General features: G+C 30.4%; 6 protein-coding genes and 1 non-coding gene across 9 annotated transcripts; 5 read left to right on the top strand and 2 right to left on the bottom strand.

Annotated features, from left to right (window-relative positions):
• The first annotated feature begins 13,559 nt into the window (after nt 1-13,559).
• On the top strand, nt 13,560-15,572 carry LOC108472184 (pollen receptor-like kinase 3). Its single transcript, XM_053019957.1, has one exon. It carries the CDS (start codon nt 13,560-13,562, stop codon nt 15,570-15,572), a length of 2,013 nt encoding a protein of 670 aa, XP_052875917.1.
• Nucleotides 15,573-30,025: 14,453 nt separating this feature from the next.
• LOC108473460 (exocyst complex component EXO70A1-like) lies at nt 30,026-34,365 on the top strand. 3 transcript variants are annotated; one of them, XM_017775026.2, is made up of 4 exons: nt 30,026-32,307; nt 32,370-32,494; nt 32,636-32,728; nt 33,530-34,365. In XM_017775026.2, exon 1 carries the CDS (start codon nt 30,409-30,411, stop codon nt 32,290-32,292), a length of 1,884 nt encoding a protein of 627 aa, XP_017630515.1. In that variant the 5' UTR covers nt 30,026-30,408; the 3' UTR covers nt 32,293-32,307; nt 32,370-32,494; nt 32,636-32,728; nt 33,530-34,365. The 3 variants fall into 3 exon arrangements, with proteins under 3 accessions (XP_017630515.1, XP_052875816.1, XP_052875815.1); XM_053019856.1 differs by lacking the exon at nt 32,636-32,728; XM_053019855.1 differs by having other exon boundaries at nt 32,370-32,728.
• LOC108473461 (uncharacterized) lies at nt 33,320-36,205 on the bottom strand. The gene is made up of 5 exons (XM_017775027.2): nt 35,869-36,205; nt 34,624-35,542; nt 34,379-34,474; nt 33,974-34,110; nt 33,320-33,805 (listed from the first exon to the last, which is right to left on the bottom strand). Exons 1-5 carry the CDS (start codon nt 36,075-36,077, stop codon nt 33,631-33,633), a joined length of 1,536 nt encoding a protein of 511 aa, XP_017630516.1. The 5' UTR covers nt 36,078-36,205; the 3' UTR covers nt 33,320-33,630.
• Nucleotides 36,206-39,606: 3,401 nt separating this feature from the next.
• LOC108473011 (protein DEEPER ROOTING 1-like) lies at nt 39,607-41,030 on the bottom strand. The gene is made up of 5 exons (XM_017774583.2): nt 40,775-41,030; nt 40,622-40,694; nt 39,996-40,549; nt 39,740-39,917; nt 39,607-39,626 (listed from the first exon to the last, which is right to left on the bottom strand). The coding sequence occupies exons 1-5, from the start codon at nt 40,778-40,780 to the stop codon at nt 39,607-39,609; spliced, it is 831 nt and encodes a 276-aa protein (XP_017630072.1). The 5' UTR covers nt 40,781-41,030.
• A 13,907-nt stretch (nt 41,031-54,937) lies between these two features.
• LOC108472777 (uncharacterized) lies at nt 54,938-56,451 on the top strand. The gene is made up of 2 exons (XM_017774333.2): nt 54,938-55,374; nt 55,679-56,451. Exon 2 carries the CDS (start codon nt 55,691-55,693, stop codon nt 56,213-56,215), a length of 525 nt encoding a protein of 174 aa, XP_017629822.1. The 5' UTR covers nt 54,938-55,374; nt 55,679-55,690; the 3' UTR covers nt 56,216-56,451.
• Nucleotides 56,452-65,412: 8,961 nt separating this feature from the next.
• On the top strand, nt 65,413-68,470 carry LOC108470776 (subtilisin-like protease SBT1.4). Its single transcript, XM_017772226.2, has one exon. The coding sequence runs from the start codon at nt 65,987-65,989 to the stop codon at nt 68,300-68,302; it is 2,316 nt and encodes a 771-aa protein (XP_017627715.1). The 5' UTR covers nt 65,413-65,986; the 3' UTR covers nt 68,303-68,470.
• Nucleotides 68,471-68,759: 289 nt separating this feature from the next.
• Nucleotides 68,760-68,841, top strand: TRNAS-GCU (transfer RNA serine (anticodon GCU)). Its single transcript has one exon. It is a non-coding gene; the product is annotated as a tRNA-Ser (tRNA).
• The last annotated feature ends 3,248 nt before the right edge of the window (nt 68,842-72,089 follow it).

Genomic DNA, 72,089 nt, shown 5'->3' with positions numbered 1-72,089 from the left:
AAAATGTTTTCCTTATGGGAAACCTTTGGGACTCAAACATGGGAGCTAACAGGTTACAGACAGATACTTAACTAGTGAACTAACAAGTTCATTCTTGTCACAATTTCAAACTGAATTGAACTTAACCGGGTAACGCGTGATTATGGGTTGATTTCAAAAATCACAAAACTTTTAACGATGCAACTCGAACTTCAAGGCTTAAACATTAAAGCAGAGCACAGAACCAGGGATACAAAACTCTAATTATGCAAAATTTCATAATTAATTTCTTAAAATTTTGGGGCGTTACATTTTCACTCTCACAATTTCAACCCCTGCAAAGTTGCCACTCACTCGTCAAATATCCCAAGAATCCCGGGATAATATTTTCTTTACATTTTCGGTCGACCTCCACCTATCGTAAATTATAGGTGACCAAAACTTGATTCAATTCTAAAAAAATTAAAAAAATATGAACTTTGAGTTAATCAAATCGATAATTTGAGTTTCGATTTCGAACCAAGTTAAATTTTACAATTCGAATTATTTGAATAATGATTGGTTTAAATACCCTTTAGTACATGTCAATTTTGAAAATTACCATATTGGTTTCAAAATAATGACAAAAACTTAGAATAATTTCAAAATGTTAAAAATAATATTATTTTTAAAACTCAAAATATTTATAATAATTCTAAAATTTATATTCTCCACCAAATATAAACATTATAAAAATTGTAAAGAATTTATAAAAATTTTAAAGTTAAAAATTTCCTAAAATAAAATTTTGAGGACCTAGATCCTAAAACTTATACCTTAAATTACAAAAAAAACCCTCATAAACCCTAAACAAAAATCCTCAAAAAAAATCTTAAATCAAAACTTTAAAACCCTAAAAAATTTTAAAAATCCTAAATCATGGGGAGAGCAAGAAAATGTTTCTAATTAGACGCGCTTTCCTAACTAAGTAGGAAAGTGCATCTATCTGAAAATATTTTCCTATCAACTCCACTGAAAACTCTTTCATTTAAAAGCATTTTCATTCCCTGACTAAAATCGACCTAACTCAATAATTTTTTTAAAAAATCAGCATTTTTAGATAATTTATCTCTCCAATTACTTAAAAAAATCTTTAATTAATTAAAAAATCAAATGAAATATAAAAAAGGGTAGGGGTGGTAATTAAATGCAAGCAAGGTTCTGATCGGTAACAGTGAGAAGACAAAGACAAAGTTAGGCGCATTTTTAAGGGTGGTGGTTGGATGGATTTATACACACACAAGTGCCGACAGTGGGTGCACAGTGGGTCCCTCAAAATTCTTTTTAAATATATATATGATTCGCTACATTACATTGACTAGTTTCCTGCTTATTAAATATTTAATAATACAGCACGTGGTAAACAATTCTTGTCTCGGTGGACTTCAAATGGGCTCAAAATATTATCCCATATTTTATATTATATATGGATGTAATTTTTCTACACAAAATAAATAATTATATATGATCTATAATAAAGAAATATAAAATAAGTTAAATGTTTAAAATATTAATCTTACAAAAATTTTAATTTACGTAAAATCAATTTAGTTTTATATTATGTAACTAATACTAAGCAAGAAAATCGAGAAATAGAAAACTAATTTAAATCAAAATTTTTAGATAGTTTATGAAATGCAAATTTAAAATTATGGTTATTAAAATTAAATTAAACTTTATTTTTATTTAATTTATAAATAGTTTTAAATTTTATGTTGTAAAAATAAGGGTTAAATATAATATTAATACCTAAACTTATCCACTTTTCCCATATTAATACTTATAATTTTATTTTTCCTAGATTGGTACTCAATTTTTTTCTATCAACTAATTTGGTACCTAAGTCAAACACCGTTAAGTTTAAGATACGTGATGAATAAGATTGTGACTAGAGGTGATCATGGGCGGGTCGGTCGGGCCCAGATAAAATTTTAGGCCCGTCTACTAGGCTCTGGTCTGCCCGACCAAATATGGGCCTAAAATTTTGCCCAAGCTCGCCCGAAATAAAATTACTAAGCCCGCCCGCCCGCCCATATTAATTTTTTTCTTATTTCATTAAATAAAAAATTTAAAAATATAATAAATAAAATATATTTAAAAACATAAAATAAATATTAAAACAAATAAAAATAATACTAAAACAATTCTTAAAACAATACACAAATTAACAATATAATAAAAATAGTTATATTAAAATTTAAAATAATTAAAATAAAATAAAATATATATTAATATATAATTAAAGAGGCCCGGCCAAAAAACTCTTATCGAGGTCTGCCCGCTTTTTTAAACAGGCCTCGCTTTTTTGCCCAAGCCCATTTTTCAGCCTATATTTTACCCAAACCCTCCTATTTTTCCCAGGCGAGCCTTGGCCAGGCACCATCCCGACCCATGATCACTCTAATTGTGACACGTGACATAAATAACATCATAGTGATGTCATAATCTAAAATTTTTTTCTTTTGACTTTTTTTCTCCCCCCAATTCAGTTGTTCCTCTATTTTTCTTCTTCTTCTTTCTGTCCCCAAATCTCTTTCATTTCTCTTTTTATTAGATTTTCAAATAAAAAACTTTCAATTTTTTTAATCAAAAGCTTCTTCTCTTTTTCTTCTTTCTTTGAGAGTCTAAAATTTCTCTTTTGTTCAGCTGAGAGAGAAAGAAAGAACGGAACTTTGTCGTTGGTACATGGTATCATTCATGTATAGGCATGTTACAACCACAAGGAATTTAGGCGACATTTCTTGAATTTGTTTGAAGAGTGTTGTTCATCTGTCTTTTATTCTCCTCTCTAAGGTTTATTTTTGAAAAACAAAGAACAAAATCAGGGTTTGGATTTGCGGGAAGAATGTGCGGACTTCATATCTTCATTGTATGGATCGTGTTATGTTAGAATTAAGTGACCCAAATTCTTATTTAAATAAAATACGATGGAAAATAAAATAAAAGTAAAATCCATATAGAACTAGACTTCTTTTATTTTATTTTAGAATAAGGTTTTTAAACCTTATTAAACTCCATCTATTTTATATTGATTAGGATAAGGTGTTTCAATCCTACTAGAATATGGCTTTGCAAGCCTATAAATAGACATAGTCTATTCCTCTTGTATTTGAGTGAGTAAAAATTTTTCGACATAGTGAATTTTCTTCTCCTCTGCTGTGGTTTTTTTTCCGAAAGGGTTTCACGTAAAATTTATGTGTTCTTTATTTTTATTTATTTTATTCTATTTTATTTTTCACAAATTGGTATCGAGCTTAGGGTTATTCATCTCGATCACGGTAATGGCGTCTTTGAAGTATGAAATTCATTGTTGGATCGCAACACCGATTTGCGTTGTGGCAAATTAAGATGCAAGCGTTCTTGCACAGATGGATCTAGAGGATGCCCCGCTAGGATAGATAAGATGCCTTCGACATTAACAGATGAAGAGAAGAAGCGTAAGGATCGAAAGGCATTAACACAATTACATCTCGCATTTGTCCAACGAAATTTTGCAGGATGTGATGAAAGAGAAAACGCATTGCATTATGGAAGAGGCTAGAACAAATATGTATGTCGAAAACTCTAACAAGCAAGTTGCATATGAAGCGGCGTCTTTATGCTCATCGTTTGGAGGAAGGTGCGTCAGACACGAACACTTAATGTTGTTTAAAGAAATTCTCTCAAACTTGGAGGCCATGGAGGTTCAAGATGATAAGGAAGATCTAGGGTTGATTCTACTTTGTTCGTTGCCCCGTCTTATTCAACCTTTAGAGACACGATTTTATATAGCCGCGAGTCTCTCACAGTTGATGAGGTTTATGATTCTTTAACCTCGTATGATAAGATGAAGCATCTTGTGGTTAAACCCAACTCTCGGGAGAGGGTCTCATTGTTCGTGGGAGACAAGACCTAATGTTGATGATGATCGTGGTAGAACACGAGAACGGAATCCTCGTGGTAAATCTAAGGGTAGATCGAAATCTTCAAACAGAGGTAAAACTTGCAACTTCGCAAGAAGAAAGGGCACATTAAATCTGAGTGCTATAAGCTACAAAATAAGATTAAAAGGAGGCTGCGAATCAAAAGGAAAAACAAACCGAAAATTCGGTGAAGGCGATGTTGTAGAAGACTACGCGATGGTGAACTTCTAGTTGCTTCATCAATGATTCTAAAGTAAGCGAGGAGTGGATACTTGATTCAGCTGCACCTTCCACATGAGTCCCAATCGGATTGGTTTACAACTTATGAAACAAAGATTCTGAAGGTGTTGTTTTGATGGGAAATAATGCTTCATGTAAAATCGCAGTGTTGGAACAATTAAAGTTAAGATGTTTGATGGAGTTGTCGAACACTTAGTGACGTGCGGCATGTTCCGAATTGAAAAGAAATTTAATTTCGTTGAGTACTCTTGATTCAAAGGTGCAGATACACATTGAAAGTGGGGTTTTAAAGATTTCAAAGGGTCCTTGTTGTGATGAAAGGGCAAAGAAAGATTGCCAAGTTATATGTTTTCTGTGGTTCTATCATATTGGTGATGCAAATTGCCGCTTCCTCTTCCTTGTCGATGATGATATTACTAAACTTTGGCATATCGCCTAGGGCATATGAGTGAGAATGGCATGGCGAATTAAGCAAAGAGGACTTCTTAATGGGCAAGGAATTTGCAAACCGAATTTCGTGAGCACTGTGTTTTTGGGAAGCAAAGAGAGTTCGATTCACTAGAGGAATCCATAACACGAAGGAAACATTGGAGTATATCCATTCGATCCGTGGGGCCGCCCGAGTGCCTTCGAGAGGTGGAGCTAATTATATGCTAACCTTTATTGATGATTTTTCCGAAAAGTTTGGGCGTTCTTCCAAGCGAAAAGCGATGTGTTTTCCACATTTAAGTCTTGGAAAATTATGATTGAAAAGCAGACGGAAAAGCAGATAAAATACCTCCGCATGCATAATGGCTTAGAGTTCGCTCGATGAGTTTAATAGATTGTGCAAGTCGGAAGGATCATGAGACACTTGACAGTTCATCATACTCCCAACAAAAGCGGCGTTGCAGAGCGAATGAACGAACGATCATGGAGAAGGTTCGATGTATGTTGTCAAATGCCAACTTACGAAGTCATTTTGGGGTAAGCGATTTCTCGTGCATGTTTTTGATCAACCGATCTCCATCCGCTGCCATTGAAAAAAGACTCCACAAGAGGTATGGTCCGTAATCCCGCTAATTATTCGATTTAAAGATTTTGAGTGTCCCGCATATGCTCATGTTGATAATGGAAAATTGGAACCGAGATCCATTAAATGCGTTTTCTTGGTTATAAAGTGGTGTAAAAGGCTATAAGTTATGGTGTCCTGAAAATAGAAAAGTTGTGATTAGCGAGAGATGTTGTTTTTGATGAAACGCTATGCTACCTAACTTATCTCTTAAAGACTCTTCCAATAAAGAAAACCAAAAGCGGTGGAGCATCGATTAATACTGAGAATCAACTCCTCAAGCCAGATACAAAATTGAGAATAGAGTTGCTTCTTCACCGCAATACTCTATCGCCAAAAACAGGACAAGAAGAGAAATTAAACCTCCAAAGAAGTATGCCGATGTTGATCTAGTTGCTTATGCTTTAAATGTGGTGAAGATATAGATGCGAATCAAGAGCCATTTAATTATTCGAGGCGATTAGTGTGAAGACTCGTAAAAGTGGATGTTTGCTATGCAAGAGGAGATGGAATCACTCCACAAAAACAGAACATGGGATCTTGTAAAACTTCCTAAAGGTAAAAAAGGCGTTCGTTGTAAATGAGTGTTTAAAAGAAAGAAGGGACTCGGGAGTTGAAGAACCGGATATAAAGCAAGGCTTGTTGCAAAGGGTTCTGATCAAATTTCGAGTGGACTTCACAGATGTGTTCTCTCCAGGTTGTTAAGCATAGTTCGATTCGAGCTTTGCTTGGTATTGTTGCCATGCATGATTTGGAGCTTGAGCAGTTAGATGTAAAACCGCATTTTGCATGGAGAACTTGAGGAAGATATTTACATGCAACAACCGGAGGGTTTTATAGTCTCGTAAAAGAGGACTATGTTTGCTTGTTGAAAAAAGTCCCTTTACGGTTTGAAACAAATCACCAAGACAAGTGGTACAAGAGGTTTGATTCCTTTATGACTTCTCATGATTTCAAAAGAAGTAGTTTTGACAGTTGTGTCTACTTTAAGAAAAACGTTGATGGTTCTTTTGTGTATCTACTTCTTTATGTTGATGACATGTTGATAGCAAAGAAAAGATAAAGAGAGATAAGAAAGGTTAAAGCCCAACTAAGTGAAGAATTTGAGATGAAAAATTTAGGACCAGCAAAGAAGATACTTGGTATGGAGATTCTCGAGATAGAAAAGCAAGTAAATTGTACCTAAGTCGGAAGGGTACATTGAGAAAGTTCTTTGCGGTGTTCAATATGCAGAGTGCTAAGCTCGTTAGTACTCCTTTAGCGACCCATTCGGACTTTCATCGGCCTTATCTCCTCAATCGATAATGAGATTGAGTACATGTCACATGTTCCATACTCTAGTGCAAGAGGATCTCTCATGTATGCTATGGTTTGTTCACGCCCGATTTATCATATGCGATCGGGCAGATTAGCGATACATGGCGAATCTGGTAAAGAACACCGGAAAGCGATTCGATGGATTTTAAGATACTTACGAGGCACTACTAATGTTTGCTTACAGTTTGGAAGAACTAAAGATGGAGTTATAGGGTATGTTGATGCTGATTTTTCTGGAGACCTTGATAGAAGAAGATCTCTCACAGGTTACGTCTTTACAATCGGAGGTTGTGCAATTAGTTGGAAAGCCACTTTGCAAACTACAGTCGCTTTGTCTACCACTGAAGCTGAGTACATGGCGATTATTGAGGCTTGTAAAGAAGCTATTTGGTTGAAGGGACTATTTAGTGAACTCAATGAAGACCTTCAAATCAGCACAGTATTTTGTGACAGTCAGAGTGCCATCTTTCTTACAAAAGATCAAATGTTTCATGAGAGAACAAAACACATTGATATTCGGTATCATTTTGTTCGTGATATTATTGCTCGTGGTGATATTGTTGTGAGCAAAATTAGCACTCATGAAAATCCTGCAGATATGATAACTAAGTCACTTCCTATAACCAAGTTTGAGCATTGCTTAGACTTGGTTGGTGTTCATTGTTGAAGTTAAACCCTTAAGGGGTTTTTTGGAAGAGGTGAAGAACTTGTTTATTGAAAGTTCGCGATGAAGAACTTGTTCATTGAGAATTTGTGTCAAGGTGGAGATTGTTAGAATTAAGTGACCCAAATTCTTATTTAAATAAAATACGATGGAAAATAAAATAAAAGTAAAATCCATATAGAACTAGACTTCTTTTATTTTATTTTAGAATAAGGTTTTTAAACCTTATTAAACTCCATCTATTTTATATTGATTAGGATAAGGTGTTTCAATCCTACTAGAATATGGCTTTGCAAGCCTATAAATAGACATAGTCTATTCCTCTTGTATTTGAGTAAAAAAAATTTTTCGACATAGTGAATTTTCTTCTCCTCTGCCCGTGGTTTTTTTTCCCGAAAGGGTTTCCACGTAAAATTTATGTGTTCTTTATTTTTATTTATTTTATTCTATTTTATTTTTCACATGTTATTAAGGTTTTCAATATTGGATTTAGATGAGATTGGGTGCGATAATTGTTTTAAAATTAGGATAAGTGATTGGGTTTTAAATCTAGCTGGGGGCTTTGTTTCAATGTGAAAATCAAGGTTTGGATACAAAGAAAAGGGAGCTGAAGAGATATTTTACAATTACAATGGTAATTCGAAGAGATTGAAATTGAACGGTTATTATTCATACAATGAGTTCGATGATTTCAATAGCGGTTTAGGTTATTGGAGTAGCGAGGAGTCATACTGGGCTAGTGAATTCGAGTCGAATTCGATGAATCTGAATAAAACGAAACAAAATAAGAAGAGTTCCAATAGGAACTTTAAGCCTACGTTGTTGAAATTATCTAGAGAAATAACTCAAACGCTTCTTTCTAGATTTAACGACGTCGTTCTTGATTCATGGAAAAATAAAAAACTAAGAGAGAGATTTAATGAAAAAGAAAAGAAAGAAAATAAAAAGAATAAGAAAGATGTATGAAAATTGATAAAATTTTGGGGGGTTTTTCTACAGAAGAAATAAAGAAGAAAGATGAAGTATATGAGCATACCCAGAAAAAAAAGAGAGAAAAATAAGTAAAGAAAGTAAAATGGCGAGAGGAGGAGGAAAAAAAAAAAGAGGTACAAAAAGACACCACGTGGTGGCATGCGATTGGTCAGCGTTGCCACATCAGCAAAAAGTTAATGTCGTTCATTTCAAGTACCAATAAAGTGGACAAAGAAAAAATTCGAATACTAATCTCGGACAAAAAAAAAACCATAAGTCCAATCAGAGAGAAGTGAACAAATTTGGGTACTAATTTTATATGGGTACTAATTTTATATTTAACTTTTAAAATAAATATTTTATATTTAAAATAGTAAAAATAATTTTATTTTAATAAAAATTACATAATGATTCTTGATTATTTTTATTTGCTTGAGAAATGAATTTAGTTTTATATTGTGTAACTAATACTTGAGCAAGAAAATCGAGAAGTAGAAAACTAATTTAAATCAAAGTTTTTAGATGATTTATGAAATACAAATTTAAAATTGTGGTTATTAAAACTAAATCAATTTTATTTTTATTTAGTTTATAAATAATTTTAAATTTTTATGTTGTAAAAATAAGTGTTAAATATAAATTAGTACTTAAACTTATCCACTTCTCCTAAATTAGTATTTATGATTTTTTTCCAAATTAGTACTCGATTTTTTTTGTCACCTAAATCAGTACTTGAGACTAATGTCATTAAGTTAAGTTTAGGACACGTGGTGGAATAAGATTATAACACGTGACATAAATGATGTCACGGTGACGTTATAATATAAAAAAAAAAAACCTTTTTTTCTCCCTCCAATTTAGTCATTCCTTTCTTTTTCTTCTTCTTTCTCTCCCCAAATCTCTTTCATTTCTTTTTTTTTTTCTCATATTTTCAAATCTAGAAAACTTTCAATTTTTTAATCAAAAGCTTATCCTTTGTTTCTTCTTTCTTTTAAAGTTTAAAATTTCTCTTTTGTTCAGCTGAGAGAGAAAGAAAGAACAAAACTTTGTCATTGGTACATGGTATCATTCATGTATGGGCATCTTACAACCACAAGAAATTTAGGTGACACTTTTTGAGTTTGTTTGAAGAGTATTTTGTTCACCTGGCTTTTTTTCTCCTTTCTAAGGTTTATTTTCGAAAAACAAATAACAAAATCAGGGACTGGGTTCACGGGAAGAATGTGCAAATTTTATATCTTCATTGTATGGATTGTATTTTTAGTTTTTTCAATATTGGATTTAGGTATGATTGGGTATGATAATAATTATTTTGAAATTAGGATAAGTGATTGGGTTTTAAATCTAGTTGGGGGCTTTGTTTCGATGTGAAAATCAGGGTTTGGATACAGAGAAAGGGGAGAAGAAAAGACCTTTTACAATTACAATGGTAATCCAAAGAGATTAAAATCGAACGGTTATTATCCATACAGCGAGTTTGATGATTTCAATAACGGTTTAGGTTATTGGATTAGCGAGGATTCGTATTGGGCTGGTGAATTCGAGTCGAATTTGATGAGTTTGAATAAAGCGAAACAAAATAAGAAGAGTTCCAAGAGGAACTTTAAGCCTCCATTGTTGAAATTATCTAGAGGAATAACTTAAACGCTTCCTTTTAGATTTAACGATGCCACTCTTGATTCATGAAAAAGTAGAAAACTGAGAGAGGGATTTAATGAAAATAAAAAGAAAAGAAAAAGAAACATGTATGAGCATTGGGGAAAATTTTAGGGGTTTTTGACAGAAGAAAGAAAAAAAGAAAGATGAAGTATAAGAGTAGACCCAGAAAACAAAAGGAAAAATAAGTAAAGAAAAGAAAAAAGGGAGAAGATGAGGGAAAATAAAAAAGAAAATAAAAAGAAAAAGGGGTTACAAGAGGATGCCATGTAGTGGCATCAGATTGGTTACTGCTGCCACGTCAGCAAAAAGTTAACGTCGTTCGTCTAAGGTACTAATATAGTGGACGGAAAAAAATTTGGATACCAATCTGAGACAAAAAAACCATAATTACCAATCTGAGAGAAGTAGACAAATTCAGGTACCTATTTTATATTTAACCCTAAAAATAAATATTTTATATTTAAAATAGTAGAAATAATTTTATTTTTATTAAAAATTACATAACAATTTTTGATTATTTTATTTTCTTGAGAAATGAATTTTAGAAATAGCTATGATTTTTAAAAAACTTATCAAATATCAACTTATTTTGTCAAATTAATTTTAAAAAATTCAACATTTAAAATTAATACTGAAAATTTGAAGAACCAAATCGAATTATCATACACGATTTGAAAAATTCAAAAAACAGACTGAACTAAATTCTACCCTAGGTGTAAATGAATACCTCTTCAAAAGAGGAGGGATCCACTTACACAATTTTAAAATTAAAATTAATTTAACTTTGTATTTTTTAAATAATTTAATAATCCAACCATTCAATTTATTAATATAATTGTGTTTATTATTATTTAAATTATTAAATTAATTCAATATTCTATCCGTTAATCTAAAATATTATTTATATTAATATATATTTAATAATTAATATTTTATATAAAATAACAAACTTTATCTACAAAAATTTATAAAATATTAAAACCAATTTAATTTTACAACGCCATAAAAGTGAATTATTCCTCTCTCACAAATATTAGGCACGAAAATATAAATAAAAAATAAAATTATAAATTATAGTATTATTATAAATATTATGAATAATTTAAAAAGAAAAAGAAAAGATCTAAAATGATAGTATTAATTAACGAGACTTTTATTTTGCTTGAACGAGTCTTAAAATGTATATTGACCAAAAGTAAACCCAAAACTAAGGTCTCCCTATTCTCACATTAACTAAATATAAAAGTCATGGAGGTGACTTGTCTAAGTATTCTCATCCCTACTTAGTAGCCGCTCCTTGACCATAGTTATTAATTTTATATACAAGTTTCAACTTTGGGGGTTGAAGTTCTCAAACTACGAATAACTGTAAGTGATTAAACATGTTTCGCACTTCTAACATAAAAAATATTTCTAAATAATTACTTTTTAGGAGAAAAATTGTTTCTCTCAAATCAAAAATTGATTCAAAAATAGGGGATATCAATTAGTTCATTCGATTTTAATCGAAATTTGAATACATTTACCGAAAAGCACTTTTTCTAAAGTTAAAAATTTTAATTTCTCCTGAAATTTTTTTTTCCAGAAGCATTTTTTAGAATTATTCTTAAACTAGGTTTAAGTGTTGATTAGAGTTTAGATGGAGGTTTTAGAAATTTTGATTTATTTATTATATTTTTATTTTTAATATAATTTAAATAATGAATTTAATTTTTACCGATTAGAGTAAATTGATTTAATTCTAGATTGCATAATTTAATAGGCTTAACATGGGTCTATAATTAAAAACTTATTTCTATTTAACTCTAGATATAAAAAAATTATAAATAATAAATATATTTTTAAAAGTGTAATATTAATTGAATAGTGAATTTAGGCCGGGGATGTGGACTAACTTAGATAAAAAAACAAGTACAAAGAAAGAAAATAAAGAAAATATCAAACCCCAGTGCCCCATCCAGTGATCCGATAGGACTATGGGCAGGTACCATGTGGAATAAAAACAAAAAATTTAGCAGGAACTGTTTTCATCATGTTCTAAATGTTTTCTCTCTTTTTTTCTTCTTCTTATTGTAGAGTCTTTTTCCTTGTCTTCCTTAGATCATGATGTTTGACTATTTATATGATATGGATATTATATATTGACGTGATGTACTAGATAGATTCTATGCACATCAACACGTATCCTATCCTAGACTTAATACGTGTGTGAGAATTAAATGTCGATAATGACAATAAATCACAAAGAAAGAGAGAAAAAATAGAACACAGAATTTTACATGAAAATTCTTTTGAGAAAAAAAGAAGAAGAAAATTCACAATATCAAATTCGAATGACACAAGAGGAGAAATGATTATGTCTATTTATAGGTTTAAAAATCTTATTATAATCAAAGTCAGATAGATATAATGTAGTAAGATTAAAACATCTTATTCTAATCAAACATCAAATAGAGGAAGTAAAAGTTTGTACTGATTTTACTTGTGCAACCTGTATCGTACCGCAGGGACCTTCGGCCTTCGCACCCCCGATTGCGACCCTAATCCAATTCGAATAATTTATGAGCATCAATTTCTCATTTACGCTTCTAGCGTTAGGTTGCATTTATATTTTGAAGGGTTTATTTCTTTTATTTTTGCATACTTTGAAGTTATTAGTATACTTATGAATATGGGCGATTTGCATCTGGATTGACATATTTTTGTCCGGTACTGTAGGATCTGTTTATGATCAAAACATTGTCCATCCGAGAAGCTCTCTCTTGGATTAAGTCGAAAGGGTGGGATAATGTCTAGGTTGTGTCAAACACTAAGGATGCTATTATTTCATTGAATAGTCAATCTTTAGGAATATGTTAAAATTGTTTAATTTTGCGTGATTGTTTACAATTGGAAACACAATTTCAATATTTTCTTTCCATTTGACACGTCAAACTGTTAATAAGGCGGTTCACAGTTTGGCTAGGACGGTCTTATCCTATACAAATCATACATATTTTATTTCTTCTCTTGTTTTTTTTAAATTGTAAGTTTTGAGTAATGTGTGAATAGCTTTACGGTTGGAAGGGATGTTTAAGCCTAGGCGTATAGAGTAAGCCTGTTGACTTGGGGTTAGTGTAGTTCCCTTTCAATTTGGTGTTAGACTGATTCTTTACTTCTTTTCTTCATAGTTTTAATGATAAGCGACTTAGGCTAAAAAAAAGTATTATCACAAGTCTTGACTTGTATGGAGCAATGGTTAAAGTTATTATTAGTCACTTATTTAACATAGATTGGAACACTATTACCCACATCCCCTACCCCAATTTATATAGAAAAATAATATGTAAAATATAATTGAATTGATAATTAAATTAATTTATTTTTAATTTGCTTGGATTCTGCCTTTTGTGAAGAAATCCACACTATTTTGGTGCAGAAATGAAGGCTGAAACCCAAGTTTTGAGAGGTGGTAATGATAATCATTTCAAATCCGTACATGTTAAACGGTAATAACGGATTTTTCTTAAACCTTTGACTTGTTCAAAAACTTGTTTCCTCTCCCTCTTTCCCTTTACCTGTCCCTCACAAAGAGAAAAAGAAAAACGACAATATCGAGTCATCATGAGAAAAAGACAACAACAATCCAAGAAAATACGAAAAATCAGCACATCATTAGCTCCTTACTATCAAAACCTACTAAATATACATTGCCAAAAACCGCCTTGAGGCTTCCTTCCACTTTGGTTAAAAATAAATGGCCGAGGGATGGCTTTTCAAGTTGTTTATTCTCATGTTGTTGCCACCATTAACGTTTTCTGTATCAGATTCTAAGGCCTTGTTAGAACTCAAGAAATTTTTTACAAATTCTAGTGCTCTTAATTCTTGGGTGCCAAACTCAGTCCCTTGCACTAAACAAACACCTTGGGGTGGATTGCTTTGTCATAATGGTGTGGTTCAAGGCTTGCGTCTTGAAGGAATGGGGTTATCAGGAAGTATTGATATGGATGCTTTGGTTGAGATTAAGGGTTTGCGCTCTCTCAGTGTTATTAACAATTCTTTTCAAGGAATTATTCCCCAACTCAATCGATTGGGGGCTTTAAAGGCTTTATTCTTATCAGGGAATCAATTTTCGGGTGAAATCCCACCCCATTTTTTTACTAACATGAAATCATTGAAGAAAGTTTGGTTATCACATAACAAATTCATAGGGGGCATTCCATTTTCATTGGGTCAGTTGCCTCATCTAATCGAATTACACTTGGAGAACAATCAATTCAGTGGATATATTCCGGCTTTTGATCACCCAAATTTGAAGTCCATAAATTTATCAAACAATAGACTTGGGGGGGAGATCCCTATTAGTTTATCAAATTTCAGTGCAAACTCATTTGCAGGAAATCCAGGTCTTTGCGGGAAAATCTTGGGTGTTAACTGTACCAAGCCAGTTCAAAATACTGCGAAACTAGTGACAAATCAAAAACATGTGGTTGGTAAATCTGATAAAAAATTGCCCTCGAAAATCATTGTGGCACTCATAATATTAGGAGTGATGTTGGTTTTTGTAATTATCTTAGCAGCAATTAGATGGGTGAAGAAGAAGAAGAAGAAGAAGGGTCCCAATGGTCCAACCACTAGCTCTGAAAGGGCCATCGAAGTGCAGGTTTCGGTACCAACTGCGAAAGAAGAGGAAGTAAATAGAAAAAGAAGTGGAAGCTCTTCTCGTAAAGGGTCGGGTCATGTAAAGGGAAGTGGTGGTGTAGCGGAGCTAGTCATGGTAAATGATGAAAAAGGCAATTTTGGGTTGACAGAGTTGATGAAGGCAGCCGCAGAAGTGCTGGGAAATGGGGAGCTAGGGTTTTGTTATAAAGTTACGATGGCTAATGAAGTTCTGGTTGTTGTAAAAAGGATGAGAGATATGAATGCATTAGGAAAAGATGAGTTTGATAAACAAGTTAAACAATTTGGAAATCTACGACACCCCAATATTTTAACACCTTTAGCTTACCATTACCGAAGAGAAGAAAAGCTTCTTGTCTATCAATACCTTCCTAATGGTTGTTTACTTTACCAATTGCATGGTATGAAATTTTATCTTCCTCCTTTGCCTGTGTATCTCAAATTTGTTATTGTATTCAAATTCATTCAACATTTTATGCCGTTATATGGAACAGGTGAGCATGACACATCCTATGTTGGACTTGATTGGCCTGCCAGACTAAAGATTGTGCAAGGAATTGCCAAGGGACTGGATTATCTTCACATGGAACTTGCTTCTCTTGATGTGCCTCATGGCAATCTCAAATCAAGCAATGTATTACTTGGCCCTGATAATCATCCATTTCTGTCGGATTATGGATTTTGCTCATTAGTAAACACCGACAGGGTCGAAGCTTTGTTTGCTTATAAGACCCCAGATGTTATAAAACATGGAAATGTATCTCCTAAAAGTGATGTATATTGTTTAGGAGTTGTGATTCTTGAAATCCTTACAGGGCGATTCCCATCTCAATATCTTAATGATGGGAATCGTGGAACTGATGTAGTCCAATGGGCGGAATCAACATTTGCTGAAAGTCGACAGGTAGAAATGCTTGATCCAGAAATAACCAGCTCCCAAAATTCATCACTCGCCAACATGGAGAAGCTCCTCCATATAGGCTTACTTTGCACTCAAACAAGTGTTGAGAATCGTTTAGAAATAAAAGAAGCCCTTAGAATGATAGAGGAGGTACAAGTAGAGGAAGGCCCCCTCTCGATATTAGTATAGAATAATCCAAGTCCCTTACCACCTATTCGAGATGGATTTGCATAATAGATCAGAACATTTGAGGTGGAGATAGTTTCGTCTTTGCTATCTTGTTTAGCCATCTACAAAGTAAACTATGTGCACAACTATGTAAATAGAAGTTTGAGTTTTGTGTCGTTTAAAAAATTCTCACCGTAGAATGAGTACCAATGGCTTTTTACAATGATCTGTAGGTCCCTACCGTAGAAAATTTAGGTTGATGCTCAAAACAAGTATTGTAAACAACATTTTTAAATGTAAATTTAGAACTTTCTTTAACTTGTACATTGGTTGTCATGTTTTAGCTTTCTAAAAACATGTTTCTTAAACAAGTGTATACTGCTTCAACATTTAAGTAAGGAAATATTTTGTTGTGTCACGGGATTAGAATTTAAGTTTGATAACTTATGAATCTTAGTTCTTTTATAAATATTGAAATTATTTAAAAGAGATTAGAAACTTATCACATGTATATATGTATCGAAATCACATATTTAAACATAGATATGTGTTTTAAAATAATATACAATAAATACTAAAATGTATAATTTCAAACTAATTAATAATAACAATGTACGATATTAAAATAAAAAATTAGAATATTAAATTATGAGTAAAACAAAATTTAAACACAAAAAAAATCAAATTAAGAATATTAAATGAAACGTAGAGTAAATAGTATAGATACACAAATATATAAAAAAATTAGAACACATATATACTTGTTAAAATTTCAAAAAACTAAAAATTATTTTAATTCAAATTGTAAATGAAAAAAAATTATGCAATAAGTACTTAGTTTAAATCATGGATAATTTAACATTAAAAAAGTGTACTACCCTAACACGTCTTCTGTCTGCTCTCTCTAGTAGTTTTAGGGTTTTTTTGTTTTTGTTTTTCTATTGGTCTTTTGTTTGCTTGACGGTGGAAAGTTCTTTAAAGTTCTTTCACTTTTTTTTGATCAATTACATCATACAATTTAGTTCTAAACATTATTATGGAAGCGAAATTTGCTGGACTTACGATTAACGAGGAGGAAGATGCAGTTCTACAAATACAAAGTGAGCTAAATTCGGATAGAGAAGTGGGGGTTTTTCGACTAGTAGGTTGTTTCCTAACAACAAGTATCATCCATTTTCCAGCAATGAAGAATACCATGGCAAATCTATGGCATCTAGTTCGGGGGGTTCAGATTCGAGATGTAGGGGAGAAAATGTATTTGTTTCAATTCTTTCATGTTATGGATATGGAGAGGGTCTTAAAGGGTTCACCATGGACGTTTAATAATCACTTATTGGTGCTACTTAAGTTACAATGGGGGGAGGATCCATCAGAAGTCCCATTAATTTATACACCTTTTTGGGTACAGATTTATGATATCCCGGTTGGTTTATTCTCTGAAAATTTGGCGATGCAATTGGGTAATTTTATAGGTACTTTTATGGAATATGATGGTTCAAATCTCGGGAAAGAAAACAGAAATTTTATGAGGCTAAGAGCCCAAATTGATATACGGCGCCCCTTGAAAAGGAAGAAACAGATTATGTTTTATGGGAAATGCTCATATGTCAGATTTAAATATGAAAGATTATTTTGTTTTTATTGTGGTCGTTTGGGCCATAGTGACTTCTTTTGTGAAGCTAAAATTGTTTTAGGAGTGGAAATTGCTGAAATGGGATGGGATTTACCATTAATAGCACAATCTCGTAGAGCTTTAGCAATAATTAGTGTTTGGCTTTGGGAAGAAGGAGAGGGAGAATGGGGTGGTAATCAAGAGGGAAGTCAAATATTAGAAAATTTCTTAGTGGGTTAGGAAAAAAAAATGGAAAAAAGAATATTGTAGGTCTAATACTGGGTATTAATTTAGAAGGAGGTGGAAATTCATGTGTGGGTCAGTTTCATATTTCAATGGAACATGATCTAGAAGATGGTGTGTTAATTGGAGAGGAGGGTAAGAAGAGAAGTAGGGGAGAGATTGAGGACTTACAAGTGAAGAAAAAGATGAATATTTTTTGGAGGTAAGGAATAGGAGAATGGTGGAAACTAATCATTTATCACCGGCGGTTGCCAAGAGGCAAGCCAACCGAGCGCAATGAAAATCTTAAGTTGGAACTTCCGTGGTTTGGGGAATCCACGGACACTTCGTAGACTTCGGCATTTGTTGAAGTCATATAATCCCCAAATAGTCTTCTTTATGGAGAAAAAAATTAGTAGGAGTCAAATGGAACGCGTTCGAAGAAGTTGTGGTTTTTTCAATGGCATCGATGTTGATTCAAAATGGATCTAGAGGTGGTTTATGTTTGGCTTGGCATGGAGATAATAATGTAGTGCTTCAAAGTTTTTCAAAAAGACACATTGATGTGATAATAAAAGATATGGATGAAATAAACAAATGGAGGTTTACTGGTTTTATAGGTCTCCTTATTCTCAAAATAGAAATGAAGCGTGGAATCTTTTAAGGCAATTAGGGAGTGCTGGGGAGCTTCTATGGATGGTTTGTGGGGACTTTAATGAAATCTTGTATGGCTTCGAAAAAAATGGAGGTCTACTAAAAGAGGAGGGGCGAATGGAAACTTTTCGTAAAGTGTTGGAGGAATGCAATCTATTGGATTTGGGATTTACTGGAAATTGGTTTACTTGGGAAAGGGGAAATCTGCCTGAAACAAATATTCAAGAGCGCCTTGATAGAGGAGTCGCATCTGTTGATTGGTTCTTTCTATTTCCTGATATCAACTTCAACATCTTCCTCATTCATTTTTAGATCATTGCCCATTATTCATTACTACAAAAAAAGAGGTGCAAGAGCAAATTCATAGAAGTTTTAAATTTGAAACATTGTGGGTTTTGGAAGAATTATTTATTAAGGAGGTTAAAAATATCTGAGAAAATTCTGAAGGGGATAAGTGTTAAGAGAGGCTTAAAGAGTTGGGCTGCTCAGAAAGGAGAAGAAAGCGGTGTTATCTTCAAAACTGGTTAAATTGCTGGAAGCTGAGAGGAATGATGAAACTTTGAGGATATCATTGATACAAAAATTCAACTCAATTTTGAGATTGAAAAGGATGAGCGTTACTAGGAACAACGAGCATAAGTTAATTGGCTAAAATTCAGAGACAAAAATACTGTCTTTTTTCACAAACAAACAATACAAAAATGGCAGAGGAATTTTATTCGTAATATACAATCTGATGATATGAGGGAAACGGATAAAATCATGAAAATGAAAGAGATAGCTAGATCATCCTTTCAACATTTGTTCTCCATTGAAAGAAGAGGGAATTATGATCACATTTTATCAGGAATTAGTCACTACATATTTGATGAGGAGAATTCAAAAGCGAAGGCGAGATACACAAAAAAGGAGTTCAAAATGGCATTAGCAGAATTGGGCCCTACCAAAGCACCAGGAGAGGATGGCTTTCCAGCATTATTCTACCAAAAGTGTTGGTCAATTATTGGGGAGGATGTTACCACATTTTGTCTTCATCAACTGAATGGAGGTATGGATATTAGTTCAATCAATAAGACTAATATTGTGTTAATTCCAAAAATTTCAAATCCTTCAAGTATAACTTAATTTAGGCCGATTAGCTTATGCAATGTGCTTTATAAATTGATGGCTAAAGTTATTGCGAATCGACTTTAGAGTCTGATAGTAAGTGCATTGATTTAGCACAAAGTACTTTTGTACCCGGAAGACTGATTTTTTATAATGTTTTGCTAGCCTATGAACTCCTACACACTCTAAAACATAAGAGGCTGGGGAAAAAAGGATTTATGGCGGTAAAATTGGATATAAGTAAAGTGTACGATAGGGTTGAATGGAATTTTGTGGAGGAAGTTATGAAGAAATTGGGATTTAATTTTGAATGGGTTGTTTCACTAATGAAATACGTTAAGACAGTGTCATACTCGGTGGTCTTGAATGGTTATATTGGAGATACTTTTTGCCCTTCTAGAGGATTAAGACAGGGAGATCCTTTGAGCCCATTTTTATTCTTGTTTTGTAGAGAAGGTCTATCTAGTCTTATGAGGGCAGCAATGCAAGGAAAAACTATCAGATGAGTCAAAGCGAGTAGAAGTGGTCCACAGGTTTCACACATTCTTTTTGCAGATGATAGTATTTTGTTTGGGGAAACTTGTGAAAGAGGCGCAAATTCATTAAAGCGGATTCAGCATAAATATGAAATTTGTTCTGGTCAAAGTATTAACTATTCAAAGTCTACTATTTTCTTTAGCACTAATACGCAGGAAGAGGTAAAGAGAATAACAATTAGAGTGCTCGGAGTACGTAGCTCAAATGATCTGGAGCGGTATCTAGGTTTACCTAACTTGGTGGGTAGAAAAAAAAAACGTCTTTTCAAAATTTGAAGGATAGACTACAGCAAAGAATTGATAATTGGAGTATCAAGTATCTTTCACAAGGGGGTAAGGAGGTATTCATTAAAGTTGTTCTTCAATCTATTCCAACTTATTCAATGGCTTGCTTTTTGCTTCCTAAGTCTTTATGTGTCGATTTGGAGGGTGTAATTGCGAGATTTTACTTTGCAAACAAAATGATTTTTTGATAATTTTTTTAATTAAATTAGGACTCAATTAATTAATAACATTAATTCAAGAAAAGGCTTAGTAAATAGTAGAAATTTCATTAAGCTTGAAGATGATGGAAGATGTGAAGGAATATAAATAGTGGAAGAAATAGTATTCAAGAGAGGAATAAGAATAGAGGTAATGATTTTGATAATTTAAATATTATTTTTAATAAAAATTATATTATGTAAATATAAGTTGGTATATTTATATATAGGGTTAGTATTTGGCACATTGGTAGTAGATTTTCTTTTAAAATTTTACAAGTAACTTTTAAAAGATATCGTGTCTCTTTTTTAAAAATATTTTTTAATTTTTACTATACTCCTATAATACACTTATTAACCCATTAGTCTTGTATGTAGAGTCTAAAAACTTCACCGACAAAGATATCAAATATTTTGCATTATATATAGTAGTTGAGTATAAACGTTTTATATGTTTATGAAAATAATTAAATTGTTATATTGGGTCGACAACCTCTTAACCCAATGGCAAGAACATTATGTCATAGATATGAGAGTTTGGGTTTGACCCTAAGTAACCTATTCCCCTCGTCTAATTATAATTTTTTATATATATATTGGATGTGTGATGAAAGAATTATGAAGAAGTAATTGTGTTTGATTTATGAAAATAATAAGTATGAACAATGAAATATGAATGATTTCATGAAATTTATTATCTATAATATATATAAAAGCACAAGTTTAGAGAAACTTTTCAATTGAGAAGAATACTATTTATTATTAATTATATTATTAAATTGACATTATAATAATAATTTATTAGTACTATTATATGATAATAATAAAAGTAATATTAGTTAAACATTAATTAATATGATAGCATATAAATGTGAAATAAATTAATTTGGTCTTTCCTTTTTGAGAATAGTCATATCTTTTAAAATTTCTACTTAAAACTTACATAATATATTATTAATTAATAAAATTATAAATCTATAAAATTAATAAATATAATTAATTAAATAAATAATAATAAAAATCCAAAAATTTAATTAAATAAATATATTTTTATATATAATTAAGATTTTATTTTAAATATAATAATTAATAATGTTAAAATATATATTTTTATAATTAATAAAAATTAAATGTGTGAGATTAACATTATATATATATATATAAAAAGATAATATTAATATATTGGTAATCTAATTTACAATGTATAAATTTATTTATTTATTAATAATATTTTAATTATCAATGTAATAATTATTAATTATAACTTAATTGGACTATTAAATTAAACTTATTATTTTAGATTAATTCTCACTTAATTAGTATTACAATAATATATCGATTAAAATTAATGTTTACCCCTATAAATATATGCATTGGCATTCAAAACAACATCTAAAGAATTATTGGAAAAATAGATTTCAACATTATTTAATAGACTTTATTTCTAACATAAAAATTGATTTTCATTATTATTTGAGATGTTTAGTTATTATTGTTTGATATTCAATAATTTTACTATTATTTGATTTTAATATTATTTACATAATTGTTAATGTTGTTTATTGTTGCGTTGAGAAATATTTTATGTCAAAGAGAATGAAATATTAAAGTAATGATTTTTGTAGGTGTAATTTTATTTATAATCAAATCACTAGTTATTTTATCTAATTATTTAATATTTTATTATTAGTTGTTTTTTTTCATTACTTTTAAAAAGTTATTTTATTCTCTGTTTTTTTTCAAAATTAATGGATTTTTCTTGTAAATTACACCAATTATAATTTAATTAGAATATATATTCTTTTAAAAATTATAATGTAACGAGTATTACATTTAGTCACTAAATCACTTGAATGATCTTTTCACATTTGTGACTTCATTTTAATGTTTTTAGGCTCATTCTACATTTTTCGTTTCATTCTCGGACATTTCATATAATTCGGTTGCATTTAGAGGTCATTTTAAATCATTAAATATCTCTAAATATCACATATAGATCGTAAAACCAAAACTTGGATCAAAAAAGTAAACTAAAATTTCATAGTTCTCTACTTTTCTGAGTACCTTTCAATACTTTTTCTATACATATAAAGACTATAATCACCCTATGTACATGTCATTTCCATGTCTAAAATCATATACCAAAAGAGCCTTGAAGATTTGAAAGTTATGTGATTCTCGTGAAAAAAATTTTCTCGTATCTTTTATCTACTTCTCTTCACCTACGTGTTTAAATAAACGCGTTAAACTCATTAAACTTAACAAGTACCAAATTAAATTGTTAAATCAACATTATTACTTTCATAAGCAATAAAAGAATTTCATTGACACATACAATTAATCATGTTTACTAATTCAATTATCTAAATACCATTTCGTATGCACTTTTACGTTCCCCTACTAAATTCTTTTGTCTATCCATAAACATAACATGATGATTTAACACTTATTTTACAAATAACAAATATCATGGTATGATATCTTTTAATTATACGGGAACTTCAATAAACACATTACATATTTCAATACTTCTCTTTTAATCCCTTTCGAACCCCTATATCACCAACCCAGCTCATCTCCTCTCAACTCCAAGATAATTTCATATAAAAAATTACATATATCATTTTTGAACACTTTACAATTTAATCATTTTCATAAAACTACTGTCCACTTTCATAAAACACTTCTCAATTCACAATAACACAAACATATAATCATATACATAATATATATATTTCACCTAATTTTCATTACTTCACAAGACACATTACCATATTTTTCAATCATTCTCAACAATTAACACTTTACCTTATATTTTTATACTTCACTTCCTCACTCTTAAACTTTATCTATCATATATTCATTAATTACACATTTTACTAAACTATTTAACTTAAAACATAAGTAACATAAATATTATACATTAAATTATAAGGTAAGAAATAGGAATTCAATAAAGTAGTTATCTTTTCCTTTAAATTTTCCAACACTTTCCAAGCTTCTGTTTCACTTTCTTCTCCAAATCAATATTTTTCTTAAATGGAGAAGATGACAAACATCATGTTTGCAAGTTTCTCTCTCAAATTAGGATGAATATGAAGAGAAAATAAGGTTTTTGAATTGATTTTTGCTAGAAAACACCAAGATTTTTCTTTTCTTTCTTTTATTGCTGCTGCCGTTCAGCCTTCCCTAGTGTGTGAAAAATTCTACACTTTTTTAACTTTTTACTCAATTTCATCATTATCTTATCAACCAATAACATTTCAACACGTTTCAACCTTAATTACCAAGCATTTTACTAGCTTTACACCTCATATGCTGCGGGATTTTAATCTCCAAATATCAATTCAAAATGGAAAAATTACATTTGAATCCCTCCTTCACAAAATAAAAAGTTGCACTTTAGTTCTTCTACTTTTTCCACTTTATTCAATTTAGTTTATATATCAAATTTTCAACTCCACATATCAATACATATTCATATCACATTCGTCAAAAAATATTTCTTAAATTTAATTTCCACCCTTTTCCTAAAATGGTAAATTTCCACTTTTAATCCTCCAAGTTTTAAAAATTCACAATTTCATTATTCATACTTTCTCCCCAAATACTTATTTCACATTCAATATACTAATTCTTTCTCAAAATAACACTTTTTTCTGTTTCAGAAATTTTAAGGTGCTATAGACATGTTTTAAATTATATTAAAATTAGATAATTTGAAGTATATGTATTGATATAGCAAATTATTATTATGAACCAAAAGTTGGATAATTTTATTTTGATTAAAGGAAAGAAATAAAATGAGTAAACGAATAATAAGATAATTGTGTGATAATTGAATGAATGGTATATAAGTTAGTACAATAAGATCAAGATTTGGTAAAAGGGGTTAACATGGGAAAAGATAGAATTAGTAAATAATAAAGTATTATAGAAAACTGATTAGTAGTAGAGAAATAGACTAAAGATAAAGAAGTAATTGGAACCGAAAAATATTTTAGAAATGAAAGTATAATTAACATTGGTTAGGGCTATGTAAAGTATAAGAAATTTGAGTGGAAGAAAAATATTTTGTGATATTAAATCTTAAAACTAAAAGTTAATTATCGAAAATGTTTCCAATATCGAATCTAACATCTTTTATTTAAAATCATAACAGTCCGAATAAGAAATGTTATATGGACTAAGAATAATGTTTGAGGATTTGAAAAGGAGGCTGATCTCGAAAGGCAAAAGGTAAGCTAGTCGTAATTGAAGTTATTAATTAATAAACTATTCAAAAGTTTTTATTCAAGTCATTGGGCTATTAAGTTTTTTTATATTAAAAAAAAATTAGGTTATCGATTTCTAAGTGACGATTCGACGACTAGTATGGTGGATCATTACCCATTGGCGAGTAGAAGAACATGCATTAATCTAAGTCGATTTAATGGCTAGTGTTGGAAATCAGAGAAAAAATTGTTTTTTGATTTTGGTTCACAGATTCGTGATGCTCAAAGTTGTTTCATAAAAAAAATTGAACTGTAGAAGAGAAAGGAAAAGAGAATTTTCGATTAGTGCTAGTGGTGTGAATAGAAAATGTTATTCAATAGCCATTTTAACAACTTAGTGATTTAAATGAAAACTTTTGAATAATTCAATAAATATTTTATAATTTTTTAAAATTAAATGATAAAGACATAAACTTAATAATAGTTTAATGACCTTGAGGTTGAGGTGTAATTTACTAGTTATCTAAATGTGCTAAGGAAAAATAGATGATGATTTCAGATTTTATAGCTACTTAGATGTTGGGCCTTGGCCTTTTCCTTTTCTATGGGTTTACCAAATGTTCATAGAATTGGATATGTTAAGCAAAGAAAGATTTCGTTTTCGAGGATATTACTGTTTTGTCCACAATCTCATTTTCATTGACAAATCTAATTCACATCTAAATGAGACTAAATACATTAAATCTAATTCTTAACTTAGAAATAAGATTTGAAATTCAAATTTTATTTAAAAAATATTAAATATTTGATCTTGTAAGAAAAATTCACATCTAAATGAGACTAAAGACACGAGGTGAACCGAAAGAGTTTGGCCTAAAAAACACTCAATCTTCCGACAGAAAACTTTAGAACCCTAGAAGATTTACAAGTTTCCAACTCATTGACAGATTAGAAAGATTATTTTAGTCAACTCATCTCTACCTCGTATACCTCAATACAGCTGGACCATTTCACCAAAATATATGGATATTTTAAACTCACCCTATCTGGCATACTAGCTACCAATACATACACAAAACCCTAACTTTGTTATATAAAAAAAACACCACATTACTACCAATAATAATTGACATCTGATTTAACCTAAGTTTGATTTAATATTTTAAACAGCAGAAGATCATGAGCAGTAGGGAAAAAAATCAACTTGTCGGTTCTACCCACTCGTGCAACTCATAATTTAAACATTAAACAAAAAAAAAAAAACAAGGGGAAAAAAACCCATTCATCTGTATCCTGGATTGTTAGGGTAATTAAGTATCTGCGATGAAGATTCGTATATCGAGAAATGTACGTGCAAAGCATGCATTTGCACGTGAATGTCGGCCTAATTTGGCAGTCCATTAGTTGACTTCATTCATTAGTTTATGTTGTTTTATATGTGGCCAAAAGTAGCAAGGATCAACCGCAAAATATGTTCATTTATTATAGTTTATTAGTTTCAGAAAGTTTTAAATCTACAAATTATATCCAATGATAAATAAGCATCTCATAAATACATTAAATGTAAACGAAAATTTAATTTTGACTTAATTATGTTTTTTCTAATATTAAGTAAATACAATTATTTATGTTTGAATGTTGCTATACCACCTATATAGTACTTTCATGCATCACCCTTGAGCACCACTAGACACACTTTCGCCATAGGATGCCTTCATCGGAAACGTCTAGGATCCTCAATCATGATGGAAAGGTCATTGACTGTAAAGCCATCTTATATTGTCACATTATTGCCTTTATAAGGAAATAGTACGTTACCTTACCATCAACAAGATGCTTATGTCATGAGGTTAGAACTTAAACCTCGCAAATTGTGTGACATTAGGTAGAAACTTAGTGTTAAATCCACTTAAATCAACCTAACTCACGAAAGATAAAAATTTAAAATGGAAATTCTTTAAGGCAATGAAATAAAGTGGAGCAAACTCTTAAGCAAAGAAGCAAAAAGCAAACAGAAAAACCACAAGAAAATTAAGCATACAAAGTGTTTTAGTAAATGCTCACAAAGTATTTCTATTACTTTGAAGAATTGCAATTGGGTGATTACAAATGAGGGAAAGGCTTTTATTTAAAGTTGAGCTCCCTTAAATTCAATAGTACAGTTTAAATTACATTAATGGTCGATATCAAAACCTATCTACAAGATGAGAGTTCTAAGTGATTAAACACTGTACAATCTTATCCCTTAGGATTACAAAAATATTCACCATGATAACTCTAGTTTTACTGGAGTGTTTCATTGGGCCACCACTACTTCAAGTAGTTGAGCTTCTCTATATGTTCCACAAATTTGACCAGCTTAAATGGGTCAAATGAACCCTATTTAATCAGTTGACTCCATGGAATGTTATATATGCATACATCACGGGCTTCGATTCGTGACCCGTGACACTTACACATGGTATATCACATATCTCATATATAAGTCCTCTCACCTCAATGAGTAGAGCATATGGGCAACCTATATTCTCTTTCTAAGTGATTCATCCACCCTTCTCTTCTTTTCCTTCCACTCTCTCTCACTACCTCCACACGACAACTCTCCACCCTTCACCTTCACCAATCCATCCCTTGTTGACCCATAATACCAATAGGTGTTATATTGGTAATTATGTTAGTAGTTTGTGAAAATTAAATTAAATTGATATTTCTTTTATGTAAAATTACACAAAATCAAAGTTTATGTATAAAATTACACATTGAACTAAAGTTTATATATAATTTCATTGTTTATTCCTTTGATTATGTCATTTCTTTTAAAAATAATTTAATTTTTATAAAATAAAATAAACTTAGGCTATTTTAAAACTCAAGTGAATAATTTAAAATTCAAGTTTTCAAATGCAATCTAATAGTTTTTTTATGAGTAAGCTTAAAGGTAAATTCTTTTTTAAATTTCATAGGTGAATTCAGAAATTTGTAATGGGCCAAAATAAAATTTAAAAAATATTGGGGAACAAAGTTAAATTTTTACATTAAAATGGCTTAAACTGAATTATAGACTATTTTGAAACATTCACAAATGTAATTTTATCATTTAAAAAAACTAAAAAGGATTGAATTAAATTAAAATGATTGGAGAGGGATCAATTTTAAAATTGTATCATTTAATTAAGGGGCAAGCCTTCCCGCCCCTTGGCCTACACTACTAAGTAAGAAGTAGAGTTGTCCGTTCATCAACCCAAAATCAATGTTTTAAAAATTAATTAAAAAAATTAAATTGGCGGATCATACTACTAATTTTTTATTTAACTAATTTAATTATTGATCCAATAATAAGTAAATAAATAATTTAAAATTTTATAAAATATAATAAAAATTTAAAATATATATATTAAAAATAAATTAATTCAATTAATTTTTTCTTTCTCGATTTATAAATTTTGACAAACTTAAAATAATTTCCTTAAAAACTGATTTAACCCCTTTATTCAAATCAATATATCAATAAATTTTCGATCTCATCAATCTAACCCGGCTCAACAACATCGCTCAAAAGTGAGATATGACGGCTTGGAGACAGCTATTGTATGATTTCATGGTCAACAATACGTAAGTTCTAAGTTATGTTTAAAAAAGTGGGGCAAGAAGCGAACAAGCCTAGCCTACCCGTGCAGGGAATATAGATGGGCCTTGGACTATTAGAATCTTTGAATGAAGGCCCATATAGGTCTTATTTCGTACATTTAATGGGAAAGCGACCACTCCAAAATTTTAAATTATCTTCTTTAATCATTTTACCCAACAAATTTACGCCATTTTCTTTAAATATTGTCCTAATGTTTTCTATTTTAAAATAATTATTAAATAATTAATAATTTTCTAATTTTAGAAAGAAATTGTATTTTATTTACTCAAATAAATCGTTGACATTTTATTTGTACAAAGACAAGTTTGATTCTTTTTCTATATTAAAAACTAATATAGTTCAACGTTGAAAAATTCATTTAAATAATAATTAAAGGACTTCCGAGTACAAATTAGACTTAAGAAAAATAAGAAAAATTATAAAATTAAAGGTTCCTTTTTTAAATAAAATTTTAACCTAAAATGAAGACAACATACAAATGGATGAAAAAGTTGAAGGTCCAAAGGGAAAAATAAAAATTCAAGAAAGGCTGAGAGAGCAAATTTCGCGGGAAGGTGGCCGGAATTAGCCCAGAAATATCCCAATCGGCGGCGAATACTGCAATGAGAATTTAGATTGAAGAGAGAGAAAGAGAAAAAGGGTCAAAATTGAAAGTCCAACAATAATAAATTGTTGAATTAAAAAAAAGCAATAATAAATGGTCAAATTCTATATAAACTCTCAATACTAAGGTTTTTTTAAGCCCACTTTAGTTTTTCTACTTTATTTTGATTAATTTTAATTTTTATACTTTTTGAATTGATTAATTTTAATTCTTTTACTTTTTAAAATTTGACATTTCAGTCATCAATCGGACAATATTAGTTAAATCATTTTGGTTAAATTCAATTATTAGTCCTATGTTATGCGCACAATTATAGATGTGGTTCACATTCTCTAATTAAATCATTCTAAATCTTTATACTTTTTGATTTTTTGATATTTTTAGTCTTTACGCCAATGAAAATCGCTAATCTATTAATTAAATTTTTATTGAGTAATATGTGAAAATAAGAAACCGACATGATATTACACATATGATAATATGTTTAGCTCATCGATTTTAAAACTAGTAAAACTTAATTTAGTGAATTTATTAGTTGCCGTTTGGTAAGGACTAGAATTTTAAAAATTAAAAAGTATAGAAACTAAGAATAACCAAATTAAAATTATAATATTTGTAAAATGATAAAATGTAAATGCTATATCATCATGGGTCTTAAAAAATAAGTAATGCAAAATTATTTGATGGAATTCACAAAAGAAAATGGTTTGGGGATCGAAAATAAAAATTTGCAAACCAAAAATAATAGCAATGATCAAATTATTACAGAAGGACTAAATCCAATATATATATATAATAGAAAGAGCTTCCATAGAAATAGAGGTGATCATGGGCCGGGCCGGGCCCAAATAAAAATTTAGGCCCGTATACTAGGCCCGAGCCCGGCCTGGCCCGACCCGAAATATGGGCCTAAAATTTTGCCCAAGCCCGGCCCGAAATAAAATTACTAAGTCTGAGCCCGGCCCGGCCCGGTCCATATTAATTTTTTTTTCTTATTTCATTAAATAAAAAAATTTAAAAAATATAATAAATCAAATATATTTAAAAACATAAAAATAAATATTAAAACAAATAAAAATAATACTAAAACAATTCTTAAAACAATACACAAATTAACAATATAATAAAAAATAGTTATATTAAAAATTTAAAATAATTAAAAATAAAATAAAAAAATATATTAATATATAATTGGGCGGGTGGCTGGGCCCGGGCCAAAAAACTCTTACCCGAGGCCTGGCCCGTTTTTTAAACGGGCCTCGTTTTTTTGCCCAAGCCCATTTTTCGGGCCTATATTTTTACTCAAACCCTCTCATTTTTCGGGCGGGCCTTCGGGCCGGGCCGGGCCGCCCAGCCCATGATCAGCTCTGCATAGAAATTTACCATAATGAATTCCCCAAAAATTCCTCAAAATAGACCCACTTCTTCTCTCTTTCAAAATTTCAGGTTCAGACAAAATTCCCATTAGCAGCCTTACTAGACCACCACCCACATTACATCTCATTATTCTCTCTCTCTCTCTCTCTTTCTTTCATTTTCTATCCTCCAGAAAAAAGGAACCCTCCCCCCTACCCTCACCTTCACCTCCGCCGTCTCCGGCACTGCCAAATACACTTACTTTTCCCTTATTCTTACAGAAGAAAACAAAAAAAAAAAAAGTTTTAAGTTTTATTATTTTACTTTTTCTAAACCTTTTCCAAGATTTCAAAAAAGGATTTTTTTTTTCTTTCTTTCTTGTAAATTCTGCAGTTTTCTTTTTTATTGCTGAAAGTTAGTTATGGAGCTGCCTGAGAATCTTAATAAGGATAGTAACGGCTATGAATCGGCTGAGAAGATAATCCTACGGTGGGATTCAACCGCATCGGAGGACGCAAGGGAGAGAATGATCTTTGAAACGGACCGTCAAGAAGCCGATCTTTACCTACAAGCCGTCGATGAAATCCAACGTTCCTTATCCAACGTATCAATCTCAACCTCTTCAAACGCCGGCAAGAACGCTAACGCCGTCGATGACCAGTCAAAAGTCAACACCACGATCCAGATCGCCATGGCTCGTCTCGAAGACGAGTTCCGCAACATCCTTATCACTCATTCCTCCGCTTTGGAAACTGATTCCCTTTTCGATCCGTCGTCGTCCTCAATTTCAACGCCTTCTCACCACGAACTCGAAGAAGATGATACCTTAAGCAACGACGATAGCAGTCACCACGATCTCCTTCAGCTTCAGCTTCAACACTGTGAATCCTCGGATAGCTCGACTTACCGATCTACGAGCAGTATCCGTGAAGTGGATCTGATGCCGTCCGAAGCGATTTGCGATTTGCAAGCGATTGCGATGAGGATGATCTCGTCTGGCTACTTACGCGAGTGTATTCAAGTGTACGGGAGCGTAAGGAAATCGGCCATCGACTCGAGTTTTAGGAAACTCGGAATCGAGAAACTTAGCATCGGAGACGTCCAGAGGCTTGAATGGGAAGCTTTGGAGAGTAAAATCCGGCGTTGGATTCGAGCTGCCAAAGTTTGCGTCAGGATATTGTTTGCCAGCGAGAAGAAGCTTTGCGAGCAAATCTTTGAGTGTGTTGGAACGGATATTGACGATGCTTGTTTCATGGAAACGGTTAAAGGGCCTGCAATACAGTTATTTAACTTCGCGGAAGCCATAAGTATAAGTAGGAGATCTCCTGAAAAGCTTTTCAAGATACTTGATTTACATGATGCGTTGATGGACTTGTTGCCCGATATTGAGGCGGTTTTCGATTCGAAGTCATCTGATTCGATTCGAGTTCAGGCTGCCGAGATTTTATCCAGGTTAGCTGAGGCTGCTCGAGGGATATTGTCCGAATTCGAAAGCGCGGTTTTAAGAGAGCCCTCTAGAGTGCCTGTCCCTGGTGGAACCATCCACCCTTTGACTAGGTATGTCATGAACTATATCAGTTTGATATCTGATTATAAGCAGACTTTAATTGAGCTTATAATGTCGAAACCATCTTCGGGTTCGAGGTATTCTGGTGATCAAACAACCCCGGATATGGAGTTTGCTGAGTTGGAAGGGAAAACTCCTTTGGCTTTGCATTTGATTTGGATTATAGTCGTTTTGCAATTCAATTTAGATGGGAAGTCTAAGCATTATAGAGATGCTTCATTGGCACATTTGTTTATTATGAATAATGTTCATTATATTGTTCAAAAGGTTAAAGGGTCACCCGAGTTGAGGGAAATGATTGGAGATGATTATTTGAGGAAGTTAACAGGGAAGTTTAGGCAGGCGGCAACGAGTTATCAGAGAGCTACCTGGGTGAGTGTTTTGTATTGTTTGAGGGATGAAGGGTTGCATGTGAGTGGGAGTTTTTCTTCTGGGGTGTCAAAAAGTGCATTGAGAGAAAGGTTTAAGACTTTCAATGCTATGTTTGAGGAGGTTCATAGGACTCAAGCAACATGGTTGATACCCGATACTCAGCTCAGGGAGGAACTAAGGATTTCTATATCCGAGAAGTTGATCCCAGCTTATAGGTCATTTCTTGGGCGTTTCAGGAGCCATATAGAGAGTGGAAGGCACCCAGAGAATTACATCAAATATTCAGTCGAAGACTTGGAAACGGCTGTCTTGGATTTCTTTGAGGGATACCCTGTATCCCAGCACTTGAGGAAGAGATCTCAGTGAAAGGAGTGATCTGAGGTAAGATGAGATGAGTTTTGCCATGGTAGAAACTAGGACAACATTCTTTCAATTTTTTGCAGGGTATTTGGGCAAAATGGTGCTTTGCCGGACATGGGGCTGCCCTCAGCTCTCCAATTTGATTGAATAAGATCTGATCTTGTTGCTTCCTTGACCGTGGAATTGGAGCCTGAATGCTTTCTGCACTGTAAGCATTATGTTGGTTTGTTACCACATTCTAGATTTTGTTCCATTTGTTCATATGGTTATTGTTGTATTTGTAATTTAGAATTTTGTATGTGTGTTTGCTTTTACTATTATTAATGATATGAAGAAGCTTTTTTTATAGGCACTGCTTTTGAAGTTGGGCATCCTTGGCTGTTCCTTAAGTTAAAATTCCCTGTATAGATGGAATAAAATACAGGGGCCAATTACAGTTTAGGTTAGTATTTGATATACTGCCCATTAAAAATTTTAATTCCACAACCAAGGTTGAAATACTATCAGGTGTCCCATTTTTTTTACTATATTTATATTGGCAGCCTATCAAATAATTTTGCTTAAATTGAAATGCGATGGCCTACCAAGTCGAATTCTATGGTTCCCTTTTCATATTCAACTTGAATATGATACATATAGGTTCCCTTTTCATATTCAACTTGAATATGATACATATAGGCTAGGACATTTAGGGCAAATTGTTACTATGGTTCACACTCCACTTGCTCCAATTGGTTCTTTTATTGAAATTTTTTTCAATCATGTTGATCACGACTTGAAAATTCAAGCAGATGACAACTCTTGTTGGTAAAATCAATGACCTGGTGATGAACTAATGTCGCTTGACTTCATTGGCTTGTATATTGCTATGATTCATGGTCAAAAGTTTGCGTTACACTTCACAGATGATTCCCTTTCCATAATTTCTCAAAAGAAAAACCGTATCATATTAAAAGCCAGGCAACTTGAGAATGAAGTTGATGCCGAGTGTGTGACTATTCATATGGGATGTGTTCTATATATGAAAAGTCTGTTATATAACATGTGACCGAACTATATTAATATAAAAAAGGGCATAGCATGGATTGAACTTTTCCTTTGGTGAAAATTGACAAATAAAAGATAAACAACTTACTAAATTAAATAACTAATGAACAACATACAAAGAAACAATCTGAACGGCTGACTTTTGGTTGTAGTGATTGGCGTTTGGCATATAATAACCTGGTTGATATCCTTGTAGTTCAATGGGGAAAATTGGACCATCGTGGGACTGGGACAATAACAACAACATGACCTCAAATCAAGTGTATCAGAAGCATCAAAGAAGGTTCTTTTTCTAAGTCACTCTGTCTTGTCTTCTTCCAAATCACCATTCGATGCTCCATTGTGGCCCTGCACTGGTCTAGCCTCTGCTGCAGTTTTAAAATCTTTCATCGTTGTTGAAGAGGGTTTTATGAGTGTCAAAGTAGTATCATCTTTATCGAAATCTTCATTTGCTTCATCAGAGAAAGCGTACCTTTTAAGACCAGAACAACCGATTAACATACAAGTGCTCAAGTCTATATAGACATCTCAGAGTTGCTAGAGGGTGTTGGAATGTGCAAAAAACACTTGATAAATGAACTATATCATAAAAAGGGGTTGCAGGAAGTGAAAGCTTAGAGTTCAACGAGATAGATCTTACCGCATCGAATTTTGAGAAGGCGCCCAAAGAACACAGATGACACATAGTAGAGAGAAAGATAAGACTTGCCAAAAGGCTGGGATGATCCAGGCATTCTGCCACTGCTCGTTGTAAACATCATTCAACTTGAAATAAAGCTGAAAATTACAGAGTTACAGAAGTTGTGAGATGTGACAACAATAAAGCTGAAAATTACAGAGTTACAGAAGTTGTGAGATGTGACAACAATGCCATTTCTAAAATGTTTTTACTTTTTCCTCAACTGTACACTGTGGCTTCTCATTACGCCATCTCATACTTCCTAATTGTAGCATGTTCTTTACTTTCTTGTATATTATATGCTGGACTTAAGTTTGTTAATAAAGCATCCAAAAGAAAGCATCAAAGAATAACAGAGTTTTATACCTCGTAACATATCCAACCCACAGACATGATAACAGCTACTGCCAATGCATTTGTGAACTTCCTGTATATATCCAGCTTTACTGTCATTCTTCTAGCCTGTTGCACCAATAAGTGAGAAAAAACTTGCAAAGCAATGTATTACTTCAAATGATAAACGCAGGATGATAGCTGCTGTTACATTTGCATTGTAGAATTTCAAAAGATTTAATTGCCGGGCCTAGAAACAAAGTTGACAAAAGAGATACCTGAAGTTTATTTAAAGTTGCAGAGAGAGAAGTGAATATCCAAAGAATGAAGAAGGCATCTAAGATTGCAACGGGAAGAACCAAAAACAGTCTTGCCTTTCCAGAAAGATCACTCACTGCACCAACATTTTCTACCACTTCAAGAACTTCAGACGCCAAAAAGAAAGTTGCCCCAAGCATGATTACCTTTGAAGTAAGCCCACCAAGGGTAGGCCTCACAACACCATAACCCATCGAAACCATCAAAATGATAATCCAAGAAACTGTACGTTTGATAGTACCGAAGCTGACCGCCCACATGGTGATCCCAACTGGCCTGATTCCACTCTCATTGAACTCAGCATAATCGAAATACCAAAGAGCCATCTCAAACATGCCGAGCGTTATCACTAATGTTATACAGTTTTGCAAAGGAAAAATCTCTCTCCAAAACCTTGCATACTGCGAGAACCAAAAGATTCCAAGGATCACAAAAGCAAGGGACATGAACCCGTAGAAATTCATCAGCGGGGCCATTCTACCGGGTAGATAGCCATTAGGATTTTTCCATATGGTTTTCCCCTCCACAGTCAAATCTTTAAGGTTCACATCACAGTGAATGAAGTACAAGTTATACATCCCAGTTTTAGTAATCTTTATAGACCTTGATCGCAATGTTGCAACCTCATCATCTCCATTAAAGGAGATGCCGAACACTTTGGGCCAGTTAGGATTCTCGGTGGAAGGACGATAAATAACTTCTCCTTCTAAACAAACACCGAGTTTCGCAAGATCTGCCGTGCAACAAACAGCTCTTTGTCCCCCATAAGCTGAACCCCCAATCGTGTCTCTATCTTCGACCTCGAAAACAACTGCTTGTATAGCCTTGCTGCTAAAGTTAGCAGCTTCTTTGGGTCTACGGAATGTAACCTTCTCAAAACTGGTTCAATATTACATGCAAAATAAGGCAATCAGAAGGAAGAAAATGAGGAACATAAGCAATTGCACATGAAATTTTGTTCTTTGGGTACTAAACTTCAGTTTCATTCCAGAAAACATAAACTTTAAATTCACTAGTTTTAAATTCTTTTCAAATTTGCCCTACTACTCAATTCTGAATGCAGTATCAGATCCTAATACCACACATTTCAAACAAAGATATCTACAAAACTAAGAGATCTAAAAGCTAAAAGCAGCAGATACTTACATACAAAAAGGGAATTGCAAAACGGAAAATAAAAAAAGGGGGGAAAGGGAATAAGTTACCGGATATAAGAGTCACCAATAGTGGCGGTTACATTGTAGGGGTCAGGAAAAGAAGAATAAATGCCTTCGCTGCCGCCATGGACGACGAATGCGTTGCCTTTACCCACGAATTTCTCACCATTGTACTCATGAACCGAACCGTCAACAAAGTAAACAAAGCAGAAACACAAAATGGGTAGAAAGAAGAATGAATCTCGAAGCTTAAGCATTGCCAATAAAATGAAAAAGATGGAGACTTTGGTTGGATCTGCTAATTTGCGAAGGGGGTTTTTTTTTTTTTTTGTCTTTCTAATAGAGCTAAAGGACCAAGTAAACTGTGTAAGTAGAAATTTTTAAATAATATTAGTAAGAAGGATAGGTGGGGGAGGTGAGGATGATTTAATCCTGACCCTTAGATAATTGACTTTCTTGGTTTTATTTAAGATTAATAATTGTGAATTAAATTTTTAATAATTTAATGAGGTAATCAGATTAAGGAGAACAATGTGCATTCAGTGCTGTCGGTTTATTAATTAAAACCTGGCCAGTTTTGTTCTGTAAACCCATCAGCTGGGCTTGACCAATTTCTTTTATTAAAAATAATAAATTCAATATTTTGTTTCTATTTTTAAAATTTGGTGATGAAAAAAATATTGATAAATTAAAATTATATCCATTTTTAAATCTCAATTTCGATTTTTAAATTTATTATAAATATTTGAATTTGTTTGGAATGCCTAATTTTCAATTTCATTAAATTCTATGTGTCTTCAAGTATTTTTAACATTTTATATGGTTTTTAATTGAAATCTAATTTTAAAAATTGAATGATACCAAATAGTGGTGTTCATAAGTCGAGCTTAAGCATGATATTAATACACTTTATGTTTCCTTAAGCTTGGCTCAACTCGAAATATGAACTTAAAATTAAATTTTATCCGAATCTATCTATTTTTGCAAAAGTTTTCCCATATTATTTTTAATTTAAAAAAACATTTATATTATATTATTTTAATATTTAATAATTTTATACAATTTTTATTTATTGAAAATTTTTACATAGTCATCTTAACATTATTTTAATATTTATATCGAGTAGTATTACATATTTAGTGTATGTTTATTTTTTAATATATTCTAAATTATATAATATATAAAAATAATATAATATAAAGTATTATGAACTTAAAAACGTGTCGAGTCAAGTTTAACCCATATTTTATATGAGTCTAATTTTTTTACCTAAACTCATTTTTTAGACCTAATATTTTTCTCAAATTTCAAACAAACTTTCAGGCCTGAATAAATAACCCGACTCATGAACAGGTTTAATGCTAAACCCAAATATACAATTATATGTATAATTATAAAATTATGTTAAAATTCGATTGGTTGAAATTATTTGGTGTATGTTAAATAAAACTATTATCGACAATAACCCACCCCATGATTCATGGCACAGATAGCTCTAAGAGTAATGCCTGCTTCAATCCTACATACAGAGTGTATCATGTTGAGGGCGGAAAAAAATTCTAAGATCACAACATCAATATAGGTGGTTCACAAGAGCGGAAGGATGCTAGTGAGTGAAGGTGGAACATACTCAAAGATGAACTTTTGGTAACAGCAATGTCAAGGATGATCTCGGATGGGAAGTTGAGGGTGTGAATGAACTTGAAGGATGATCTTAATATAGCCAAGGTTGTTTCAGTGTAGCGGATCAATTGAGAAGGTCTTAGGGGTGATTTCAACATCTTCAAAATCGTCCGGATGTAGCAGATCAATTAATGATGCTTGGATGATTACTTCTGGAACATCTACCGGAGAGAAACAAGGTTAGTGGGCACCAGTGGACTTCCCTCTAGAGGATACTCCAAGGCCAAGTCAGTAAAGGAATAAAACATGATAAGAAAAGGGAAAATAATTAGGATAAATGGGTATAGAATACTTCTCTTACTTGGAATAGCAACAAAATTTTTTATATACACATCCAATAAGTGTATTTTTTTCATGAGATAGTAAAAATATTTTATCATGTAAAAAAGTCTAATAAATTATAATTATTGATCAAATAGTTGTAATGTAAAGGTAACTTTTGTACGTAAAGCTATCTTATAAAACAATATAATTATATGAAAGGGTATGTTATTAAAAGATACATCTATGTGAAAATGTATTTTAAAAAAACATGTTAGTTTGCTATAAGTTTAATTTGATTGTTCAAGTACAGGCCCAATCAGAGAATTGAATAGACAAAGAAACAAATAACAAAGTCAAAGAAGGTAAAGAGATTCACACATGATTGTTTGTTTAATGCAGTTTGGAGATAGTATTACTTTGCAGTGTTTCACTCAATGAATGATTTTTATTTTAATAATCTTTCGAATCAACTATTAGTTAAAGTACAATCTACAATTACATAAAAAATTAATTGCAGCCCCAACACAAGTGTGCAAAAATACAACCTGCTAAAAGCACTCCAAAAAAACACATTCAAATGTGTGGCATAACAACCTATTTATAGGCTAAAATTGACTTCTTCTCCATGTAGTTTTGATAAAGTAGAAATCTCAATTTTAATGTGAATATAACTTCTTGATAAATTTCCAATAATTATCCAAAATAAAGTAGAATTAATCTCCTTAAAAACAACCATAAAACATGTCTTTGAGATTAAGAAAAACTCTCACCATAATCAAGTGATTAAGTCTTTAATTGATCAGGTAACTAAACAATCATTGTTGGACAATTTTGGCTCTAATAATATCTCATGAAAATATATATTTATTGGATATTTATATAAAAGACTTTTCTGTTAGTGATTTCTTCTGATTTATTTGAAGTTTAAAAATTAAAAAAAAAAAATTGTTCTACACCATCGAATCTATTGTTTCAATTTTATAATTTATTTTATCTATTGAGTCAGGCGTGGATGGTGTAGCTTTGCAAATGAGAAGTAGACCTTAAAGGACTTTTGGTTTGGGCCTCATCCTGAGCCTTGACAAAGACATGGCTTAGTTATGCTGTATTATCAATATTCAGTCCCTAAAAAGAAATCTTCACATGAACCTTTGTCTTGAGGGAGGGACCAGGAAAGAAATGCAGAATTGATGAGAGTTTTTAAGGTCCTCTCTCAGCTAATCTGACTTTGGTCCCAACCTTAGTCTTCAACTTTTATTTCAACCTTAGTCCTCTCTCAGTTAATCTGATTTTAGTTCAACATTTAATACTTTAGTGGTAAACAATAACATTCCATCCAAAGCTTAATTTTTATTGAAATATTATTTGCACAGTCAAGGTGTTCCACAAATCTCAATAATTGCTTATCAATTCAAAATATTATTCACCTCTAAATTCATCTTACAAAAGGTGAAGTTAAAAAAACAAAGAAAAAGAAAAAGTGGGTCAAGAAAAACAGGATATAAAAAATAATGTCTAGCTGTGCTTAGTGCCAATACAGATATCCATTGCAGATATCTCAGAAACATGGCTTGCACTGCATCCACAGTTACAATCATGTAAAAAAGGGGAAGCACAGCTAGTACAAACAGACATTCTTGTCTGAATCGTACACCCTTTTTTTTGTTTGTTTGTTTGTCCTGTAATACTTTTGAGCCACCCACCAGATATAGAATTTATTCATGGATTTACCCCTTCCAAATTACTCTCCTGAACCATTCAAGGCAGCTATTCCAGTTCTTGACTCCTACATCTTACCTTTGTAATCTTGGCGCTTTCAACTATGTAGGTAGGTTGATTTTATATCTCTAGAACAATATCTGCAATATGGAAAATAAAAAAATTATTATTATTTATTTAGAGGTTTACTCTGTATACATGTTTTTGCTAATAATTAACTTTATTATGAAAATCCCAAGATGGAATTACTTACATTCAGAATCTGTTTTCACCCATTTACCTCCATCTTCACTCTTTCTCTCCAGTGTTTCATTTTCATCTGGAATTTTTTGCCTTTTGTGTGTTTGCTTGTCCTCCAAGTATTTCTTCATTGATGATTCTCTAGTTGGATTTTGACTGTAAATCTTCTTGTGAAGCATTACCCTCAAAAGCTGCATTGTGATTTAAGAAAAACCAATCAATCAAAGAAAATATTTTCAGTTAACTAAAGCTTTTACCATGAATTTTACCTTCTCCATTCTTGATTCTTGTAGCGTATCTCTCAAAGTTGGTGTAGGTGGAAATCCACCTGAACAAACAAACATCTTCTTCAAAAGGAAAGAAATTGATTTCTTCCCAATGGCCTTTTTCTTATTATCTTCACCACATATGTCTTTACATCTGCCGAGGATAATGCTAATGGTTCGATCGATGTCTTCCTCCGATCTATCCCCTGCATCACTGCAAACCGCATTGCTAAACCTTCTATCCACTTCCAAGCTTGATGGACAATTAAGAAATCTATCCAATGGTAAACTTGCTACTTCTTTTTTTGTGTCGGGGTTCGGTTTTCGGGACAAGAGTTTCGTTAGTTCCTTTTGTAGTTTCCCGACTTCTTCGACCGTGAACTCTTGTAAATCATTGGACGAACATGGCTCTTGGTCTTGAATCTCAATGGGATCCTGTTGAATGGTGCTTTGGGATTCAGGGTTTTCTTTAAGCTCGTTGTTACCAAATGTCCCTATTGCTAACAGTCCATGTGGCCAATCACTGAACTCCTCTCGAGGCTCTTGTTTCATATGATCTACAACAGAAAAAGAAAAATGTTACACTATGTGCTTAGACATGACTTAATTCAGACAACAGCAATGCTTACAAGTAGCAGATATTGTATTTGATTTGCTGGTTCCTTGTTTCCCATTGAGCTTATTTTGCATCCAACCAAAGAACTGTAATCAAACATTTCATAAATTTGATATCATTACATGATATATATGACATCTAGATTGAAAATCATGACAAAACATACCTTCATTTTTTTCAGATATGTGGAGCAGGACAAGCTAAAGAGAATGGAAGGGAATGAAAATGGGGGAGGTTTTTGTAATGAAAATTTGAAATCAAGTGGAGAATGTATATTAGAAAACTAAGTAGATCTCAAAAGCCAATGAGAAATGAACTTGGAAAAAAGGGATTGTATTTTGATGAATTTCATGAAATATTGGTTCAAGTTCCTATAAACAGCGGCCTTTCTGCAACTAATGTATTCATTCCCCCACCACAACTTTGAAGACATTCTCTTCCAAATATATACACTATGGATGTATGCATGTATGTATGTAAAGTCCACATCTATGGGGATACCATGGGTCTGGAACATCCTGTTTAGTCCAATGAATGGCCAAAAATGCTGATTTCAAGACAAAAAGTTCTAGTAAAAGTCTTTTAAGTCTCAATCTCTATAACTTATCATCAAACGGCTGTGGCAGTGACACAATGAAACATCTTTTCTCTTTCCCCTGGAAAAAGGGTTTACAACGACAAGCTGTAATATGATAATATATAAACGAATCTTGTGTTAAACATTGTTTCCTTTTGATACTAAGTGTTGGGCTTGCACATGTTCTATAAACTAGGATGGATTAAAATAATGTTGGAGATTAGTTAAAGTAATACGAATGCTTAAAGTGATTTTGTTGATCTCAGTAGTGGTTATTTGGAGGAAAAGGACAACATTGTCAGATAACATGCTGGAATTCTCAAGCAAAACCTTTGCATGTATGGAACCATCATCGTAGCTATCTATTTTCTCTTGTATAATTTCATTGATTTGCAATGCCTTTCCAACTATAAAACAATAAAATATTATTTTGTTTTTATTTTCAAGGCTCTCTCATGATTTTCCTACCAATTACATTAAAACACATTTTTTTGAAATCTTAATAAGAAAAAGAATATGCTTTTTTAAATAAATAAAGCATCCATGATTTTTAATTGGTGAGTGGTGTCATCCATGATGTTATGTATATTAACGTGGCTATGTTAATGACCTCGATTAAGCGTAATTAAGAACACAATTAGCTATGTGTAGGATGTTCTTTGGTTGGATTGCTAAACCGATGCACGAAGGGGATATCCCTTCAAGACCTAATTTAATATTTAATAAAACCAAATTAATATCACTCTGTAAGTTAGTCATGGACTTCTTTTTCTTTTTTTTTTTTCTCTCTCATAAAAGATTTCATATTTATTTCTTAAACAATTTTATTTTTATTTTCCTTTATAAAAATAAATAATTAAAATTGGCCATACTCATCATTCAAATATAAAGATTAAAGTTAAACAAAATCTATTAATATATACCCTAATTGATGAAATCCTCGAGATGCAATAAGAGAATGAAAAGGAATGATCGCTGCCACCAAGATTATTTAAGAGCAAAGCCATGTGAGTTATTGTAAAAAGTAGGTGTCTAGGGTTTAGGAACCAAGCTAAAATCTGGAAAATCTTACTAATTCTGGAATCTTTAGGAACTTTGACTTTACATCAAACCAAGGCATGAGCTGATGTGGAACTCAACCCTCCATGCATTTGACTACCTCCTCAACATTTAAAATTATTATTTTTTGACAAATAATTAACTTTAATTTTAAACCTAAAATAATGGGGTTTGTTTTCCATTGAGATTAACTAAAGGTTAAGGGCCATGATAATAGACCACATACTCTTTTTTTTTTATAAAGTACTTATTTTTCTTTAATTGGATAATATTGAAACGATAAATTAAATTCAATCATGATATATATTGAAAATAAAATAAATTATTGTGAATAGATAAAAATTTTAAAACTAAGATAAAACTGTAGTTCAAACTTTTTGTATAATTATTATTAAATAAAAAATTGATGAACTTCACAGGTTGAGTTGGTAAAACATTTTATTATTCAAAAAATTTACAAATTAATAGTTTTATTTCTAAACTATTAGTTGTTTGGGTTGGGCCATTACTTTTAGATTTACGTATAGTTTGAATATTTGGGATGCCCGTGTGCTTATTTTTCCTTTCTTTTTCTTATAAAACAAACATTATTTTAAGTTTATATATTGTATGCATAAAAATATTATTGAATATTGATGTATTTATTTTTTTAAATGTGTATAATTGAATCAAAATCAAAATTATATATATATTTAAAATACAATAAAAATTTCATATATATAACTACACCAGATCAAAATTCAAATATCAAAATACACATCAAATTAAAATTCCAAAATATGTTATTTACATCTACAAAGGAATAAAATTGAAATATTGTAAACTTTTTTAATGTAGCATAAAATGCTTGAAACCTGACCAATGATTCCAGTGATGTTGTTCTTTAAGGCAATATTTGATGCTATCTTATCCTCAAAAGAACAACTTTTGAAGTAAATAAATATACGTGGTTATATTAACACCTATGATAGTTGATGAAAGTCGCAGAATCTTATGCATATTAACTCATCAGAAATACAATGATTGAATCTATATTGAAAATGAAGGGAATAACTTTATGTAAGTGTCAATGTTTTGTTTTGTAATGGGGTATATTTCAGAGAACAATAATATAATTTGAATTCAGTCATTAGGCTCTATATTAGGTATATGAGTTGATACATAGAATTAATAAAGAGGGAATAAAGAGGAGCAGATGATAGTGATTTGAGGACCGATTCATTTATGATAGATGGAGAGTCAGAATATTAGGTTGAAGGAAGAGGAGGAGGAGAGGAGAGAAAGGAGAAAGTTGGGAGACTTAAGGTTTCTTAAAAAGGAAGAAAGATTGACTCTTAGTCTTTGTGCTTCGGGGTATATATAGGGGAAGGTCCCCTATTGGTAATGTCATGTCAACGAGCTAGCAGAGGGTGCGATTGGACATATAAAGTTAAGTATCAAATGATTTATAATTAAATTCCGACTTTTTTCCTATTATTATAAACTCATTTAGTCACGAAGTCATTCCACTATAGTATCGTGACTAAGCTCTCCCCAGCAACATACGATTACGAAAGCAACTACTTAATACTCGTCTAATGACCTTGTCATAAGTGTGTTACCCTCATAGGATATCATTGATCTCTTTGGGATAATATCCGTTCTCCAAATATGATCCTATTTTATCTCATAGTAATCATTATATCTTCCTTCATGAAAAGTCAATCACTATCAAATAGTGATCAAGTCTTCCATCACAAAGACGGATAACCCGTGGCCACATTTACTTTTTATCAACCATGTAATGCTAATTGGAGGATATCATTTATCCATGTTTTGGGCTATAAATTCTACTGTTGTGAATGATGCTACATATTACAGAAGTAGTACACCCAGCACACTAGCTTTCACTTCCTTATTTATTTGAACTCAGACTTTTACTTACATCAAAGTGTATGAGTCACACAAACATTGTCCGCCATCTGCTCAAGATTTAGGTATACCATACTATGAACGTTACAAGTGAATAAATCCATAAACAGATTTAGGATCTATTCTACTTGAGTCCTGTTTGATGTACTGTCAATCATATCTATGTCTCTATCTTTTGGGAGTTATCCACTCCGATACTTAAGACAAGGCATCTCCCTAATTGGACTTGATAGATACATATTAGTCTTTCAATCAGATTGCTCATTTTCGATTAGACTAAGGATATAATTAGGTTCGTCATTAATACAACCTATGTTTTCATACTACGATCCGATCACGTAATACCACCTAGTATTAGTTAGACATTTAGACAACCAATGAGCAACATTTGCTTATATTTTGCTTTGCTTGCAAAAACCATGTGAGGACAATTATACGAAGTATATTAATGTAATCAATGAATTTGTTTTATTAACCAATTTGTTTGAAAAAATTACAAGTGTATATTGACGAAAATACTACACTTAGGGCACCAGATCCAACAAATATATCATAGGGCTAATCTAAATAAGCATAGGTTATATAATATATGATGGTAGTATTTGGTATGATTGTAAGTGGTCACTTTCTTGGGAATTTAATCAGTTGGAAAGTAATTTCAACATTTGATATATCAAATTTATTTACTTTTTTTTGGAATCTAACTTTCTCTTGAGAGTTATTTTCCATGAACATGACAATGGATCTTCATGATAAAATGTGAGAAAGTTAATTTCTCATATAGATTGGAAAGTTTTAAAAACCTAGATAAAATTAATACTATTTTAAATTAGCTTATGACATTAGTCTATTGATAAACGTAAAGAAGAAGAAAAAGCTATTGCCTCCATCCTTTCTACTACTTGATTTTCTCTACTACTTCAATAGATTCTTAGAAAGTAAAAATTTTCCTTGATTTATTTTTTATTTGTATACTTAATCATCTATATATTATATCGTTTACATATTTTTTATTTTTTCTCTTTTTCGGCATATTAATTGAAAATTTAATTTTATTATAATATTTATAAATCTTTAAGATTGATTGATTATTTACCTTTGAATTATGGTTTGTTGTATGTGATTGAGAATTTTACTAGAATAATTTTCGAGAATGAGCAAATGATTGGCAGCCCATTTAGAAGTAGAATAGATAATACAAATGATCAATCAAATTTCAAAAGAGTTATATATTATATTCAAGTAAATTATGTTTTTTTAATATCCAATGTAAAATATGTTATATTGGGGCTTTGAAAAGAATAAAGTAAAAATTATCAATTAAATTTTAATATTAAATATTTAATCCAAATATTTGTTAAGAATTAATTTTATTATAAAATTAAATACATGAATATTATATTTTATTTAATAAAGTGAATTAGTAAATTATCATTACATTCCTAATAAAGTACTTAGTGAACCAAAGGTGATGATACAATTTTCTTAGATTTTAATCAATATTTTCCAATGCATACCAAACATTGTAAAGTAATATTCCTAGCAATCACATTCCAAATTGCATTCTAAGTGTATGTTAACCAAAACTTTTCTATTATTACTAGTTTTTAACTGGAGGAGCACCGTGAGTATATACATTTAATTTTTTTATTTTTAATAAAAATATATAAAATTTATTTATACTATTTCTTTATTATATTTAAGCTTTTAATTAAATTGGTGTCATGACTTAACCAAACACTTAATTAAAAATGACTAAATGTTCTATCCCTTATAAAAAGTAATAAAATAATATGATAATATTTTTATCTTTTACATAATATGTATTCAAAGTAAATTTAGAAAAATAGTCAGATTTAAACTAAAACACGTATATTTTCAACAACCAGTTTTATCATCACAATCAAAACATTATTTTTTATATCAATTATATATATTTGTCTATATTTATCTATCTATACTATACTTACGTGTATATATATATATATATATATTCTATAATTGCTATATATAATGATTTTAATTGAGTTTGGTGTCACTCAATTTAGTAACAAAAACTTAATTATATTATGTCACACCTAAGATGTTGGAAAAGAAAACAATTTATGTAGGAATAATATTCTTTTAAAATTATTTAATAATAATTATAAATGGAGTGATAAAGTTTTTTTGTGTATAACTCTTATTAAAGACGTGTTTGATCAATTGATACATGATTTTTAATTGTTTAATTTAAAGACTATAAAAGTATGAAAAGTAAAAGCACCATTGTAATAATATTAGTTAATATTTAAAAGAAATGATATATTAGTCGTTTCTCAACTAAGTTGGTATCTGGTTAACTCATGACACCAACTCAATTATGAATTTTGTAATCTTCTGGAATATGATACACATATGATGTGAGCGAAAAACATAATTATATTGCAAATATATTTGTAAAATATTGATATAGATAACAAATTAGGTTTTGGTTGAATGGTAAAGTACAAATGTTAAAAACTATAGAGGCTTGATAACATAATAAACTTTGTGAAGTAAGGGTATTTTTCATCATTATTCAATTGAATTGGTGCTTAACTCCTGACACTAATTCAGTCAAGTACTTAATGTCACCTATCAATCCGATCTTAACTCAATTGTAAAATTATTAAAATATATTATTTTTACCTAGCAACAAATATTATTTTGAGAATATTTTTATATTTTTATATTTTACATAAAATCTAGAAATATACATACATACGTATGATGGGATCGAAGTCCCCCCACATTCACTCCTTCAATTTTACTATTTCAACTAAAGCAATATTTAAGTACAACATTGGAAAAAATTGAACTTGATTTAACCTATTAATCAAAAATTTAAATTTCAAGGCATGTAGAATAATTTTCCCATTTAATTATTTTTCAAATAGCAACGAAAATCTTTACTTGTTTGAGGTATTCTTTTATTGCCTCACATACACGGTTAAATTTAATGAATAAAATTTAAGGTATAATTTTGGTGATTTTACTATTTGAAGCCAAAATTGAAAGACATATCAATAAAACTTGATTAAATATTAATTACACATTGCGTAAATTATGTATATGTTTTATTCAAATTTATTTCAACTTAAATTTCTTAACATGTATGCCATATTATGAATTAAGTTGTTCAAAATAAGTTACATTGAATTTATGTTTTATAATAATTTATTATATTGTTGTTGTCAATTGATATAATTCTACTTCTTTTAAAAAGATAAAATTAGCTTCAACTCAATAACAAGATGATATTTATTGCATCTTTGTATGTTGTAGAGGTATCTATTAGTCCGTCGAGATCTGTTTCTTAAAAAATTATTATGCACAGGCTTCTTTTAGGTTGTTCTTATTTATTCAAAAAACTTCATTTCACTATTTAAAAATTAATAAAATATTTAAAAATATGTTTTTAATTTATATTTTTTATAGATAGATTATGGGTAGTTCAAGTGCGCTGAAAGTCTTATATAACGCATGCCGATGTTGCCACCGACAAACGTTTGACTTTGACTGTGAAAAGCTCCAAATAGGCACAACGCCATTTACGATCGTTTAAAGGGCCTTATATTATAAAGAAAGTATAAAGAAAGTCAAGATTGTTCTTGCGGAGAAAAGCCTACTTACTTGCTCTTGCTGCTTTTAATTTAAGAGCAAGTCGGTCTAGCTTCTTACTCTTTCACCTTTCAAAGAAGTCGAAATAGAAAGGGGTAGGAAAGATCCCGTGTACCTTGTTCAAGTTGCGACTTTTGAAGATAGACTGGAAAGCAAACTCAGAGAATAACTAAGTGAAAGTCAGAGACTCCTTTTAAAAATATGTTTTTAATTTATTATACTTTATATTTAAATTTAAAATTTTAAAAAAATTTTAAATTAAATTGAACTGGACCAAGCCAAGTCAAATATTTATTTAATTTTTAATTGATAAGCTAAGTTATTATCTATATATCATAAAGAAAAATAAAATTAATTTAAAAAATAAAGTTTCACTCAATTTAGATAAATTTAAATTTTAAATATTTAAATAAGAACCATTTGAATTTAAACTTTTGGAAAGAAAAACTGAATGAAAATCCAATCAAATATTATTATTTGAATCGATTGTGGATTTCCTTTTTATTTCTTTAGTCAACCCTAATGTTAAGAAAAGAAGTTTCCAGGCATCATTAAGTTTTCACTCTAATTTTTTGGTTTTAAAAATTTGGTATATTGTCTATTGTCATTTCGGCTTTCATATTTCAACCACTAACCACCAAACATTAATATTTTTGCCCTCAAATTTTTTATTATTTTAGTCAAATCACTGCCGTGGGAAACAAAAGGAAAAGGGAAAATTAAATAAAATAAAGAGGTGTTTATTTTGTCAAATCTAATTTATTGCTGCTTCATTAATAATTGATACAATGTAATCATAAGTTCGTGTTCAATACATTGAACATGTCATCATCGTTCAGCTCCGCATTCCCATTTTGAGCCCTAAAACATTGTTTAGAATTTCATATATAAATTTATATTTAATGCATTTAGAGTGTAGATCATAAAAAAAAATTTTAAATTGTTATTATCAATAAAAGTATTATAGAAGTTTTATATTATGAGTCAGATTGTATTTTATTTTCTTTATTAAAAAATAAGTAAATTAATCCTTATACATTAGATAAAATAGTAAATTTGTTATTATGTTAAAATTTTATCCATTTTTACTGTTAAAAATTGGTCCTTATATATCAATATGAAGTACATGTGGCACATCATGTGTCACTGTTTGGTTATTCTGTTACTCACACTCGTTTTTAATAGTATAAATAGATGAAATTTTTAATAAAAAAAATAATTTGCTCTTTAATCTAAGTACAATGATAATTTATCTATTTTTTTCAATAGATGAAATAAAATACAAACGGACTCTTAATATAAATGCCTCAATAGTACCTTTACTAATAGTATATACTTTTGGAGATAATGATGTAATAAAAACAATGAAAAAAGGAAAAAAAAAAAAAACAACTCATCCAAGTTTCTAAAATGTTGCTGTCAAAAAAATTTAAAAAAACCCGAAAATGTTGAAACCCAAAAAAACAAGAAAAATGGGATGGGAGGTGAGAGTTGTTTCCAAGTTTAAAATCAAAGGTGGAGAAATTAAATCACAGATACTGATTTTGCAAATGGGTCATAATAAGACATATGCAATACGTATAAGAAAAGGGTTTAGACAAATGCATGTGCAACATGCATATTTTGACAAAATGTGAAAATGGGGGTCTCCCTTTTGCTTTTGCTTTCTTAATATATGTGTCATGTTTTGTTTTTGTTTTTTTATTAATATAATAATATATGCAAAAACCATATAGATAAAAACTTTAAATATGTCACCTTGTGAAATCAAATGCGTAATCGAAAATTATTTATTATATATGTAAAACCATAGATATAAACATAATACAATTATATATGTAAAACTATATTTAAAAATTTTAAATAGCTTAATAAAAATTTTCAAAATTAGAGGAGGGGGCCCATTATAGCTTTGTGTTTTATGTTATAGTAATTAATTTTCCCACAATGCAAGTCACTATCACAATCGATGCATAGCCTATAGTTTTATTCACACATTTATATAGCTGCACTTGTCATTGATATAGCATTGGCAAAACTTAGTCCATTCATGTATTTATTAAACCCAAAATTATGTCCATATATTATATATTTCGAGTGCGACCACTACAAGATATTATGGGTTGCCCCCTATAATTGAGGGCGATTTTCCAACCATCAAGGACCGCCAATCATATTCCTATAGATTGTACAATAGAAATAAATAAAACAATAATTTATTTTTAATATTACCTTACTATAATATCAATATATCAAATAATATTTTTAATGATGTTTCGCTTTTCTACGATTTATCTTAAAGGGTGCTTGATTAGTTTAAAGGTTGGGTAGTCGATTCAATACGACAGGTCTGATTTGTGTCGAATTTGGATAAAATATTTTATTATTTTTTAAACAGTAAAATTAAGTTATTTAGATGGATCGAATCAACTTAAAACGAATTTGATCTTGAAAAATTAATTCCTTTTGCAATGATTTCTAATGATGTGATAGTTGTAAGAGCTAGGGTTGTGGTGTGAGTGATAGATCTACTATTGGGTGATGTCTCCATCTTCATATCGTGTTGAGGTTCATTGAAATGTGTCGAGGCTTTTCTTGCCTTCTCCTAGTTCTTATCACTGTTATTTGTCCTTTTGCTTTTCTGGTATAATAAGCAATGTTGTTTATGGAGTTTGAAGACATGCATTTTTTTGCATGATGCGGTGAAATTCGCCTTTAATTCCAGATTCAAGGCTTTGGATATCTCTTTGTTGGGTTTAGGTCGAGTCATTACTTGCCATTTTAGTTAGATCATGCACGTTTTTTTTTATTTTTATGATTATTTGATATGGTTGGGAGAACTTTGTATATTGTAAGTCAAAATGTAGATATTTAAACATCTTATAGACACCAATTTTTTAGTGTCAAATTTATATTTAATTTCTGAAATCAAATTATTATATCTACAATTAATGATTATCAAATTTACGTATGTAGTAAAAATAACTCACTCATTTTTAACTCGTTTTACTAAATTAAGGTATGATTGTATCTTTAAATGATGATAATAATCTCCTTATCATATTGATTTAATACAAATAATTTCTTTTATGAATGATGAACTAGATGTAAATTTTTTTCATCATTTCCTTTTTAAAATTAATAAATAATAATTGCTTCAAATATTACCCCATAAAATAATGTAAGGGTGTGGGGAAGGAAAGGGGTTGCGTAATTTACAATGCTATTCAAATCAATAATTAAAAGGCTTCATAACTCTACTTCCACTTGCCTCATACCCTTTATCTTTCTTTTTCTTCCTTCTCTTTATATAAAATTTTCATTCAAACAAATCTTAATTTTTATATTATTATATTATTTTTAACAATTTCATTATAAATTCTGATTATTTTTATTTTTTCACGTAATGTCTAAAATTACTTATAACCCTTTTTCAACCCATAAATAAGAGGATAATACGCTTCAAAACACTTGAACCCACATCCTCTTGTATTGACAATAACGCTCATACCAATCGAGTTAAGATTCAATCGACTTATGTTATTATATTTAAAAGTGTGGGTTTTGTTGGCAAAGGTGAAGGTCTTGATTTTGGATATTTAGGTTCGAAATCTATCATGCACAATTTTATATGTGGTTTCCAAGTTCCACCATGTGCGGTTGTCACGTGTGAATTTTAGTCCAGTTCAATTAATTAAATTTATTGGCTTTAATCTGGATTGTAACACATTTAGGAAAAAAAAGCATGGATTTTGATTTCATTTTTATATAATTTAAACGGATATATTATGTATAATATTTGAAAGTTATAAAACATAAATTTCAAATCATAAGTATTTATCATTAAATAAATCATAATTTTAAAAATAATTATATATATATATATATTATATTCACATGTGTTTTTATTACACAAATTACATTGTTTTTAAAATCAGAGTCTCCTAACTTATTTTAATGAATTTTGTTAATAACACCACTTTGATGTTTTCATTGACCAATTCAATAAATTCCAAGCTTAATTATTTGTTTTCTTGTTCAATGGGTTTAGATTTTAATTACAACTCTTTAAAGTAAAACTTTAAATATATTGCGGCAATGTGAATCATGTGCACTTGAAAAAAAAAAAACTAAAACAAAATCCAATATTTCTGCTAACCTAATTATATAGATATATATGACAATTTTTAGTTGATAGACTTTCAGTTTATTTTTAGATAAAAATATTTCTAAACAAGTTACTTTTTGAGAGAAAAAATGTTTATTTTAAATAAAAATTAGCTCAAAAATATTTTTTTCAGAACATGAAAATTTTAACTTCTCCTTAAAAGTGATTTTTTTTCTAACAATAATTTTGAGAAACATTCCTAAACTGAGTAAGTTAGAGATTAATAATCTGTGAAAATTATTATTAAAAAACAGACATTTTTTAAAGTTAAAGATTCAATTAAATTGAATGTTTTGGTTTAATGTGATGATTTAAATAAACTCAAAATTTTTATTCTTTGAAATGAACTAAGAGAAAATTAAATAAAAAGAAAATCCCAATGTGCATGTGTTTTTAGATTGAAAGCAACCCTTGGGTTGGGACCTAACTACATTACAATCTACCAATGCCAATTAGCTACCTTTAATGACATAAACATTTGTACAACTCAACCAATTGATGAACAAAGTTTTTCCTTCTAAACTAATTTCATATCTATATTATTTTGAGAAATAATTAAGTTACTTTGGCACATTAATTAATTTTCATGGGTGGGCAACACTATAAAGGAAAGCAACTTTATAAGTTTAAATAAGGAAGAAAAGAAAAGAAAATTTTCTAAATTTATTCAAGAAAATTATTTTCTGTATGATGTTTTTAAAGTTAATAAAATAATATATATTCCTTAAAATATATTTAAAATATATATTTCAAATAATGTAATATATCGAAATAGTATCACACATGTATGCATGTAGAAACTAAGTATTTTGAATACAAGTATTTTTAAAAATTAGCATACAACAAATAATAAAACATACAAGTTGAAACTCATAATATAAACACAAATACAATATGTACGAAATTAAAATAAAAATTAATTTAAATTTAAGAATAATAAATCTAATCCAATTATTTATCATGATATTATCCTTTTATAGTATGTTAAATAGTATTATATTGGTGAAAAGGAAATTTTAATATTAAAAATATAATTATAATAAATTAAATATCGAGTTGACTTGTTACATATTCAATTTAATTTTTTAAAACAACTTGTATAAAAATCAAAATCTTTCTACCAAAATAAAAATAAAATTCTTCAATAAAACCATTTGTTATAAAATTATAATCATTTTAACGAGTACAGACAAATAAAAACCCTAAATTTTAACGAGTTTAACATTAAAAAATGAGATAAATCTTAAAATTATACAAGAACTTTAATTTGATACAATTATACACGTGAAACTCTAATTGTGGTTCAAATGTATACTTGAAACTTTAATTTTAATTTAGTTATGCAGATTTAAAGAAATAAATACATCAATTTATTTTTATATTGGATAAATATGATTATTTATGTATGTAATATATAAACATAAAATGATATTATATCAATAACTGTGTTAATAATTTATAAGGATTTGATCAAATCAAAACTTCATGTATAAAATTGTACAAAATCAAAATTCATGTATACAGTTACACATTAAACTATAGTTCATATATAATTTTAAAATTTATCCCTAAAAAGATTATAATTATAATCAAAATGTATATAATGTCACTCAAAATAATTTCAGCCTTTCCTTTTAAATTATAGATTTATAGATATCATTAAATAAAAATTCAACAATTTTATTTCCTTTCAATTCTTGAAACAAAGTTGTAAGTTAATCTAGAAGTAAAAGCATTGTTTTTAAAATTAGATTACACCGACTGATTTAGCTGGTAGGATTAAGAATTTGGTTAGGGTATTGATTTGAAATAAGGAGTTAGATCGATCAACTGATGAATATGTTGAACTGGTCGGTCAAATTAGTTGAATTGATTTTTTCTATTTTTTAAAATTTTTTTAAAATTTAATAATTTATTCAGTCAAACTAATTAAATCGAGAATTAATAGTTTGATTGATTCGACTAATGATTCAACTAATGATTCAGTTCTAAAAATAACAATTTAATAAATAACAACACTTTCTAATAAAATTACTAGTAATGAACCAACCTACTAATAAAAAACGTTATAAAATACTTATTGTAAATTATTAATGCCATTATTATAATTTTAGTTAAGTTTTTACAGAATGCCCAAAATATTTTACATGTACATATAATAAATTAGATTTGTATATTAACATTTTGTTCGTGTTAAATTTGTATATTAATATTGTATTTGTGTTATTTTATATCTATAGTTTTAAAAAATCACTATCACTTTTGAAATACAAATATATATTTATAAATTTAATTAATTAAATATATATTTGAATTATTTTTTATTTGGTTCGTTATTAATTAGAGTTTTTTATTAGAAATTGAAGTTATTTTTATTTTATGAAATTATTACTTTTAATAAAAATAAAATCTAGAAATTAAGATACATTCATTTCTGTTTATCATTTTCCAATATAAAAGTGTTTTTTTTCCAAAATAAAAATATTAATAAAAATATTCTATTATATCACAATGCATTTTAAAGGAAAAAGAGAGAATATATTGGCAGAAGATGAATGGTCCAATGTGGACATCCCCATTCCCCTTAATCAGCACTAATTTGAGAAAGAGTCTTCTTCCCATGTTGGATTGTGAATTTATTCCTCTCAATAAACAAGAGAATCATATTAAAAGTTTCTTTTCTATTTAATTAAATATTCTTTTTAAAAAATATAAAGATATTAATGGTTAAAAATTAATAAAGTCTAGAAATAAAAAAATTAAATGAAAAAGCTTGAATTTCAAATTTAATGGAGAATATGATATTAAAAAAAAAAAAACCAGTGCTATAATTAGTTAGGAGGCCAGCTAGATTCATAATCTTCCAAATTTGACAAAGCTTAGCTGACAAAGAAGAGATGAAGGGCCAGAGATTCACTTATATTTGCTGACGTGGAATTTAGTAGAGTCCACCCCCTTAATGTTTCAATCATTGCCTTCTCTCTCTCCCTCCACTATTTCTCTCATTTATAAGCGCCTGTGAGTGCAGAGAATTTTGAGGAAGACAAACATAAAAAGCAATCTCTTGGTTTTCTTGATTGTATAAAGGGTTAGTAGATTTGGGTCTCTAGGTTTCTTTCAAAACAAGGTTTTTCTTTGAAGTATTTCCTCGCTTTCTTTTAAAGAGAAACCACAAAGAAAAGGAAACGGGTTTTGAAGAAGGAGATGGTTTTCATGTGTGAGATTTTCTTCCCAGGAGGAAAATTGGAAGAAAGAGAGTGGGAAAAGGAGAGATAATAAAAAAAGAAGGAGAAAAAGATCAAATTTGCCTAAAAAGCCATAGCAGCAGAAGTGGAAAAAGGGGGTAATTCCTTTTTAAGCAAAGAACAAGAACCCTAAGTTTTTGTTTGTTTCATCTGCTTATCTGCTGGTAATTCCTTTTGGATTTTTTTTTAAAAATTTTCTTTTTCTTATCTGTTGCTGGTTGGTTTCTTGTTATTTCTAGATTTTTGTAAAAACTTCTTGGGGGAAATTCAATAGGTTACTGAAAATTCATAACTAGCTGCATTCTGATCATGTTAAATGGCTTGTATGAACACAAGTTTGTTTTTAGTTGAGAAAAAAGAAAAAACAATGGGAATTCGTTGGTTTCATTGTTAATAATAATACAACTGCAGCTAAATATTAGGTAAGCTATAATATAACTCAAGTCAAACTTGTGTTCTTTTAAACAGGGCTAATTGGCAATGTCTGCTACGATAATGAGTGAACCAATGGTGGTATCAGCACCATCACCAGAAACTCAAGCAACATCAGCAAAACTTGCTGCACAATCTGATGTCCAGTTCGCCAAATGCGATTGCTGTGGACTTACCGAAGAGTGTACCCCGGCTTATATCGAAACGGTACGCCAACGGTACCAAGGGAAATGGATATGTGGCCTTTGTGCTGAAGCAATCAAAGATGAGATCATAAGAACTGAAAGGCTTATTAGTACCGAGGAAGCAATGGCCAGGCACATGAACTTTTGCCAAAAATTCGTCTCCTCCGGACCGCCTCCTGATCCTACGGTTCATCTGATATCTGTTATGAGAAGTATTCTTAGAAAAAGTTTGGATTCCGCGAGAGGTTTAAGATCGACCCCTCCGATTAGTCCTACCGGAAAGGTCAGCAAAATTCGAGTCCAACTCGGTCTGAATGTTGTTTCCCTACCCTGTCTGGTTGATAGAGGTATAAGAGATGATGGGAAGGGAATCAAGAGCCTGGATTGAACAATAGGGGAACACAAAAAGAGCCAGGTGCACTGGTTTTTTTTTTCTCATAGTTGTAAGACTTTGGGTTCAAGTTCCTCCTTCATAATTGTATCATTGTTTGAAACAGATAAAATAAATTAAAAAGGAAAATTGATGTTTTAAAGTTTAGACTTAGAAGTTTATGTAGATTTTAATGTTAAATATAAATAGAAGTTGTTCTGTTTTTGGAAATCTAATTCTTCTTTCAGAATAAAGTTGCAGTTCTCTTTGTTTGAATTCTTATTATAAGGACTTAAATGAAAAAAAAAAAAAAAAAAACACCCATTTAAGCAAATAATAAAAATATAATTTATAAAAAAATTAATATTTGGTATGGGAATTGAATGATTGGATGAAAGAAAATAGTTCCAAAATTGAGGTGTAGAAAAATCCAAGAGTAACATGGAATTATTTTAATAATGGAATTCAACCTAACTTGATTCCCTATATTTGATTCCATTTTGTGCTGAGATGCCTTTAATGTTATTTTCTTATGAGATTACTCAAATTTCCCAAATCAAAGGTAGTGCAAACCAATTACCTCAAAATCATTCCTTTAATCCTTAGTAGTAAGGACTAAGAATTCGCGTTTGTTGTTTGGATTTTACCTTATTATTGTAATTTATAGAAAAATATAAATTTATATATTTGTGATGTTTTATTATTTTTCTAAAATTAATATGATTTTTTAGGCCTATTGAAAATCAGGTTTCAGCTTCGTCTTGTACATGTCTGTGAACATGTATTTTGTTATTTGAGTTGTTATCTTTAAAGTAACACATACATAGTATTGACAGTTAATCTAGTAGTGATGTGTGGTAAGTTCTCGATATGTCACGTCACGAATATATATTAAAAATTAATAAAGAATAAATTTTTGTCCAAGTTAATTCTTGATGTGAAAAAATATTATATTTTTATTAATTTAATTTTAAAATATTTTTGAATATCTAAAATTTATATTTGTTATATGGTATATTGAGAAATTGTCGCGCGTTACTAACGGATTGACTAATACTATCATGTCAATATAAATTAACGATGTTAGTGTAGAAATACTAACCTAAGTAACGAAAAAAAAATCAAGTGTCAACTAAGTACATTTAAAAAAATTTAAAGAATAAACTACATATTAACTCAAAATTTAATTTAAAAAATCAATTTCACCCAACTCCTAATTTAATAAAAAAAACTGAAAATTGTCGAAAAAATCGTTTGCATAAATCAAGCAAGAAAGAATAGAATGAATCACAATTGCTAAAGTTTTAGCATGAAAAACAAAAAATCAAAAAGAGGATTTTTTTTTTAATACAAAAGAGATCATTGAATGACTATATAAAGCAATTTAGTTAAAACCCTGAATGGAGCATAAATGGTTAAACATTTGCATCAGAACCTGACACTTTTAACAAAAAAACATTGGCAAGAAAGTGTTCTAACACAGTGGCAACAAAAAGAAAGAGGCTGCCCAATAAACATGACAAAGTTTTGTCTTGCTATGAAACCCCAAAAAAAGGGGGGGGGATAAAATAAACGATTGGAATATTTTTCACCATTGTTGGAGCTCATTACATCAAGTGAGACAACTAAGATAGCAACAACATTAGAACCAGTTGTTGACAGCTCAGCTCTGCTGCTTACTCATATGTTTAAAATTGTTAAATCCTGACAGATAGAAGTTTCTGGAAAAATGGGAGATTTAAATGCATGGTTGATTGGTTTGGGGGTTAAGTGAAAATGATCGAAACTAATTGAAAAATAACAAGTGGGGTCTAGGTGTTGTGATTTGGCTCATCAAAGGACAGATCATCTGACTCAGCTATGGACCCCCAAACCCACCAATCTTATTTTTATGGTAATTAAGGCCAATCAAACTTGTTTATCTTTTATCTGAAAATATTACTTCAAATTATCGATAAAAGTATCAAGCATAGTTAGCAGAATAGTTAAATAATGATATACAATATGTCATATATATTTCATACTGATATATAAAGATTAATTTTAATAATAAAATTGAAAAAATTTTAACAAAAAATCGAACAACTCTTTGATTTAATATACAGACTAGTTTACTCATTTTTTTAATAAATGAATAAAATACAATCTAATTTTTATATAAAACCTTCATGGTAATTTTATCTAAACTATCTTACATTGTTTTGTTGATAATATAAATATATGTGGTAGCAAAGCAGAGATTTGGCAGAAATTATGTTGTACATTTTGTTTTTTTGTGTTTATACTTTTCACTCTCCTAAAGTACAAAATATGGTGTTTGATAGGATCTGATATGGATTTTGTAAAAGTTGGAATGGAATATCAATGAACATCTATGTATACATCCAGATATTCTTATTGTCTTTTGTTAGTTTTTGCTTTCAATTAACCTAACTTTTTGTTGCTCCTGATTTAATGAACTATTACCCAATTTATTAGAAATTTCCTTTCAATTAAAGAAAATGTTGGCAACCAATCTTCTTTTTTTTTTTTTTTAATTTTAAAAAAAGACACTTTATGCATATGTTTTGTTAGGGCTAGATTTCATTATTCATACAATAATTTATCAAAAATTGTGATAATTGGACATATTTTATGAGATGAACAGCTTAAAGTTATAACCAATTAATGAAGTTAACATTCCTCTTGCTTTATCTTTTAACTAGATGAATAACATTTAGGGTAAATCACAATCAAAGTGATTAAACCATTAGTAAATTTATGTTTTGATCACTCCAAAAGTTACAAAATGATTATTAAACTATTGAAAAATTTTTATTTAAGTCATTTAACTATTCAAAAGTTTTTATTTATGTCATTGGGTTGTTAACTTTTTATTTTTATTTTAAAGTTTTGTTAGCTAGTTCCAAATGAAAATTCAATTATCTGTATGGTAGTACTTATCGGCGAGTAGAAGAATATACTTTAAATCTAAGTCGATCTAACAATCAGTGTCGAAGATTGAAGAAGAAAGCTATTTAAATTTTAGTTCATATATTCATAACGTTCAATCATGGTGCGAGCAATGCAAACAGAAAAGACCATACAATAACGCTTTTAACAGCCCAATGACTTAAATGAAAACTTTCAAATATTTCAATAATCATTTTGTAATTTTTAAAATTTAGTGAACAAAATATAAATTTACTTCTAATTTAATGACATTAAATGTAATTTACCCTAAAAATTAATTAGATTTTAATTAAAAACAAAATTTTTGGATGAAACACCATTTAAAAAGTTAAGCTCTCTTTCAAATATCATCAATAACTTTTGTAAAACAGATGCTTTAAAATTATTAAATATATAAATTAAAATTAACTATTATAAATATTTAATTGAATAACTGAATTAATTAATCCAACATAATTTTTACATGATATAATTCAAACTAAAATATTTAAAAGTCTCAACTTTGTTAAATGCATTAATATATTAAAAATGAAGGAAATGGATTAATAACCTCCAATAATGAGGATCTAAATTATTTCAATAATTGAAAAAGTTCTTCTTGTTCAACTAAATCATTAGTTTATATCATTAAAATAATCTTTAGTTTATATCATGCTATTGTTTTTAATTGCCCCTAATCATTACATGGATAAGAAGGAAACATGAATCTGTTTTTTTTTTTAACAAAATGGTTTTTCTTTCAACTTTTATAGTTCAATAATAGGATTATTTTGTACAGAGAGACGGAGGTAGAAAATTTTTGGGGTTCGTAATTAAATTGTATATTTTTATAATAGTAAAAATATAATTTTATTATTTTAATAGTTTATATTTTTATAATTTTTAAAGGATTAAATTAAATTTTTATCATTTTAAAGAGTAAATTATAATTTTACTATTATTAATTTAAAATTTTTAAGTTATAAATGGTTTAAATGAAAAAAAAAAAATTTAAGGGAGAGCGCGGCCTGCCAGCTCCCTTGGCCCTGCCAATGATTTTGTATTTCAATTATTAGTATCCAAAGTATGCTTTTTACTCTAAATGAAAAAAAAAAAAAATAGGGGTAAATCCTAGGTAAAAATATGCAGTTAATTTCTGTATTTTGAACTTTTACTTCAAAAAGTTAAGATGAGCTTAAAACTATAGTAATGTTGAGTAATTTCTATAAAAATGATAACTTAGTATGCTTATTTTACATTAATTATAAGTCACGCTATATGAAGATAGTTTGATTAACATGTTATGTTGGAAAATTTTAATAGAAAATAATAATGATATTAATGGTTCAATTGAAAATTTTAAATTTAAAATGTAAGGGACTTAGTTTTAACCTTTTAAATATAAAATTAAATTTAAAATTTTGTCAAAGTAGAGGAACAACCAAAGTAAATGTAATGAAAGCTTTTATTTTAGGAGTTATATTGTATTTTACCTCTTCTACTAAAAAATAGCAACTTAGTCTTTATATGTTAGATCAAAGAGTAAATTTGTCATTTTGTTAAAAGTTTTATCTATTTTATCTATTTTTTCTGTTAAAATCTGATCCTTATATATCAACATGAGATATACATGGCACATCAAGTGTAACTGTCTGGTTATTTTGTCAACCATACTAATTTTTAACAATAGAAATAAAAGAAAACTTTAACTAAAAAGACTAATTTATTTTTTAATTTAAGGCATTAATTTACTCATTTTTTGAGCAAAAGAAACCTTCATGATAAAAATCTTTATGATAATTTTACCAACCAATACCATATTTTAACCTAACTTACGTGGGTCAATATTTCCCATTATATATCATTGCATTCATTTTCAGATCTCACAAAATCTATTCTAACCACCCATTATTAATTATGTTTGGTAAGTCAAAATCAAATAACCAAAAATAATTAAAAAAAAAACCCTCAATAATCCAGCGACGAAACCTAAGTACATGCATTTTTCACAATAAAGAAAATGGTTTATTTTACTGTGAACAATTACCCGACAAGCAACTACTGATTGACTAATCAAAGTAACGTTTATTGCACCATGATTTGTCTCTTACTGCACAAAAAGGGGACTTTTGATTTCCGTTGTTAATAATTAATTTACTTTCTTTGTCTGTTAACAACATCATTTATGTCTGTCCACATTGGTTGTTAAGACCTTAATCATATGAGATAGAAAATTGCTTCTTCTTTTTTTTTTTTTTCCTTTTTTTTCTATGTTTCTCTCTTTACCTTTGGACTGGGTAAAGAGAAAAAAAGAAAGAAGAGGAAAGAAGTCTACCATCCACTTCATTATTAGTAAACCCCTGTTTGTGTAGTTACTAAACAATAATAAGCAAGATTTTGTATTTTTTACAGTTCTATGTAATGATGATGATCGGCGAAAAGTATTAGATTGAGGTATCATGAAGACCAAGGAAAAAAAAATAGATTAGCATGGAATGATATGCTATATGGTAGGGAAGTGCAAACCACATGACAATTCTAGAAGGTATGCGATTGGATTATTGGAATAGTTTGGGGATAAACTTCCAAGGATTTCTCTTCCCATTTTCAATTAAATAAACTTTTTGATATGTATAAATTGGGGTCTTAGGAGTAAGCATATAGAGGCACGATTAGAAAATCTACATCCATGGGATGTGAATGGTGTATTAAAAACAATTCATTATTTGAATCTAAGAAATTGGTTGGTAGTTTTGTTGATGAAATTATTCATAGATGGTACAAAAATAATAGTTTGTCACCAGGTAAAGCAGTGAATTTTTTAGGGCCGATGAAATTTTAATTTTTATAGTTTATATTTTATAATTTGTAAAGGATTAAATTGAATTTTTATAATTTTAGGTGTAATTTTACCTTTATTAATTTAAAATTTTAAAAATTTCTAGAGCTTAAAATAAAATTTTTCATTTTAGGGGAGGCCCGGGCCCATGCCAGCCCCCTTGGCTACGCCCCTGTTTGCCACTATAAGAAATTCTTTTCTGAAATTTAGTTGCTTGAGAGATAATTTAAAGAGGAAAATTGGAAGGCATAAATACAAGAAAAATCTTGGGCAATAAAATTTTTCTTGAATTTAAAGTGGATCTGATGAAAAAAATGTTTGTTAAGTGAGAATGAGATTAGATATCGAGCTAATTTAGAAAGATAGAATCATAGTCGCATTTGGATTATATGAAATTCATATTTATTGAAGTAACAATATTAAGAGTCTCTTTTTACATCCAAAATATGATAACATTTCAAAACATTGTAGATCTATAGGTAAAGGTAGTATTTGTGAAAGAATTATTCATAGAAGATTAGGGTTACAGTAAAATAACTATCAGGATTTTAACTAATTAATGAATTCAATTACCAAATTCAATGATCAAAATGGACCAAAAATCTCGATTAATAATCCAGTTCAACTTCAACTTAGATTCAAAATTGATATGTCTAAGTTAGTACAAATATCATGTTAATAGGAGCTATTATGGTTTAAATTTAGTTATTAATATTTTTCATATATTATTACTTGTTTTCTATTTTCATGTGTTCTCCAAAAGCATGGTGTCAATGTGGGCTAACTTTTCTAAATCCATTTAGTCCTTTGTCCCATTTATATTGTATTTATATTAGAAGATAAAAGTACAAGTTTCTTTTGAGTCAAACTGTAGTTGGAAAAGTGGATTGGACTTTGTTTCAGGATTGGGTTTCACTGTTTCAGGGAGTCTTGAACGCATTGGCTCTCATAACTCTAATGTTTTCCCTTTATATCTATTATTATCAGCTAAACAACATTAATAGTTATTTAATTATAGCCACTTAATTATAATTATAAAAATTATAAAATGGTGATTCAATTATATATAATTTTATCACGTGTCAATTAACATAAAAATACAAACACTGAAAAATTCGGGATAATCGAGTGATAAATAAAATAAAGTTAAATAATTAAATTATTATTTTATAAATTTTCATAATTGAGTGATTATTAATATAATAATTTTTTTTATTTTAAACCACTAATTATTAATTATATTTGGTAAGTGAAAATCAAATAACCAAAAAGAAAAGCCTTCAATAATTTTAAAAATATGGTTTATTTTATTGTGAACATTACTCGACAAGTAAGCAACTATTGATTGATTAATCAAAGTACTGTTCATTACGCCATGATTTGTCTTTTATTACCAAATAAAAAAATATGGAAGAGTGGGCTGAGATAAAACTATACATTATCCTGTATTAATAATCTACCTGCTTTCCCATCATTTACGTCCCTCCACATTGGTTGTTAGGACCATAATCATATATGGTAGGAAATTGCATTTTTTTTTTATATGTTTCAATCCATCAACTTGATAAATATATTTAATTTGAGTTAGAGATATATTTATTTTATGGTTTATAAAATTAATTTTTAGGATTTGTGATTATTTCTTTTAATATTATTGTCTCGAAGATTTTAATATGAATTTTCATATAACGTTTCTTACTATTACATCTAACATTTGTTGATAATTTGAGTTGAACTTTATAGTTCAATTTTATTTATATATATATTACTAGATGTTTTTGTTAAAATTACTATTGAAAATTTCAAGCTCTTAATTAGTTATAATAAAAAAAAAATATTGTGTCTTGATTTAATGGAGTAGTGATTAGAGTTTTTGTCTTTGGCACAAATTCAAACTGTGTTACACCTATTTTTAATATTGTATGAAAAATATATTATAGGTCAAAGTTCATTCAAACCTTCAATATTTTTATTTTATATCACTAAGTACAACTTACATACTCACACACGCACGCTACTAAACTACCATACAGATGAAACTTGTGAATTAAATTTTACATCTTTAAGGTAAAGGGAACATTTAAGATAAATTGAACACTCTTAACCAATTAATTGAATGAGTTTCAAATTTTAAAAATGTACCGTAACATCAATAATAACTAAATTAGCACTTGTCTCTCCAACAAATAGTCAGTCGTGGAAACATGCATTGATACTTGGGAGGATGTCTTCTTTTCGCTGTAGTCCAACAAAGAAAATAGTTTATTTTACTGTAACCCGACGAGCAGCTACTGACTGATTAGTCCAAGTAATAATTCATCACACCATGATATGTCCCTTGTTACAAAAAAAAAAAAAAAAAAAAAGAAAAGAAAAGAAAAAAGAAAAAAGTAGGCTGAGATAAAACTTTAGATTTTCCTGTCTTAATAATTTACTTGCTTTTGCATCACTTATGTCTGGCGGTTGTTAGGATCCTAAGCATATAAGTAAGAAATTACTATTTTCTTTTTTTATATTATGATTTATATTCGAGATTTGTAGTTGTCCTCCTAATAATATTATTTTTAAGATTTGAACTTATTTTCTCCTTAAAAGTACAATATCCCTTATTATTGTATCAAATCATTTATTAGTAAATTGCATTTTATTTTTATTTCTATGTTTCTACTCTTGTGTGAAAATTAATATACTTAACAACCTTATAACATGAAATGTATGTTCAAAAGACTCCATTATCTATCCAACATGATAAATCAATTTTATTCAAGTTGAACTTTGAATAAGTTTTTGAACTTTAACTTGATTTAATTTTTTTTTTATAAATTAATCTTAATTTTCTCAAATTCTTCATTAATTGTATACTCTTAAAGAAAATATTATATAATTAAATTCATTTGAATATCTAGCTTAAGAGTCTACAATAACATCAATACTAATCAAATTAATACGGTCATAGCAACATATTTGGAGAATGTCTCTTTCTTTTTGGGGGGTTGAAGTCAGGTCCATCTTGTTGTGTAGGAATAAGATTATCTTGAATGGTAAGTATGTTGATGTGTTACAATTAGGTAAAAATACAATGAAAGCCATTATATTAAAAGTCAAATTGCATCTTGTCTCTATTTAAAAATAAATAAATTAGTCTTTTTTGTTTTAAATTGAATAGCAAATTGATCATTTTGTTAAAATTCTTTTCATTTTTATTGTTAAAAGTTGGTCATTATATATTAGCACAAAGTATCTGAGAGCACATCACATGTAATTATGCAGTTATATCATCAATTATGCTAATTTTTAAATGTAAAAATAGATTAGTTTTTAACATAAAAACTAATTTACTATTTGATTTACCATAAAAAAGTTAACTTGTCTTTTTTTTTTTTAGTAAAAGAAATAAAATACAACCTAATTTCTAATAAAAGACTTCTACAATACTTTTACTGTTATAATTGGCGAAGAATGTGAGGGAAGGTTAGAATGGTGGATACGAAGGAAATTGGCAGCTACGTTGAGTCGTGTTTTTGCATCTCCCTAGTCTTTTTGCCCAACCAACCTCTAATGACATGCATCATGTTGGGGGTACAAATGTGGACTGCTCCTGATTGGAATTGGCTTGAATTTAACGTCGATGGTTCATCTTTAGGGCTGCAGTGGGTGGAATTTTAGGCAACAACGAGGTCAGGACAGTAGCAAATTTAGTGGTGGAATATTTTTGTTACCTACAACTAATCCAACCATAAACAGCAGGTTTGGCATGATTTCAGTCCAGCCACGTTCTTTGTCACGTTCTCGTATCATTAAATTATAAAACATCAATTCAGTAGTAGCTATCCATCCATCCATCATTAATATATCTTAAAGAAATGAAGAATTTGCCTTTTGGGCATTCATTAAAGGCTTTAATTTCCTCAAACGTGGATTCAGCGTTTGATATTTCTTCCATTGATCTGATTATGATTTGGTGACGAGGGTGTTGTGTCCCCAATTTCCCTGGAACACAAAAACAGAGAAATTTCCTGATGGCCGTGGCCATTTCCTTTCTCTTCCTCCTCTCTCTCCTTCTCATCCCTTTCTCCTCCTCTTCATCATCAGACCGTCCACAAAACTTCATCATCCACGTCTCCAAATCTCACAAGCCGTCACTTTTCTCATCTCACCATCACTGGTATTCCTCCATCCTCCATTCTCTCCCTCCTTCCCCTCACCCCACCAAGCTCCTCTACACTTATCAACTTTCCATCAATGGCTTCTCCGCTCGCCTCACTTCTTCTCAGGCTAACAAGCTCAAACATTTCCCTGGGATCCTTTCAGTCATTCCCGATCAGGCTCGTCAGATCCACACTACTCGGACACCTCATTTTTTAGGCCTTTCCGATGGTGTAGGCCTTTGGCAAAACTCCCATTACGGTGATGGTATTATAATCGGTGTTTTGGATACCGGAATATGGTCGGAACGACCCAGTTTTCTGGACTCCGGGCTGCCCCCTGTTCCCAATACCTGGAAGGGTACCTGTGAGACCGGTCCTGACTTCCCTGCTTCAGCTTGTAACCGGAAAATAATCGGTGCTAGAGCCTTTTATAAAGGCTACGAATCTTACCTTGAAGACCCCATTGATGAAACGAAGGAATCTAAGTCTCCCCGAGATACTGAAGGTCATGGCACGCATACTGCTTCCACTGCTGCTGGATCTATGGTTTCTAATGCCAGCCTTTTCGAATTTGCATATGGGGAGGCTCGTGGTATGGCTACAAACGCCAGGATTGCTGCTTACAAGATTTGTTGGAAAATGGGTTGTTTTGATTCTGATATCCTCGCAGCTATGGATCAAGCTATTGCAGATGGAGTTGATGTGATCTCTTTATCTGTGGGAGCCACTGGATATGCTCCACAATACGATCATGATTCCATAGCCATTGGGGCATTTGGTGCAGCTAATAATGGTATCGTTGTCTCATGTTCTGCTGGGAATTCTGGTCCTGGTCCATCCACTGCTGTTAACATTGCGCCTTGGATTTTAACAGTTGGTGCTTCCACTATTGATAGGGAGTTCCCAGCTGATGTGGTTCTTGGTGATGACAGGATTTTTGGTGGTGTTTCGTTGTACTCTGGTGAACCTTTGGGTGATTCCAAGCTTCCTCTGGTTTATGGTGGTGATTGTGGTGACAGGTATTGCCATATGGGAAGCCTAAATTCATCAAAAGTTGAAGGCAAAATCGTTGTTTGTGATAGGGGAGGGAATGCTAGAGTTGAAAAAGGAGGTGCAGTGAAGCTTGCCGGTGGGTTAGGAATGATACTAGAAAACACTGCCGACAATGGTGAAGAACTCATTTCCGATGCTCATCTTATCCCAGCTACAATGGTGGGTGAGGCAGCTGGTAATAAGATCCTGGAATACATTAAAACAACTCAGTTTCCTACAGCTACAATTTCGTTCCGAGGAACCGTGATTGGCCCTTCACCACCAGCTCCGAAGGTTGCAGCCTTTTCGAGCCGTGGTCCGAACCATTTGACCCCGGAGATTCTCAAACCCGATGTCATTGCTCCTGGTGTTAATATCTTGGCAGGATGGACTGGTGCCGCTGCACCAACTGATTTGGACATTGATCCAAGAAGAGTTGATTTCAACATAATTTCAGGCACTTCAATGTCCTGTCCTCATGTTAGTGGATTGGCAGCTCTGCTTAAGAAAGCATACCCCAATTGGTCACCTGCTGCCATAAAATCTGCTTTGATGACAACAGCTTACAATTTAGATAACTCGGGACACACCATTAATGATCTTGCTACTGGGGAAGAAGCATCACCATTTATTTATGGAGCTGGTCATGTGGATCCCAACAGAGCTCTAAATCCGGGATTGGTATATGATATCGATAATAGCGACTACATCGCGTTCCTTTGCTCAATCGGCTATGATTCAAAGAGGATTGCAGTATTTGTGAGGGAACCTATTAGTTCAGATGTATGTGCTACAAAATTGGCCACACCAGGGGATCTTAATTATCCATCATTTTCAGTAGTTTTTAATTCTAATGATCATGTAGTTAAGTACAGGAGGAAGGTAAAGAATGTTGGGACTTCAGCTGGTGCAGTTTATGAAGCTAAAGTGAATGCTCCACCTGGTGTCAAAATCAGTGTTTCGCCGAGTAAGCTCGAATTCAGTGCCGTAAACAAAACGTTGAGCTACACGGTTTCATTCGCAAGTGACGGTTTGGGGTTGTCTTCTGTTGAGTCACAAGGGTTCGGGTCGATCGAGTGGAGCGATGGAGTCCATCTTGTGAGGAGTCCCATTGCTGTTAGGTGGATTCAGGGAGTGCAGGAGGAGTCCTTTTGATTTTCACATTCAAGTGAAGCAAACAAATTGTTGCAAAGCGTTTCTCAATCAACAGATTAATCATCTGATTGCTTGAACAAAAGCATCTTTGTCATAACATTTCATTGTACTTGATTTTCATATGTCATCATCAATGAAGAAGGTTCCTGCTGCTATTATGCTGGAAAATGGCTTTTTTTCCCCCCTCTTATTATCATATCCAACGATTGATATGAAACGAAAGTGAAACCAAGCACTGAAAAAAGCCAAGGAAGGGTCACCTTTTCTTTTCCTTTTCAGTTTACATGTGAGAGTGGAGAGAAGGATGGGTTAACTTTATGAGGATAAAAAATGTCACAACTTAAAATATGATCCACCCAAAACTTTCTTCCTTTTTCCTGAAAATTCTAATAAAGTAACCAGTTTGAACAATTAATTATTTCTATGGTATAAATCATATACAAATTTATAAAGCAACGACGCTTTGGCCGAGTGGTTAAGGCGTGTGCCTGCTAAGTACATGGGGTTTCCCCGCGAGAGTTCGAATCTCTCAGGCGTCGTTTGTTTTCCTTTTTCCCCACTGATTTTGATAATGCCATCTGCTTATTTTTTCATTTACTCACATATATTTTAGAACTTGTATTGATTTAAATTTGTACTAATTAAGTTATATTTTTGTATTAATACCATTAGTTTATATTAATGTAAAACTCTTAATCAATCTAATGGTATTATATTTTAAAATATTACTTGAATTTGATGGTGATAATGATGTGTCTTACTCATATGTCACAAAATTAAAATTATAATATTTTTCAATATGTTTAAAAGTATTCAAAATAGCTCTCTTGGAATAATTTTAAATAATTATACATGCAATATTTTTATCACAGCATATCCATTCAATATTACATTTTAACTATTGTTTAGTAAATTGAACACATTTTCATTTCGTTTAAGTAATAGAGTATGCTATGTTGAGTTCAAGAAAAATCATATACGATAGATGATTTCGTTTAATTTTAAAAGTTGATGAAAAGTCGTGTTAGTTTATTAATTGGGTGAAAATTACTAATCCATCGATATATAATTACATATCTGTCCATAAAGATGTTATATACTTATATTTTATAAAGATATCTCTCTTCAACACATATATAAAGGATTTTTGGAATGAATTATAATCGCTATCTTTAAAGTTCAATTTGAAATTTTTACTACTCTTGATATATTTCAATATTTATTGCAGTTCGTAACTATGGAAAATCAAGAACAAGGCATGCAGACATTTTCCAAACATTTTACACCAATTGAAGTGGAGAAACGCATAATATTGTTCTCTTATACCGTGGTTGCGGAGTTCTTTGAGTTTGAAGAAGGTCGTCATTTTTTATGGATGTGACGGAGTTTGAGGAAGGAATGGACATTTGTTGGCACATTTCATGCCAACAATATTGTCGAAAACCATGTTTCTATAAGTTGGGCGTAATTTTTACTTGATGAAGTTACTTTCACTGAAAAACCCCAAGGTAATGGACCTTGGAAAAAATTCAAAGTTGTAATCAAGCGAAAAATTAGATTGTTCGGACAAGATATTTGAGGAGAACTCATGGTGTAAATTGTAAAAAAAAAAAACTTTTATACCATTGTTCTTCACTGGGAGGAGCCACCAAAAAAAATAGGTACTAATGATATGTGTTTAATGTACCAAATATTTCATAATATATAATAAAAGCTGTAGTTCTAAATATATATTTTTCTTTTTTATTTTATTAATCTCTTTTTTTACACAATGTTTTATAAAAAAAGGGAAATTCATCTATAGAAGCACATGTAAAATATAACCAAATTGATTGTTGCGCATGGATGCAGGGAGGCATATATCATTCATTCCAATGAAGAAATTGAATATGTTTTGCCGGTTCAAGAAAAAAAATTATATATAGAAAGTAAATTCATCTATCACTATGTGAAAAGTAGTGTTTATTCACCAATTCAATCAATAGTCAAGTTAATTCGTTTATGTATCTATTCTTTTTTAAAAAGATATCTCTTTTCAACAAATATATAAAGGACTTCTGTATTAAGGTTATGATCACGATTTTTAGAAAATCAACTAGAATTCTTATCACTTCTTTATTATATTTCAGTATTTACTACCGTTTGTAAACATGAAAAATCAAGAGCAAGGCAGACAAAGCTTTTCAAAGCACTTGACTCAAAGCGAAGTGAAAGATCGCATCATATTCTTTTCTTACACTGATGTTGCACCGTTCTTTGAGTTTCAAGAAGGTCGTCTATTTTTCATGGATGTTACGGATAGTTTGGGAAAAGCATGGACATTTATAGGTACATTTTATGCAAACCTAGATGTTGGTAAGTATGTATCAATAAAATGGCCACAATTTTCAAGTGAGAAAGGATTGAAAGCTAACGACGAAGTTATATTTATAGAAAGGTCCCGACGTAAAGGTGAAACACCTTGGAATTCAATGTTGTAATCAAGAGAAAAATCAGATTATTTGGACAAGACATTTGGGGAGAGCTTAAGGTGTAAAATTTAAAATAAAAATTTATGCGTTTAATGCACCAAATATTTCATAATATTTAATAAAACTCATGGTTGTTGATTTTAATTATTCACTATCAATTTTTGATTCTATATTTTCATGGGTGAGTAATATATATTGGAATAAATTCGTAGTCATTAGCATTTGTAATATATTCGGTGAAAAGTGTTCCTCTCCTCATTTAAAGAAAAACAATTTTTTATTAAAATGTATTAATAAATTTTTATTAATGTATTAATTAATTTTTTAATTATTTTTAATACTCTTTCTCAATCTTAAAACAAAACCAAACTAGTTTGGATGGATTTTGAAAAGAAAAGAAAAAATTACATTTATTATGCTGTATATTGAGTTTTTAAAATTCAAATTGGAACAAAGATACAATAAGAATGCAATCAACTGGTGAATGTATGTGATCTCCTGGCTTCCACTATATTACACACTACAATCCCTTTCTCCCGTGCTTCTTCAACCTACTATTAATAATGCTTGTATATCAATAATAGCCAGAAACTAGCATTTCCTTAACATATAAGAATTAATAGCATGCCTTCTTGTCATCATAGAGCCGTCAAGCATGAAGAACACCAAGCATGACTAAAGTACCTATTGTGGCACTCGACACCAGAAAAATTAATATATACTGGTTTACCATGCATAATATTATTCAATCACATGATAATGATCATTAGTGTTTAAAATAGTCATCACCATACATATTATTATTCAATCATAATAAACTTAAAAAATAATAAGTATTTGCTTCCAAAATAACAATAAGTCCTCAAAATATGATAAAGATATCGAATATTAATAATAAAGTTCTTAGCCAATGTTTGCCAATTTTATTGTGATCTTATTCTTCTATGATCCAACTATGATGATCCAACTATGCTAGGCAAGCGAGGTGTTGGTTCTTCATATTCACCCCATCCAGTGGCTTGAATTTCCTCCAATGGAATTGAAAACCAATCCATTTCCCTAACATTGTCTCTCTCCATCCTCATCATCAGTAAGTGACTTTATTTTCGAGAAAAGTTTTGGATCAATTCCGAATTCCAGTCAACATCGTCAATATACAAATCTACTGCATTATTTGACAACTTATTCTCTCAAGGAAAACCATGATAAATTTCCTAGAATCTTTGTTTCGCTTCCTGGAAAGCTGTTAAACCAACAGAATCATCCCACTCGAACACTTTGTCATGTTCATACAAATTCTTATTTGCTTCAACAAA

The sequence above is a fragment of the Gossypium arboreum genome, chromosome 10 (genome assembly GCF_025698485.1).
Source record: "Gossypium arboreum isolate Shixiya-1 chromosome 10, ASM2569848v2, whole genome shotgun sequence".
Taxonomy (NCBI): Eukaryota; Viridiplantae; Streptophyta; class Magnoliopsida; order Malvales; family Malvaceae; genus Gossypium; species Gossypium arboreum.
This window is presented reverse-complemented; position numbering and strand designations above follow the sequence as displayed.

Bases quoted from the DNA above. Each gene is read 5' to 3' on its own strand.
- LOC108472777 (XM_017774333.2), top strand. From the start codon at position 55,691: ATGTCTGCTACGATAATGAGTGAACCAATGGTGGTATCAGCACCATCA.
- LOC108472184 (XM_053019957.1), top strand. From the start codon at position 13,560: ATGGCCGAGGGATGGCTTTTCAAGTTGTTTATTCTCATGTTGTTGCCA.
- LOC108473011 (XM_017774583.2), bottom strand. The intron at 40,550-40,621 runs GTAAGCATTGCT...TTTCTGTTGTAG, and splicing joins AAATACAATATCTGCTACTT to ATCATATGAAACAAGAGCCT. The intron at 39,918-39,995 runs GTAAAATTCATG...ATCACAATGCAG, and splicing joins AAGAATCAAGAATGGAGAAG to CTTTTGAGGGTAATGCTTCA.
- LOC108470776 (XM_017772226.2), top strand. From the start codon at position 65,987: ATGGCCGTGGCCATTTCCTTTCTCTTCCTCCTCTCTCTCCTTCTCATC.
- LOC108473461 (XM_017775027.2), bottom strand. From the start codon at position 36,077: ATGCTTAAGCTTCGAGATTCATTCTTCTTTCTACCCATTTTGTGTTTC. The intron at 35,543-35,868 runs GTAACTTATTCC...ATATTGAACCAG, and splicing joins ATTGGTGACTCTTATATCCG to TTTTGAGAAGGTTACATTCC. The intron at 34,111-34,378 runs GTATAAAACTCT...TGTAATTTTCAG, and splicing joins TGGGTTGGATATGTTACGAG to CTTTATTTCAAGTTGAATGA.
- LOC108473460 (XM_053019856.1), top strand. From the start codon at position 30,409: ATGGAGCTGCCTGAGAATCTTAATAAGGATAGTAACGGCTATGAATCG.